Source organism: Motacilla alba, chromosome Z (genome assembly GCF_015832195.1).
Source record: "Motacilla alba alba isolate MOTALB_02 chromosome Z, Motacilla_alba_V1.0_pri, whole genome shotgun sequence".
Lineage (NCBI taxonomy): Eukaryota > Metazoa > Chordata > Aves > Passeriformes > Motacillidae > Motacilla > Motacilla alba.
The window spans coordinates 18,123,314-18,195,402 of record NC_052046.1 but is presented as its reverse complement, the minus strand read 5'-3'; the positions used below and the strand labels follow the sequence as shown (position 1 = coordinate 18,195,402).

The following is a 72,089-nucleotide window of genomic DNA, read 5'->3' as shown; positions in this document are numbered from 1 at the left end:
CATTACTTTTCTCCTCTACAGGGATACCTTTGTTTGCTGGTTCTTCCTTTGACTTGTGATTTGTCTTTCAGTTAATATCTTTAATATTAGTATCTTTTCATCAGCAGCCTTTTTGTGGAGCACATTTATCCCACACCTAACCACACAGTCCCAATTTCTCCCCTCCTATTCTGCTTTTGTTTCTTCTCTTTCTTTGCCTAATATTTTTTTCTCCTGGAGTGAAAATAATCTTCCCTCTTATAGTCCCCAGTGCTGACACTCATACTCACCCCCACAACGATGCTGGCTCTACTACTGCCTGACACCTACTCATAGAACTTCTGTTCCACATCATCTCTCCCCCAAAAGGAGCCTTTGAGACATGCTGTTATCCTCAAATGCACTTGCATACTGCCGACACCTTGCATTTTACCTGCAGAAACATATTGTAATTTTCTTGCTTTCCCTTGCTGTCAGAAACTCACCTTCATCTTTTCATGTCCCTTGTGTTCTGGCAGTACTCTTGATTTTGCTCCAATTGACCCAAATACTTTAATTCTCTGCCCCCATATGCTCAGATGTTTTAGTCTGAATGAGAACTTTGAGCTGCTGTCCTCTCTCTACCACAAACTGCTACCCAGCTTTAAGCAGGCCACAGAAGCTTCATTTTCTTTTTCCTTTATTTTTTTTTCTTTTCCTATAAGAAGCAATTTTTTACATCCTTGAAGGTGTATTGCATATGAACCTCTTTCAACAAGGATTATGAAAATCCTCAAAATGAAAGCAGAAAGAAACAACTGTGTTCTTTCATTCCTCAGAACCTTGTGCTCACCTTCAGCTGGGACAGGTTGCTGGGAAATCCCCAGTTACACAGCAGAGACTACAGGGGTTTCTACATCAGTGATCTGCCCCAACATGACTGTTTAAAAATTAATTGAATTCTCTCTTCTGTATGCTAGCTTCTCACAACATTTTACCACTTCCTCAAGTACACTTCAAAAACGAAAAGGGTAATCTATTCAGTGACAGTTACAATGATGTTCCACTTGTGCAATTTGTTTCATATGCACTGTGTGTGGTGGTGTTTTAAGTAGCTGTATTGGAAACATTTTAATTCCCCAAGTTGGGACTAAAAAGTGCAGGACTCAATGAACAGGAGGAAAATTCAACATTAGAATTTAAATATTTGCATGTGCCTTTTTCAGTGCTTTGGGATGCAAAGAATGGAAATCCACATGTGTTTGCATTGCAAATCACATTAGAAAATGTTTGAGTTTACCCAGCTGGTGAAAGTGCCAGCTCCTGATATTTGATAATGTTCTTGAATCCTGCAGGGACTGGGACAGTCCGGATTTACTTTGGTTGTGACATGCACCTCTGTAATTTTCCAGCAGTGCTGTGGGACTGTGGTGCATTGCCGAGGCACAGGCTCTGGAAGAGCCCGAAGCTCTGGGCTGGGTGCATGTTGCACTCTGAGCCTGTGCAATGACAAGGCTGGGCACTGTGCAGCCCCTTCCCATCCCTTCTTTTCTCTAACCCCACATTTCCACAGAAAACATATGCAGTCCTGTGGAAGAGGAGAGGTGTACTCATAGGTGACCTCTTGAGTGCCAGTGGACAAATAGCGGTTAGGTATTTTAAGGCACACTGCTCCAGTTAAAATAATTTAGGCAGCTACACTCCAGTCATAATGGAACCATAATCTCTTCTTCATAAAATATCACTGTTTTTGCAGACATGTCTCTCAGCTGTGAATGGCTTCTATATCAAGGCCATCAGGTATTTTGTGTGATTGGATGGAATGGAATGTGCATCAGGCTGAAACAATAAGGGACAGTGATGGGGAAGGATTGTACTCTCTCAAAGTCTGCATCGGATCTTCTTAACAAAGGGAGTCAAACTATCACCAGAAACCAATTTCCTTTCCAGACAGCCCCTAAACCTGGACCAAACTTTGGCTTCTAAGTGAAGACTTCAGGCCTTTCTTCCTTTACTTTTTACCCCATCTTTATTGCACATTTTTATTTAGAAGTTCTACATATGACAGGTTGTCACATGGGTAAGTCTTTAATTTAAAAGTTGGTTTTAATGCCTTAAAATTTGAAATATGGCTGAACAGCTGAAACTTCTAAATTTCTCTGGATGGGCAATGCTATGTTAGGAGCCACCTTCACAATTTGAGGTAGTGTGAAAACTGAAATATGTTACAGATCATGTCAGAACTGCCAGATTTTGCTCAAAATGATATCATAACCATTGCACTAGCAAAAAAATGCCATATATCCTGATTGCATAATATTCTTTTTAAGACGATTATACTAAAAGGGATTTAATAATATGTGAAATCAAAAACTGTGTGAAATAACTGTAGTAAAAGTGCATGAAACTGTAGCATCACCCAAAATATCTCTGTAAAGTCAAAGATGGCTAAATATGCCATGGAAACAGTTTCAAATTAACTTTAAAATTTTAAAGGTGTTTAAATCGTAAACTCAGTGAAACTGAGGAATGAGGAGAGAGAAGCAAACTCACACACTTCTCTACTCCTTCTCTACTCCTACTCTCTTTCCTGACAGGAACCAAAACAATGTTGTGGACAGTAGAACTTATTCTGAGGAAAAAAACAATTTAAAAATCTACTTGCAACCTTGGATTTAACTCCAAATTAAATGCCATAATATAGATGCAAAACAGAAAACTCAAACTGATTGCTTTGAGATATTAATGACTTCTTTTCTTCAGTTTCCTTTCTATATAAATCTGTTAGCTTTCTAGTCCTTATAAGGACAGAGATGTCATCTTTTTGGACATGTTATTTTTATTAAGGTATGTAGCATTTTTTTGTTTTAACATACAAACATGTTCATCAATAATACTTTTATTGTACAGAATACAGTATAATTTTCTTACATATTTCAATACGCGTCATATTTAGTTTTGGATTTTTTTATGAAATATAAGAGTCGTTGTCAGTTTAAGAACCTGTCTCTTCACACTGCATATCCTACTGCTCCTAAATGAAGATTTATTATTACATATTATCAAGCTGGCAAATATAAACATGCTTTCATTTTCTTGTGTCTGCCAGAGTGAAAAATCTAAAATTTCCCGAAGACAAATGTTAGTACAGAAGATCAAAACCACCACTGTTAAATACACAATTTATGATGCCATTTATTAATGAGCTATACACTTCATATATATACACAAAAAGAATTAGGAAAAATATTTAAAAAGAAATCCCCTTTTCTCATCCCTTAACTGGAAGAAAAGGGGAAGGAATTCAAAAGAAAACTATTGTGTTCCATTAAGTATTTTAATTGCTACATTAAACTACTAAGGTAAGTACCTAATTAAAAATTCCTTTTAAACTTCATCTTCATACTATGAAAAGACATGTAGAGTAATTATACAGACAGTTTTGATCCTGATATTTCTCTAGTGATTATCTTATGCTAAATCTGAACACTGGTTATGCATAAAATGTAATAATAACTAACAGATCCTTTAGGCACAAACCCTCAGATTTTTGTAAATCTGCAGGTATTATTTATTGGATTATTTTTCTCATTGTCAATGATTGTGTTGATTATGATTGCCTTGATATTTTTCAGACAATCCAGTACAATTTATACTCTTGAACTGGATAAGTCTCATGAGTAAGCAGTTCTTCCATCTAAATGTAAACCAATGATTTTAAAGTCTTCATAAATCTTTCAAGAATGTCAGGGTTTTTCAAGCCAAACACCCATTCTGTGGCTGAATGGGCATGGACAGTATAGTATGACAAAGCAATTCATGTTGGAAGAGGCCACTGAATGCAGTTCCTACCTGCTCAAAATGGAGACAGGCAGTAGATTGCTCAGGATGTTGGGCAGATGAGTTTTGATTGTCTCTTAGCATGGAAATGCTATGAGTCTGTCCTTTTTCATATACTAACAGAGTACACATTTTTCCTCACATCTAATTGAAATTTCCCTCATTCCATCGTGCATTTGTTGACTCTTACCCCATCCTGGTGCACGACAGAGAAGATCTGACTGTCTCCTCTGCAGCCTACCTTTTAATAGCTACTGAGGTGCTTCCTTACCCTACATTTCTTAATGCTGAGGGAAATCGGTTTTTTCAACATGTCAAGTTTTCAAGTCACCTGGCCTTTACATGGATTTGTTTTCATATCTTATTGTCTTTTTTATACTGAATAATCCAAAACTTGTTATCCATAAATAGCTCCCAAGTACAGAGAGAGATAACATCTGAATTCCTACAGCATTTAAAAAACATATTCTAATATCTCATAATGATTATTATGTCTTTATTTTATCATGTAAATGAGCCATACAGGCTCCTTTTCTGTATAATACATCATGGGTTCCACAGCACTGTCTGTTTATTAATGTCCTCAGACAAATGTGCCTATCCTTATGGAGTTAGGTCATAGACACGGCAAACAGATGGAGGAAGGAAGCGATTTCATAGCTCACAATGATTTCACTCCATATTTGTGCAATTGCATTGACACTGATGGATTTATGACAAAAACAATACTGTATGAATTGTCACACTAGCTGGACAAAATCCATCTTGACAAGAGTCTTGTCTTTAAAATGACTGATAGTGTCTATGCAAAAAACAGCACTGAAAAAATCACAGTATTCTCACATCCAAGTTTCTTTCTAATACATGAAAAGTGAGAAGAATTGCAGTAGCTTTTTGCAAATCTATCAAAGTGTTTTCTGTCAGATAAAAGTCTTCTTTACAGTTAGACAGAATTGGAACTTTACTGAAGATCTTATTAGAACTCTATTGAAGATGTTTCAGTAGATTTGTCTGGCAATTTATTTCCATAATTCTTCAGCATGGAATGCCTGTTAATCTAGAATGAAAAATTCTAGAAACATGAAACACAGCACTTTCCAGTTTCTGGCTTTTTGGGTTTTCTTTAAACTCAGGCTGGACAAGGTAGTTTTAACTAACAGTACAATTCTATACCCTAACTTTCAACATATAAAAGTTAAATATCAAGGTCTGGGCTACTTACCCTAGAAACTGCCTCTAGAAGAAGGCCTATTTCATACTAAAATTGATATGCCAATGAATTGCCTTATCTCTGCTTTTTTTCCACTGATTATGCAAATATTCCAAGGTCATTAAATTAGACTCACAAGTCCAAATTTCAGACATGTAAAATTTAGGAAGGTGAATATCAGTCTAAGTGTCCTGAATTCCAGTCAATACTGCAGAGCACATGTAGTTTTTCACCAAAACATGCCTTTGGGACTCCTGTCTTTCTAATGTAAAAAGTAATATATTTGAAATTGGGTTTTTTTTGAACTGCACCTTGTGAAGGATGAACAGGTTATTTTTGTATTGATCTGTCACAAACTCAGCCTTGTGTCCAATAAATTTATCATAAAATTTATGAATTTTAAAGAAGCATTAAAACACCAAGGCCACTCAGTACTCTACATTAATATAATACTAAAAGTATCTTTCTCTTTCTACATTAGCATATTATCATTTATGCCTACAGACTACAAATCAGTGTCATTAAAACATGGTTTTTTAATTTACAACATTTTTTTACCATATGAATATGATACAGTGCTACTAACATGCAATGGATTATTGTGTTGATGATATCTTCCTCATTCCTAGTGTCAGGATAAAATATTTTTAAAATCCTGATGAGCAGTATCCAGGCTGAGCTCATCTAAAGTTTATCAAAAACGCTGTCTTCTCTCAGGAATTTGTGATGTCCAACGAGCTCCTGTGTTTTAATGAACAGCCGTGGACACTTTTTTGCCTGAATAAGAACCCAAGTTTGATAAAATGTTTTCTTCTCTCACTTTCAAAGAAAGTTTCCAATCAGAAGTGTGGCCAGGATGGAACATTGTTAGGACCAAAGCCCCTCTCTTGCAACCCTACAAACAGTGCTCCAAAGTGAGACTCTGAGCTCTCCTGGAGCAGCGGCTGTGACCAGCAAAGCCCCTGTGAGTGGGGCCTCTCAGAGCCAGGGAACTCCCAAGTTTGTTGTGTTCGGAGGATCCCTGAACAGTGACACCCTCGACTCCTTGAGGCTCCATCCTTCACAAAGGCATCTGAAGTAGGTCTTTCACTACTTTGAGGGGAATTTTTCACCTTGTACAGGCTCTTTGTGACTGTGTGCATGCAAATGCATATTCTGTACCAAGTGCAGAAGAAATGCTGCTCTTCTAGATTCTCTAAGCGCTTTAGATTTTTTAAGTTAGGTCTGCAAGTAAGTTACTGTTGTGGCGTAGTAAATCCTCTATGAAGCCTTTGTGAAATCATCTACCTTAAGTTATAAGTTAAGTTAAATGCTGGTAGGTTTAAGGTGTTGTTAAGTACTGTTGAACTTTGAGGCCATATTCCCTTTTTCTCTTCTGTGGGCCATAGTCCTTTTTATCCTTGCCCTTTCTATTCTTTAGTTTTCCTTCCCACCCCCTTTCCTCCTCTCCAGGTTTTTTGTGGGGGTTGGATTGGTTGACTCTGGATTTTTTGTTTGCTTTTCCTCAGTGTGCTTTACACATCTAGTAAGAAGTAGAGTGAAAATTGCCAATTAACTTAGTCATACTTTTCTGTTAAACTGAAACTTAGTCATACTTTTCTGTTAATCTGTTTCGACTGATGCAGTTGCACATGATTCTTTAAGCAATCTTAGAACACCCATTCCTGACGGTGTCATCTGCAGGAGTAAAATTAGATCACTGAAGCAAGTACTCAGTATAGACAGGTAAAGCACCAATCTGATGATTGATTGTTTCTTTTGCACCGAGACTGTTCCTTGTCAGGAAAATGTTTTAGCTATCCCTGAGTGCAGCAGCTGTTGTATAGAATTCAACCAATTTATTTATACCATTAAAAACAAGTATGCATATTTTTCCTGATAATTTTAAATTCTCTTTTTCTCATTAATTTTTACTAGCATTAAAAAAAACCAAAAACAAAACAAACAAAGAAAACCAGTGGTAGAAGCAGTCAGCAAAGTACACTCATGCAAAAATTAAAGAATGTTTTATGTTCAAAATCGTTCAGGAGACTCTCAGATTACTTGCATAATCCTTTGTATTTTTTGAAGGTAAATGAGAAGGACTATTTGTAGTAAAGACAGATTTGCCCATGTTGCACTCCTGGACACTGCTGTCTGGCAATAGACATTGAAATGTGCAAGAGGAATAAATAATTATTGTGTTCACAGGTACAGTAATTTCCATATTAAATGTCTTTGATGCTATCCCATGCTAGAATCTGGAGCCAAAAAGTTCGGTAGATAAGCACTGTATTGTGTTTATAGGTGGTGGACCTTAAGTACAGAAAGCCTAAGTGGATTTGCAGAAAACCATGCAGAAAGTCAAAACCCAGCCAGGAGCAGAGCCTTTGTTTTCTGCACTCAGCTACATGCTTTACAAAAGCTGCATTCTGAGTGTGAAGCAGAGCCCAAAGATTTTGCGAACCCTAACTATTTTTGTGACTTAATGAGGTTCAGGCTAGTAGAAACACTTGGCCTCATCACAAGGGTTCCAAGGTGCACAAATGTTGCATCTGCAAGATTTGCTCTTCCTCATGTAACTTCCAGTTCAGAGCAGACCAGTCAACGCCAGGAGTTTGTAATGGCATCTGCAACCCAAAGAAAAAAAATCTACTGTCCATATCAAAGTTTTACTCTGAGTTTAGGCTGAGGAGCCTTGATTGCTGACTGTGAGAGCTATCAAATTTATTGCACAGCATATCTAATTACCTGATATGATTCTCTAATTCCAAAAATGCTATTAACCCACCGAAGAAATGTATTGCAATTGAGAAAAGTGAGTGATTATTAATTGCAAGGCTTTGGATCTTCCTAATTATTTACTGAATCAGGAAGGTTTTTTTCTCACTGTAGGTCGAAGAAATACTCGTTTATGGCTCTGCATTGCATATTTATATATGTAGACAAATTCTTCCAGAAAGTGTTCATTTTGCTAATTGCAGCAGTTTGAATAAAATTTTCACATTAATAATGAGATTTTTTTTGCACAATAGCAGATCTATCTTTCATTTTTATTATTTTTAAAACTTTATCAGCTTCTAGCTGTACTAGATACACTGGAAATACAGAGCATACAGAATGTATGCAGCAGCAGATTTTTCAGTTTTAAAGCTCATGCTTACATTGAGAAATCATCGTACCCCTACTAATAATGTGATCCATGACATTTAAATGATTTGTGGACTGTGATCAAGATTCTTACAAATATTATAGTGGGTTCTAAAAGTAATTATCATGGTGCAATGTATTCTCTAAATAAGCTAAATGTTTACTTCCCTGTTTTCCATATTTTTAGTAGCATCTTCAATATTGTGCCTTCTCTCCTACCATGAAAGATACTTCAGTTGTTTATTTTGAGCTGCTTTAGACATACTGATATTGTGAAACAATATAGAAAAATATGTAAACCACATATCATGAAGTAACTCAGACTGCAGACTTGTTCCCATATCCATTACCTCAACCTTGTACATTTTTCTGTCAAACGTTCCAGTTTAACTTTTTTTTTGTCAAAGGATTATGTCAATATATCATTCAATTAGCTCTTTGTATTTCCAATTGTAATATATTTTTCAGAATAAAAACAGCATTGAACATTCTGCCTCTACACAGTAGGTTGGTCAAGAAGGTCAAGTAACGTATTTCTTACAGAAGCTGTGACCTCACACCAAAAAAATCATGTTTCCATCAGTATCTCATGTAAGATAAAGCTGCTGAAAATTCCTATGCCATTCCTAAAGTAAAATCTTCTTTTTGCCCACAACAAGCAGCAAATCAGCTAATCCTAAACCAGCTGTTTGGAGGAGGTTTCCATTTGTATAGCACTAAACTACATGAAATTTCAAGTAAATTAAGAAACAAAATGGCAAAATGTCCCTTTTCCTCATCTGTTGCTACATGGTAGACTTTCAGAAATGCATTTTCATCTACTCCTTTTCCTTTCTTTTTCTCCAGTTTGGGTTTCAGTATCATTGTTCTCTGCCTCCAGATACTCCCTATTTCCCATAAAATATGGAAATTGAGATGTGAAAAGGGAAAATAATGGGATTTAGTGAAAGGGATCTTGATACTGCCAAACAGCCCTGTGTCAAAAAACATGGGGATAATATGTTCTTAGGAAATCTCTGCTACTAACTTACAAGACAGAAAAATACCAAGGTGAATGTGCATCTCTTCTGCGCATGCCAGCACTGGGTTACAGAGAAACCTGCAGAAAAAAAACCATCAAAACCCAGGGCAAAGTACTTGAAACTTGGGAAAAAAATTGTTTAAAGCTCAGAGAAGTAAGAGAAGGCAGTTTTTGTTTGAACAGATTCAATATTCCCAGCTTTAAAACAGAGATTTTTCCCAAAAGGCAGATACCAATTTTAAGTCCGGTTTTGGCTTCCTTATTCTTCATGCTTGAGAAAAGAAAATTTTATGTTTTATTGAATATTCTAAAGGCTTAGGACAAAGATCACTAATGCAGAAGTGATCTGAATTTCTTGTAAATATTTGGAAGGATTAGAAAAGCTGCTCTTTTTCTTTCCATGAGGATCTCACTCATGGAAAGAACTCACTTCTTACTACAAATATGTAAGGTCAGCAAGAAAAACCTTAAAATAAAGTCAAACCTAATACTGAAAAAAACCAGGGCTTTGTCCTTTCTGAAAAGGAAAACCATGTTGAGCTTTGTACAACTTGATGGATAAATTAACTTCAAAGGGAAGATAAAAATTACTGATAACAAAAAGGAAATGGCTGCATCAGTACATTGCTAAGATTTTAGTTGTGACTTAAGGTTTAAGTCCACCCAGATTTGTTGCAGATGTCAAAGGAATAAATTCAATAACATGTTGTCAAAAACAACACTTTTAATTATAGTAGTGCAAGATATATAATTTATTAACTATTGTTACTCCCTTTTCATATAAGAATACATCAATATTTCATGTCTTCTAAGTTTCATTTCTTAAAGCAGTGATTTTGATCAGTGTTTTGAAATAGGATTTATTTGGAAACCAAGGCACAGACATCTCATCTTGGCTTGCTGGTGGTCTGCACATAATCTGTACATACCATCATAAAAAATGTTTATGTTGTTTGCCTAGCTCACAGTTTTCTAGGGAGGGAAGGTAGTTACAGAATTTTGAACAGAAGAATGGGCAAGTTCTCTGGAGGGATATTGTCAAGTCTCAAACTTGCAAGAAAGAAGAGAGGAATATCCCTTCCTCTCTTTCACTTTTGAGCTAAGGGAAGAAGCAGAGTTAAGAATAAAAATGTTGGGAAAAAATGCCATCTGATCATCATTTCTCATTTGTTTAGATTTCCATATTCCTTTCAATTTTCTTTTTTTCAGTCTTTCTCATAATGCTTGTTTTCTAATGCAGTGCTCTCATTTTCTGTCTTTAGTTTCTCTGTCCTCCCATTTTCATACACTCTTAATTGCTGTACCTTTTTTACCTTCCCATTCTGTCATGTTTCATTTCCATACTTGGCTCCTTGTTGCGTGGTCTGACAATTTCTCCTTAATTTCAGTTTTTCTCTATGATCAACATCAATCCACTGCCTTGAACTCTTTTCCTTATGTTATTCCCAATATTCAAAGTGTTTTATGCTTCTGGAGCTCCGCTAGTACAATTTCTACACAAAGACATTATATTCTCTCTGAGCTTCCTTTTCTGTTGCCCCTTAAATGAAATGCTTACCCCTTATAGAAATGCTCCAAGCACATCACAGAGAGGGTATGCTTTCACATGAGCTTGTGTGATCTCAAACCTGTAAATCTGAAAGCGGTTCTAAACCCATTTTTTTCTGAGGATCAGGATGACTTTGGCATTATGGGCTTCAAGCCACTTTAAGGGTCACTCCTCTCTATTACAAATTATTTATTTGCTTATTTTAATTCATACACCCACGAATGTGGGTAAAAGAAAGTTATCACTAGTACAGACTGACAGACTAACGTAAATGAAAACAATGCCAAGAGTAAAACTTCAGGTACATTATCTGCAGCAGACATCAAGATCACAGAAAAACAATAATTATGCCTGGTGTGAAATTTGGGCAAGTCATGGTATCGTCTACTGGTTCACAGTAGAATGTTCACAGTAGAATGTTCAGAGTAGAATGTTCAGAGGCAGAATTCATGGTTTTCTGTTCAATGAGGAACACTGTGAAGCTGCAAGTGGGTTCTAAGTGTATAAGAGGCAAAGGAAGTCAGGACTAGGTTCTAAGTGAGTTCTGTTTGAATGGAAGGTTCCGGTTGTTTCAGCTGGCGGAAAAATACTTCAGGTGTGCTACTAGACATTAAATTTGGAGACAGCAACAAACAACTCAAACTCGCTTTATAAAAGTCTTTGGTAATCTTCAGATGTGGCACTTGACCCTGGCAGAGGGCAAGTATGAGTCCTGTGTATGTCTAACAATCCTGTAAATCTAGGGGTGGTTAATTGGGTCCTCAGCTTTCTGTGGTTTTCTGAATTTTATTCACCATGAATATAGTGAATAAAAGACACTAAGGATGGCCTCATGTCGTGGTTTGAGAGGAAGTGAGTTTTTGGGAGGTGGTGGTGGTCAAACCAATAGGTGCTCAGATGTGAATATTGGCACCTGGTTTGGCCATTGAGGATATGGATACGCCTCTGAGAACACAGGGGTTAAAAGCAAGGAACTCCCAGGAGAACGCTCTCTTGGTTCCGGTGGATGGAGAGGTCAGACCTCCCCTGCCCAGCTGCAGGCTGGGCGGGGGAGAGGAAGCCACGAGGCCGGAGGGAGGTAGGCCGGAGCCTTGGGCAGAGACAGGAGGTGAAGGCCCCTGTAGGACAAGAGTGAGTTCCCCACAGAGATGGAAGGGTGGAAAAACTCGGAGAGGCATTGGGCAGCCCCCCTTTCCCAGGAGGGAGAGAGAGAGAGAGAGGTGCCAGTGCTACCTTGAAATTTGATAGCACTGGCCTGGCCGAGAAGGAGAAGTGGGGGCGGCGAGAAGAGTGCCCGGCAGGGCCAGCGTGGGAGTTCTGGATGAGTAGAGACTGTGATTTTAACCCTTCTGTGGGATGATGGAAACCTTGCAAATGCTGATCCTCCGGGAGCTGAAGGAGAAGAGAGACAGGGATAAAATAAGAGGAAATACGCAAGTGTGATGCAAGTTGTGAAGGTGAAGAATGACTGAAAGAAGTTGAGAAGAATCTTAGGTGGAGGAGATGATGGAGTGGCTTTTGGCTGGACTTTTCTTGTATGGCCATGGACAGAACCTTTCCTGTAATACAGAGACTGCATTTTAGGGGGAGGCGATGGCTTGGTGCCAAAGGAGTGATGTGACCAGAGACGACAGGTGATGAGGTGATGGTGCTCTCGAGACCCCTCGGCCCCAGGGGGTGAAATATTGGCGGGGACTAGTGTCCCAAAAAGGTGAGAGACTGTCGTTTTCTCCTGGAACTGGGCGAAGCATCCTTGAAAAGGGAACCCTAAAAGCAGCTCTGGTCCATGTGCAGTGGTGAGAGCACTGAACATGGAAGGAAGAAGTCACAAAGGCGGTTGCTGAGTGATGTGGAAACACAACTGGACTTGGCTGTGTTTCCAGGGGAGCCTGTGGTGCAAGAGGGACTCCTCTCTCCTTGATGAAAGGAGGGGTGATTGTCAGAAGGGTGGAGATGGACTGAGTTGATTATTTGAAGGTGATGGACTGGGTAAAGATCTAAGGTTTTGTTTTATGCTGTGGGAAATTGAGTGGGGGGAGGAGAAATGTTTGAAAGGTTTCCATTTTGCTCTGTGTGTTCATTTTATTATAATTGTAAGATAATAAAGTTTTTTTCCTCTTTGTTCACAAGTGGAGGCCTGCTTTGCTCTGTCTCTGATCGCATCTCACAGCAGATACCAGGGAGAGGATATGTCTTCATGGGGGCACTGGCATTGCGCCAGCGCCAAACCATGACACCTCACAACAAGGCCCCAGGCCCTCCATTTATTCCTTTTCAAAGACAGTCTCTATTATCGTAACACTGATATTTGGCTGACCCAGATAAGAGAGCTATCTTTGAAGTGCTGCCTCAGCTGCGTTCAAAGGTAAAAACCCCATAAATGTGAGAGATTGCTTTGTATACTGAACAGAATTTGCATTTGATATTTTTGGTCTCATTTCCTGTTGAATGTTTTATACTTAATACCAAAACTGATGTCCCATTTTCACAGTGGTCTTCAAAGTTTCAAAGTACAGAGTGTGGCCTTCAGTATTGATTTCAGCTCTGCATTCGACCAAAACTCACTGGGTGGGAAGACAGTGAAAACTATCATTATTCTTTGGACAGTGAATATATGATTTTGAATTATTTTAGAACGTCTCTTTGAATAAAATGGCTACTCTAGCTCTTCTTTCTCTATTTATTCTTTTCTACAGTTACATGGGCAAAATATTTCATGCTGTTAATTTTTCACCACTGTTTTAATTGACTTTGAGTTCTCTAGCTGCTATTCTCCAGGCCCTTCTTTACTGGCTGTATTTGTTTTTATGGATTTGGGATAAACTGTATGTTGCCTGTTTATATGGGCTGCAAGCCAGGAAGTGTAATACATAGCTCTTATCTCTATGATTATCAGACTGGGGTTCTAAACACAAAGTTAAACTTTTATGTTTCTGATAAAATTATGAGAATAGATGGGCGTTTAAAAATAAACTGAGCAATTTGAGATGAATGAGGAGATGGTAAATAGAAGATGCCAAATGCTGACTTGTCCCTTATCTCCCATCACCCCTTGGGATCTCAGGCACCTGAATCAGTACATTTCACTTTCTTCTCCATGTGGTGAGATCGCACAACAGTGGTTCTTCCTTCAAGTGCCTACATCAAAACCAGCATATACTGACCATACAAATGACAATATTTGAGTCTCTTGTCTACCTCTGTTGTCAGAAATAGGCCTTTAAAAAATGAATGCAAAGTCAGTGGAGCCAGGAGAGTTAAAGGAGCATAAATCAGGAGCACAGTTGCTGGTGCACTCAAGTGTAAGAGACCTGGAACCTAGTCTTGACTTCCTTTGCCTCTTATACATTTAACGTTAAAGTGAACCTTGCAAACAAAAAGGTACTCTAGCTGCTTCTGCCCCTGTTGTAGCAAATAGTGTGGTAGGTAAACCCCTAATCCACTTCTATATAGGTCTGTTTGTATTGTAAAAAGGTCCTTATCTTGACCAGTGGAAGAGATAGATCTGTATCCCCTCAGGCAAGGAATCTTTCCCTGGATGAATGTATTAATGTCTATCTTGTTCTTCAAAGGGTGTAGGCTCCTCTACATTCTCCTGGTATTATGGGCATTTTATAGAGAAAGCAGCAAGTGCTATCTTTTACAGAGACTCTCTGCATGCTCCTGTGTACCTCCGGAGATATGTGCTGATACTGTTGGTATGGGAGATTATAAGGAAATATTTTCCTTCTCTTCGTCTGAACTCCAGCAGATTATATACATGGGGCTCAGTAGTCTGTTTGCACATGTTCCCTGTGTGCTTTGAAGTATTATTCCAGTGATAATAATGAAGGAAAACAGTTATTGTGTTCCTATTTCAAATGGTGTGTTTTATTAGCAATTATGCAGAAGAAGCCCAGAGTCCTTCCAAGTCAAAAGGAAATAAAAAGCAAGTTTTCACTGTTTCTTTCTCTTTGAATGACATGGTTTACTTTCATATGGGTAGTTTGGAAGAGTATTACTGGGTGATAAAGAGGGTGTAAAAATTGACAATATTATATGTGTTAGATGCTCACAGAAATTCACTGGATTTTTTGTTGTTGTTGTTGTTGCTGCTGTTGCTGCTGCTGCAGTTGTTGCTTTATTATCTGTTACCTGGCACTTATATCTGCAAGTTAGTGAGATAGGTAGTTCATCTGCAGACACAATCATTTGCAATGTATGTTTGTCCTAGATAAGAATATATTATCTAGGTTAAATTACATTTTTTCAGCATGAAATGAAAGTATAATTATGATATGAGTTCAATAAAAACTGATATGGCCAATACAACTCTCCATAAACACTTATTTTTAAGCTTTACATGTCTGATTACTAAGAATGTGATCTGGGCTGGCAAGAGTGGAAAAGATTACATGTGCCTTTCACAGTAATAAAGATAACAGACATGAGGTATCATTTCAGTTTATCTTCCTCCTTTTAATTAAAAACATCCTGCTATTAAAGATAAGTTGTATCTCATCAGAAGGAATTTATGGATAGAAGAATTGAGTCTGATCCCTGTAACTCTGAATCAGAAATGATAAAGTATTTACTGTAAAGTGTTATATATATGCAATGATAATGCTCTTAGATTTACTGCTTAAAATGCAGACTCTATATCCTTTGAAGATACATCTGATTTTAAAAATAACAAAATGAATAAAACCAAAAACATTTTCATATTTTTGGTACCCTTACTTATTTATTTTCTAAAAGAAGGGGAAAGAAACTCACCTCCTTATCACAATGCTTGTTAGTTTTTTCATTTTTTCAAGTTTGGAGCATGTATTTCATGTCATGGGGTTCTTGTGCAATTCTGTGAGGAAAGGGCTGCAAAAGATACGTCTGAGCTGCTTTTATAACCCTGTGGTCTATTTCCAGAGATTTTTATAGACTGGGAGCTCTTAACATATCAGTGTTCTTAGTAGAATAATTTAAGCTGTCTGGCCAAGGTGTTCTCCCCATCCTTCTACCTCCAGAAAATACTGTACATAATCTAGAAGATATTCTAGATGCTTTATCTTGCCTGGTAAAGCCACTCTTCAAGGGTGTATCCAAAGATCTATAGAAGTTCTTCCATGGCTTATAGATCTATATCACTTGATGATTCCCATATACAAGAAATCTTTGAGAAATGGCTATAGATCAAGCTCTCTGTGTCTTTGGCCGCTGAATGTCCTTCTGCACATTGCTTACAGGGTAGAAACACCGGGCAGATAGTCAGATATTTGTGAACTTCCTCTAGCACAGTTTTGTACATGCCAACAGAAAGGCCTTAGGGTGTGCCACTGAATGTAAAGGGGATGGTGTGTTAGATGCAGTATTGTCCTGCTTATAAGTTTATTTGATATCACCAAGATTGAAAATATTAGAAGATAACATTACCATGCTATGTGTGTCTATACTACTCTGCTGAGCACTCCAGGATAACTGCCTTTCCTGAGCCCCTGAGGTGTGATAGGAAAAGGTAGGACACAGCTGGCCAGATGCAACAGTGGTTGGAGAAAGGGTAAAGACACACCACTCTCCCTGCGAGGGAGGTGCCACTTACCTCCCTTGTACCAGGACAGATGAGGTCCTGTGCTCATGATCATTGCTTTGCAACTATTTAATTAAATACTGGCCAGAGCTGGACAGGTGAATCAGTGATGTGACCTAAGGTGTGCATTACAATTTCCTTCTTTAAGTACTCACAGAGGAGACAGGCTCTGTACAGCCCTGAGGAACAGAAGCAGAACTTATCAGGTCAGATTGTGGAAAGTAACAATGTCAGGCCAGAAGTTTCTATGAGATGTGTGCGATGCTTGTATTTATGTGCATAAATAACACTGTGAATGTGTTCAAATACAACTACTTTAAAAATGCACTTCTGAAAACATTGCTGTTGAGGTCAGGCATTAAAACTAAATGCAAATTTGATCCTACAGTGCCTGAATGGGTCATTTCTCTAATCTTCATGTATTGTGTAAGTATCAGAATTATTTCTAGGAATTGAGCTACAACACAGAAAGTGTCACAAGTAATTTTACATCACAGCTGTATCTAAGTAAGAAAAAAAAGTATATATGAGGCTCTTCTACCCCTCCACTGTGACAGATGAGCACCAGTTACTATCATAAGTAACAGCTAATCCCTGCTTCTGAAATGATGGAATGTAGCCTACACTTTTCCATGGCAAAGTGGGGAGTTCTGACTTGAAGAAAACTATGCCATAAGACAGTTATCTCTTTTATTGCACAGCTAACATTGCCAGGAAATCTCAGAAGCCAGCAGAAGATTAGACTGGCTTAACTAAACTACAGGGAAAGATAAAAATTTTGCCCATTGAATTTGCTTACAGCATCAATCACAGCAAAATCTGTCTCAATGCTTGCCTCTATGCTACTAAATGAAATGTAGTCATGCACAGGTCTGACACAGATGTCTAGTCATCCATACTGTGGCCATGGTTCCTGGTATGCTGCTGATTTAGGTCAGATAGTGTGCTGACAGGTGAATCCCGGACTAGTTTTCAGGATGACTAGGACCCATTCCAAATAGGAAGGTTCTGTGAACTACTCGACAAAGAGGGGATTTGGGGATTTTGCATTAAATAATATTTTTCTATTGCAGCTCTGGAATTTTCTCTGGACTACTTTTGTTTTAAAAGTAGGTAGTTTTTCTGAGCATTTTTTTCTCCCCAGCAGGATCTGGGAAAGAGGAGCTGGGAAAGAAAGAGGAAAGGGATTCTCCTGGTGTCTAAAATGACAGCATGTCCAGAGGGAAATCCTCCAACCTCTTCCTTGGCTCTCTATAACTGAGTCTAAACTGAGCTTTTTCTAGGCAAATGAAGGTTGTTCCACCTTTCAATGGTAAATAGCCTTCCTTGAGTCGTGTGCATGACCCAGTGCCCTATGGGAAATGGCCAGCTGTGCCATCTGTTTGTAGCCAGGCATGACAAGTCTCAACCCAGGGCCAGGGACCCCTGTGAGTCAGCCAACCTGACCCATTTCCTAATCCTGAGTGATGAAAGAGTTCCTGTTCCCATTCCCAGTGTTTGCATTTGCCAGAGCTAGTCCAGTGCTCCTGCAATTCCTTTCCCCATCATACTCAGGATGACCCTGACAGGGAAGGTCCTTTTAGAAGTGCTCATCATGACAGGAACCAAACCAAGCACTCAGCTGTGTAATGGTCTCCTTTACATTTCATGATATCAGATATGTTGATCACAAATTGAAATTAATAAACTGATGCATTCCAAATAGTAGATGAACACGTACCTGTCCCAGGATAAGCATCTCAGGAGCAGCAGTATTGCAACACTGGGTGCAGAAGCAGTCCCACTTTTACCAGTCATACTGTTACACACAAAATCTTGTTTATGGAGTAAGAGGAAGCACACCATATGTACATGCATACACAGTCAACAATTTCTCATTCATATACCTGAAATCTTAATAATTTAATAAATATTAGTCCATGTCCTGTTATATAACATTAAATTAAAAAACTAAGTTAGACCGTTTCTATATGGGAAAGGTTTCAATAATATGGCTGAAATTGTAATATACATACTTGTTAGTTTCCACCCCTTCTTCTGGTGGTATGTTCACCTGATCATTGCTTTTCTGATCCTAAGACAGGTGGTTTCATTCTGGTGGTGGTGGTGCTTTATGGCAAATTATCAGCATCTGAAGTCTTTTGCCAAATGAATTATGATGTTCATATTGTTGGTTCCTTACTCCAGTATTCACCTTACTTTTATGTGCTTTCTAACGCCTTGTGGTTCTTCATTGGTCTGCAGCTATTACACCTGCATCCAAGCATATTGTATATCGTGTCTTTCATGTACGTTAAACATTATTCCTCTTTTTTTTTTTTGTTACTCTGTTCCTTAATTGATCATCACGGAGTTTTTTGTAGCGGAGAGGTCTTTATTGTCAAGATCATCACATACGTGCACTGCACTATGTCGCAACCAGTGCCTCTGCTTTTCAAGGTCTCTGTTATTGTCCTATACTTGTATTTCTTCACATGATACCATTTTGTTACAGTTAAAAACCTATCATTCTCTACAGAATAATTGTTTGTTACCTCTAGCTGTATAAAACTGTGGTTGTGCCACACAAAGATAGTGAGAAAAACAAATTAGACACAGGCAACTGGTCAATTACAGAAATTACTGTCACAGCTAAAACAAATAAACCAAATCTGCAGGCAGGCCATTAAATGTTCAGATTTATCAGGCCTGACAAGCCTTTTTCCTGAAGCCTTACAAATTCATTTCCAAACTTACCTGTTACTGGTAATGATCAGTAGTAACACCACATGGCTATGATCCTGCACTTTCATTGTATGCAAGAATGCTTATAGCCTGTATGTGAAAGTACTCATGATATACTAGTCATTCCTCTGATATATTTATTCTAATGCCTATATACCTCAGTGGAATATGAAATACTATCTGAAGCACGGTGTTGACAACTAAAGCATGATGATCTGTAGGATGGGTAGAGGTAGATGCTGCCAGGTTGGTGAAGATGACACAGGGTATATCTCAGTACAATGTAACTAACTACTCTCTGTGGGCAGGAGAAAGACAGAATTGACATTACTTCAAATATTAAGATGTTTCTTAGTGTTTTCTGTGATATTTGCCACTATTTTATGGTCAAATAAATACTGGGAAAATATACCTACATATTACTCTATAGGAAAAAAAAAGGTCACCCTTGAAACTGGCAAAAAGTCTTGCACAGTGTTTTCTCTTTGGTTTCTGTTTATTCATCTCTTTATAGCTATGGTTATCAACTGGAAGGTAAATAAATATTTACCATGACTTCCATGACTGACTGGGAAACTGTACATGATACATGACACAGGTATGAGCAGCCACTATTTCTCAACTTCTGAGTTTCTTAAAGAAGGGAGGATATAAGGATATAGAAAATTTTATTGTAATGCAATAAGAACATTATTTAATGGCTAAGTCTCCTCACCTGGAGAATCTGCAGAAGAGCAGGGCTTTCCCTATGTGCCTCAGACAGGAGGATAAGGAGAACTATTTCTATTTGCTTCTGATTTTTGCAAAATAAACAATCGGATCTGCCTGAGTCAGTCTTTTGTTTTTTGCAAAAGTTGAATTTTGTATGTAAAGCAAAATCCCTCCACACAAATGTTCTCACTCTCCAAGACTCTTCCATTGGCTGTAGTTCAGTACTGTAAAGCTGGGCTAGAAGATTGATTGTGTTACCCAAATGAATTAAATTTAGTAGTCCTGATCCAAGAGTTTGTGAATCCCACTGCACAGCTAATTCATTCATTCTGACAGAAAGGTCTAAAAAGCCTAAAGAGATTTCTATCCTTTTTGTTTCCATTTTCTGACCAGTGAAATAGCTACAACGAATGACTGACTACTCAGAAAGTGAGGACATCATGGAGACTGAAGACCAAATAACACCTGGGACAAATGTCCAGAGTCTGACCTCATCTTTGTCTGTTGGGCATGTAGTCTGGTTGCAAAGTATGGCACAATTTGACTGCTCTGTTCAAGAGACAATTGGGATTGGAATAACAAAGGTGTGGTAGAATAAGAACGACCTGCATTGTTTGAGTAATTTTCACAGCGCTTTCCTAGGCTGTGCTTCACTTAGCAAAGTGCTTGGTTCAGTGTTTCTTGCACCATTTCTCCCACTTTGCTCACATAGAAATTCATGTAAACGCAGAAGTGTGGCAACCGAACCTAACCGTAGCAGTGTGCTTACACCTCGAAAGCCAAAAGTCATCCAAAAATCTTTCTAAACTGTTGTGTGTTTCCTGGTTTGTTGTGGTTTTGTTTTAGTTTGGGGGGGAGGAGGAGGGGTGAGGCAGGTGGAGTGGGTTTTTTTTTGTTTGTTTCTTTGTTTCTTTGTTTCTTTTTTTAAATCTGCAAATTACTAGTTCCAAAAATAGATACCTGAGAACAATTAGGTGGAAAATACAAAACATATCTTTTAGATTAATTCATTGTTCTTGTTGTAAACATCCGGTGGGGTATCACATCCTGGAAAAGCCACTCAGTTTCACTACTCGTGGAAGTTAAGGCTTAGTTCCCATGCACTGGCAGACCACAGTTGATTTGCATGCACATACAAGAAACACATCTTTCTCTGTAGTCAGATATGTAAACAATAAACACATCTAGAGTCAGGAAATTAATTTTCTCACGTTATTACCCGTTAGCCATTACTTTTTTTTGCAACATAATGAGAAATGAAAATAATCAGTGAGCAGATTATCATGATTTGCATCCAGGCACAGGTTCCAAAACTGTATCGAGTCTTGCTCCTCTGAATAATTTTCCTTTATAATATTTACACAAAACCAGATTTAAGGGACATAAACCATTTATATTATATAGGTTTGCCCTCTCTTCTCTTTTCTTCTTGACTTCTTAGAACATCTCTTTCTCCAACTCATCAGCAGACCAGTAAACCTTCTTCATTTAGAAAAATACAGATCTTTAAGTCTCCTATTTCCTACTTCTATGATTGTACTCTAAACAGACTCTGATTAAGAAGCAATAACATGCTTTATGCTCACCATAGGAATTGGGTAATTTAAATTCTTTAAAAGAAATGCTCCGACCTAATACGCCTTAATTCAAGTCCTCTGGATAATTAAGCAGTTTTACTCTTCAGAGTCAAAAGAACCATGCCAGGGCATGTGATGAAGGAAAGAGACAGAAAGAAAGGAAGGCAAAGGGAAAGGTTTCTTTAATTTTATACTATGTATGTATCTATATCATTTATATACACACATAATATTTTATTTTTTATATAGATGTGCTGTGGAAGGATGCTCTTAGGAAAGTAAGGTTATTATAACATGTAAATTTACAAACTAGCAGAAGTTGGACATTCATATAGAGACATATCTGGTCTCAGATGTCATCCTGATGTTTACAGTCTGACTTAGACTTTGATCTTCCTCACTTTGCTCAGCTTGTATTGTGTCAGAGTAGTCACTCCTTTGTTTAAAGTTCCTCACAAATAGTGCTATGAAATCTGTAATGGGCACATATGCCTCAGATAAATATTTAGCATTATGTTTATGTGCATTTGATTAACAGATGCAGAGGCTTGTACTCAGCATTTGGCCAATTTTTACCATTAACTTTTTCACACTCACTGAAATATGCACCTTCAGTACTTTAATTAATATTACAGTTTGCAGATCAAAATAATTTTTATTTCTTAGGTAAAGAGGCTTGAAATACAATCTTAAAAACCTTTCTCTATTTTCTTCAGAAGTTGTGCAAATTCATAGGCAATCTACATTGATAGAATTAAAATTAAAAAAAAAAACAACTAAAATCTGAGTAATGATCAGATTGTCTAAAATACCTCAATTAAGTCTTCAGCCTAGGAAAAAACCTTGTTCTTTCTGTAAGACCTCTTCCTAAATTATTCATGTGTAGCTAGAAATCTCCAAACCCTTTTTTTAAAGCTATGATAACTAAGAAACACTTTATTTTATTTGTTTCTCCTTTACATTTCTCCCATCCTTTACATACTTTCTGCAATATCTTCGGACTACAGCATCAGATGACATTTTAATTGTAATTGGCAACTAAATTAAGACATTCTTAAAAAGGAAGTACATAGGGAGTTTCATGCAAATAAGGATGACAGTTTCATGGCCCATGATCTGGGCTGCCATAATAACTGCGCTGATCAACAGAGAAAACCCTGCATTTTTAATAAGCACTGTCTCCATTGTAAGGAGTGCTACAGTCACTGCTACAGATATAAAACCAAAAACTGTAGATTGATGAAGAACGAAAATTATCACTTGGCTTCAGAATTTGCATCATTCATAAGTCATTCACTGCATCACACTCTTCAGGCTATGAATGCATCTTTTAAAGTTTCATAGCTTCAAAATCTCCATTTAGACAGCTTTACAGGATTTGTTGATTCCTATAAAAAACTGTCTTCCAAATTTGTTCTGTAATCCAGCAGCCCTTGTCTCAATGCAGTTTTTCTTTACATGACTTGTCCATTGGTGTGCTTTTCACAACTGTTCATAATTTCTTCATACTGCATAATGGAAAAGAAAGTTTATAGCAGTTTTAGATTTCAAATTTACAGTTACTTCAGCTGATATTAAAAAGTTTGTGCCAGTCTAAGATCAATCAATGACTCAGAAAAAAACACTCTCTTTCCTTTTGATTTAATATTAGGATAAGTTGGAGATCTGGCATTGAAGCAAATGGAAAGATTTACATAAAAATCACTATTCCAGTACAAATTTCATATATTTCAAAATGAGGTGAATTTTTATGTAGACTGTAAGCAGAGCAAACATTTATTTAGAAACCAAGTGAGAGCTATCTCACCAAGACAGTTTAATTTTGGTCCCAGGCTCCTTTAAAATGGTACATATACCAATGATAAGACATAGAAGGGGATTGTAAGAATTTTAATGCAAGTCTTATCATTGAAAAGTAATTTTTGTATTTTAACTATTATTATTATTATACAAAAGTATAAGTACTTTGGGATTTGATAGAGAGGTGTGGCTCCGGGAGTTAGCACTGAAGTTTCTTCATAGGTATGGCTACAGGCAGGGACATTGTAAAGGAGATTTTGAAACAGCATCACCCCACTCCTTTGAAAATACCTTTGAGATTATTTCAGTAGCGCCTTGCTGATGTCGCAACAAAGAAAATAGTCAGGTCAGAGACCTAAACATTCCTTTAGATATGCTATTTCTGTTGCATGACTAGACAACTGAACCCATTAAACTAATCCAGGTCGGTGTTTTCCCCACTTTGGCAGATCATGTGGATCCTTACAGATCCATAAACAATGTACAACAGAATCAAGATCCTTTTTTATTCCTCCTTTTTTTTTTTTAACAACAGCTTTGTTATCACCTAGAACTTAAAGTGTCAGTTCTGTAAAGTGGCTTAAACTTGCTCAACTTTGAGCAACTTTGTGGTGCCACAAGACTCAGCAGGAATTTTTTATGTGCTCAAAGTGAGGCTTTATGCCTTGCTAAATTGAAACTTTACCTGACATTTTAATGTGCTGAATTGAACCTCATTATGTGCTTGTTTCAGTCAAATTAATGCCTGACCTCTAGCAGCAGGTATGGAGAGCAGTGACGGTGAAATCAAACTGCTTTTATTGTTATTTTGGAAAAGTCATCTGCAGTCTTGACTACCTGTGTTAAAGACAGTGTTGGTGTAGCTATATAGCTGCTACTTACTTGAGACATTAATTATGCACAGCTGTTGCTATACTTTAGGTGATTCAATGTAATATTATGGCCTGGTCCCTTTCCAGTCTTCCCTCACTTACAGTAACAAAACATTTCCACATAAGCTTCTGAAGTGTTTGTTATTGCTAGATCTGGCTGCACACTGGCAGACAGAGACAGTACTGTCAACTTATTCATGTGTTAGAGCAATGTTTTGATACCTTCTTTCCCCTAATGGTAATGTGTTCAGGCTATTCTGTAGATGTACTTTCTTGATTCTATCTCATAATTGATCAGAATGTGTTTCTTGATTTTTCAGAGCTCCTTGAGAAATAACAGGATTATACTTTCAAATGTTTTCTTTTCAAGAGTGCTGTCTAATGTTTAGAGCAGAAGATAGGCAATGAGTAATCTTAAATTGAAATCCAAACATTTATTTTTGAAATGTTGTATGACACAGCCTTTTTTTCCTTTGATTTAATTTCTCTTAGTTCAGACTGTATGATAGCACTACACAAATATGCTTTGAATCATTATTGAATTATAAAAGCAATTGAATAGTCTGGGTGATCATGCTGTGAGAATGCTACCATTCATATTTATGAGAGATAATGCACTGTGTCAGAGTCCTAGCTCATCTGGGGCCTACTGATCTGCTCTGACCACAACTAGAGAGAATGTGATGTGTTTCAGTAAACCTTCAATGTCGCAAGGTTTGCGACGTGAAAGAAGAGGCCTTCATGACAAGAAGAGGCTGTATCATTTTTTTCCTTTATTGTCACTTCACAGCAGCTCTCCTGATACATCTGCCACTCACCACATGCCAAAGCCTTTCACAACTTGCCTTGTCACACCAGAAAGTGTTTGCTTCCATCCTGCTCAATCTGAAGTCTATCTGTGAATGAGTACAGCAACAGGTACCTGTTTTATGGGCACAACAACCTGTTTTCAGAAAATGTACCTTGGCCCAGGCAATGCAAGTTTTGCCCAAGTGCCTTTGAGGAATTGTCCCTATGCTATTTCCACCTTCTCTGTCTTCTCAGCTGCACTCACACAATACACTGATTGGAGAGGCATCCTCTAGCAAAGTATCTCATCCCCCAACATGCTGCTGGTCCTGGCAGCTGGAAAATTACCAGACTTCAAGGCTGGAATATTTCGCTTATTAACCTCTTGCACTTTTTTCTAGATTTCAGTTGTGATCTTGTTTAAGCAGCTGATGTCTTCTCAGCTGCTAAAGTCAGAGGTTACAATACTATAGCATTAGATGTGGGAATTGAAGTAATTTTCAGATGAGACGACATCAGTTTCTATTTCAGCCTTTTCTGGAGAAAGCAGCTGCCAGATTCAAGTCTGAGATGGAATAGACAAAAAGGCAAAGTGGGTAAATCACATCCTAGCAGATGCTAAGAACTGAGATGTAGCATTTTTCTGTGCACCTGGGAGGCAATAACCTTCTAGTGCATCATCAAGATGGCCTATGGTTTCCAAATCCATTTTCAGGCATCAGTATCAAGGATCCCACTTGAGCTTGGTGAAAAAACAGCAAAAATGACAAGTGGGAAGTGAGCACTAAACCCCAGTCTTTTAGTTACAGAGATTATCAACTTCAACCTTTGCTACAAATTAAAAACCTTATATTGGCCTTCAATAAAGTCTGACTGGATAACAAAACCTTATGTAGAAAAAATTATTTGCATTTCTTCTTCTCAGCCTCACTGTCTTGAAGCAACTTCTACCTTCTTAACTGACCACATGTCAATGAGTGGATATTGCATTAAGTAGGCCATTACACTGGTCCCCCATGGCAATTCCTGTATTTCTATCACAGTTTAGTCTCAGATCTGTAATCAGTCTGGATGGGAATGCAAATCTTTGACAAATTACTTTTCCTGATCATAGAAAGGTTATTTCTTCCTTTAGCCACCAACTTACGGTGCTGAATAATAGACAGAAGCCTCATATAAATGCTACCAGAACCAGGATGCCATGTAAATTTTTGAGGGCTTGCTGCCGTGCTGTCTGAGCCATGTCTCTCTCAGTCAGTTAGTGTCTTTTAGGGCCACCTGAAGAATACAACATTAGGTAAGAGGGAAGAAACAGGAGAAACACAGAATCATAGAAGAAATATCTGCTGTATGTTTTTCCAGTGTTGCAAGCCAGCAGTTATGATGAATCTTAAGCTCAGTCAAACCTTGCTTAGCAAGTATAAATAGCAGATGCCCCCCAATGCTTAGAGCTCTCATGGATCCAGATTATTTAAAATCCAAGCTTAGTTTCATATTTACCTTATTCCCTTGGTAAACTCACTTTGTCCTTGTTGCAGTAGTCTGACAGTGACTACCCTTAATATTCTCACAATCAGAAACGCCTCTCAGGGCTCATTTTCTCTAAAGAAAGGGACAGGAAAGAAAAAAAAAATCATTAAAAGCTTAGGGAAATGCATCTCCAAAGAAGCATAGTATATTATCAGATTAGTCTTAAATGAACCAATTAAAACATGAGGTATAATCCTGAGGCATGCCCTTGAAAATATTACCTTTCCTTCATTAAATATGATAAAAAATTCTTCATCTATAACTATCTTGTCATAACCATTTACAATTTCTATATCACTCAACAGGATTGAAATATGGAAATATCAGTGTTTCAGGCCTAGAGAGACCATACAGCCTTTCACTTTTCAGAAAAGTTTTCAAGAAATTTTAAATGTTTTCTCAAGATCTTTCTCATTTTCTTTCATCCCCTTTTTCAAAGTTTCTTGTTTTCTTTGACAAATACTTGTAAGAAATCCACATTAAAAAAAAAAAGGTTTTACTATTATAGATCATAAAGTACATTATGTAAAATATTATATTTGGCCCAAAATTTCTTGGTCCTCAAAATTGTAATATTCAGAGACTTCTATAATCTCATAGTTTCTGATACCTCACATATATGGTCTGTTCCTTTCTTTTACTCTATGGGTAGACTGTAGGTGCTTTAGAGGAATAATTTCATTTTTTGAATTAGTTTTTACAGGACATAGCACAGAGGGTTAGACGATGGCTCTTGGGAGAGCAATAACTTTCCAAATCATGATTTCTTTTAAAGTACTAAATTTAAAATTAAGTCTCAGAATTATGTGATCTGGAGAGGACTTATAGACTGTGTAAAATATGAATGCAAATGCCTGGGGAGTGGTTCTCACATGGACACATGTACATGTGTCATGACATCACTGTCTAACCATCTATGTGTACATAATGATATCTGATCTGCACAGCTGGCTGGGAAGTCTGTTTTTGTGGATCTGAAATCCAAACTCTCAGCTTACCCTCTTTACACTGGCAGGTTAATGTCTCGGTCCCAGTAAAAAATTACCCTGCCTCACATTTTTTTTATAATAGTAACTGAAAATTAATAATTAAAAAGCTAATCCACCCCATGCTAGTAGGGTGATTGGGGTTCTTAATGTACCCTCTGAGAATAGAGGTGGTATTGTGATCAATCTTGTGCAACACTGAGAATTACTCTGGAATATTAACACTTTGAACCTCTACAGAGAAAGGTACAGAGGGCCTCTGTATTTCCTAAAGTTACTGTTATATTCCAATTGTTATCAGATACTTTTTTATGAATAAAGATATCATATACTTACTGATGGGAATAACATAGGAATTTGCCAGTATGTACAAAAGGGAAAATCAGATATCTTCCCTGTTCCTAAAACCCAGACTTTGGGGCACTATTGCTTTACTTTTGGGATACTCCATGTTTCTTTATGAAATTGCAAATCTCACATGTGCTGCAATGTTCATCCTCCCTGTATACTTGCAGACAGTAACTTACCATCTTCAATCACAGAAATAAGCAGCTGCATAACACAAAGCCTGGACACAAACTTTCACACCTGAGCCCAGCTGGGGTTTGTCCAGTGGACAGAGCCATGCTGGAGCTGTTGGGGATGGTGCTGCAGGGCCTCCCAGCAGGGAGAGGCAGGAGCAGGGCTGACTGTGCAGCTATGTCTATCCTTCTGCAGCTGATGCTGGATCAAAGCTGTTCAATGCTCTGATGTATTCACAGCCTGGTGCAGCAGATAGGCCTCTTAAGTAGCAGAGATAAAACTCCTAAGCATTCATTGCAGCAGAAGGTCACTTTTTCTAGTGGTTGAACTACAACCCCCAGGTTTGGTGAGCAATGTCAAAGGAACAGAAGGACTTGATTCAGGATTTAGTTACGGTAGTTTGCATTAGACAGTTCATATCAGCATACCCATCGCTTATCAACATACAAGAATTTCTGTAGGGCTAATTCATATTTATCTTCAGCAAATACCTGTGATATGTAGGACACAGCTGCTCTATGCTTTACTAGAATCCTTCTTTGCATTTGCCAAAAAAGTCTCAGATATACTGTGGAGCCCCAAAGCTGGCTGAGTAACCCAATGACATGGCTAACATAGAAAAATAGGGTATGAAGAGAATCTTGTGAAGTGAGAAATGAAAGTAGGGCAGTACTAGCTATACACTTTCAACATAAAAAAAACCCCAAAACTATAAAACCTACACAGGAATGATAAATTGTGACTTCTGAAATACCAGAGAAAAAATCTGTTTAATGAAATTAATTGAATTTCTGCAGTTCCATTGTTACTAGATTATTTTTCTTTTCACAGTGTTTGTCAGAGGAGCCATTATTACCACAGAGAAAACTGGTTTCATCCAAATAATCTTCTTTATCTAAGAATATGAAACTGATTTTCAAATTGAACAAAGTCAAAGGGAAACATGATGGTATTGGGTATTTTTCCTGAGGTAGCACACAATGCTTGTAGCAAGACAAAATTAGAAGTGATATTTTCCGACTTGTTAGCACAATTATTACCCTCACACAATCCATTTTTGCAGCAGCTAAATGTTGAACTCTGTGCTGTTAAATGTTCAATCAGCATACAGGTTAGGTGAGTTGGGGAAAACAGGAATGTTGTTTTAAACACTGACTATGAATGTTAACAGTAGATATTCAAATAAATATATAAACAGAAATATCTTTAACTATGCACTTTTATGACATTATTTCCTTTTTCTGAAATATTCAGTGACCATCAGCTGTGCCTTATTCTAGACAGACCACAAGATAGTTATTGTGTATTCTGTACTTACTCATCAAAAAAGGATGACTCACTTCCAACTATGAAAAAGTTAATGTATTAGAATTTTACAGACTACCTCTAATAATTGAAGACATAAATGTGTGTTTATTGTTGGTTTAGCCTTAAGATACTGACTTTCAAAGAGATATAGAAAGTTTTTATGCTTATTTAATAAAAAGGCAGGAAGAGCAACTGCAAAGCATTTAATGCTTGAAGAGTTTTTGCTTCAGAAGGAAATAATAAGATAGGTTTTTTTTTAAATATGGACTTGAGTTCAGTTAATTTGTTGTTAAATATACTGACTAAAGTAATTCAGAGCTTTGTGTCATTGGGGAAAGAAAATAGCCAGGTGGAAATAAATTTCTTGGAGAATTCCTGGAAATCAAGTTATTTTTGTGGAATATGGTCTTAGACGAACAGATACTGGACCTTGAGACTGTGGTGGGTTGATGCCTGGCTGCCAGACACATGCACAGCTGCTCTCTTACACCCCCTTGAGAAAATCACAGGAGAGATGAAAATGCTCATTGACCAAAGACAGGGAGATCATGTACCAAGGTCCATCACAGGACTTGATTTGGTGAAAATTAATTTAATTTTTTGTCAACTAATACAGATTTGGAAAGTGAGAAACAAAAACTAAACCAAATTCAAAGGCCACATCTTTATCTTTGAAGATGAGAGATCTGAACTCAAAAATATGTCCTTAAATTTCTTTCTGCATCCAATCATAGCTGACTTACACATCAGACAAGTGATGTGAGCATCACATTGAGCAAGTGCACTGGAAGATACGATGGACTGATGGCCACTCTGCACAGGGTCACAGTCATGGTTTCTGGAAGGAAAAGCATTTACAAATTGCCTACTTTGGCCAAAGATTGACCAAAGATTTTTTATGACACAGAGTGATAGTTAGATCCTGCAGGTGTGCTATTTATATATTATCTTACTGGAGGATTCTCATCAGTAATATTTTGTCTTTCTGCAGTAACACAGAAGTCTGTTATATTATTCTTAAGATTAAAAGCAATTTTTTCTCATTTACATGTTTTTGTGTCTGTGGTTTGGACATTTTACATCCTTTTTCTGTACTAATATAATTAGAATACAAAACACACAAACAGAAAGGCTGATTTCCTGCTAAAAGTTTTATTTTTAAAGTAAATCATAGGACTTTAAAATTTTCATCTCCTGTGAAACTGACAAAGCAAATCATTAAGTAAAATAAGAGTGGTTTTTGTGAAAAAAAAAAATCAATGTTTTTTGGAGGTAGATACCATTTGTTTGTATATAAATACATATAAAGTTTTTTTTGCTTGTGATGGAACAGAAGGTACACTGGTATTCTTTGCTAATATACTTGAACACAAGCATGCAGTGTTTAACTGTATGTGCATTCATTAATATAATCCAATAATGTCTTGAAATAAGCTGCAGACCACTTAATAGATGCACAAATATAGCAGGAAATGAATTTTTAAGTAGTTTATTGTTGATCTTAGCTTGGCAGACTAATATTATGCCAGTAATTACTTTCATCTGCTACTACAACCATTTAATCTTTTATAACTTCAAGCAAACCTGTGCTAGAGCAATTAGCCTTGAAATGTGCAGAAGAATCAGGGTATTTTTTTATCTTAAGATGAATGTGTATAAAAATATCTACTTATTTTGGTAGAACAGATGAAAACTGAACTAGATGACCTTTAAAGGTCCCTCCAACTCAGACAATTATATGATTCTCTAACACACCCATCATAATGGAAATAACTCTGATCCAGATTGATGGAATCCAAAAGGTGATAGCCAGTCAGTCTTAAGCTCATGATTACAAGCTTAGAACAAAACAATTTTCCCTAAACTTTAACAGGGAGAGAAGGAGTATTATGAAACATAATGTGTTGTTAAGTTCCCTGTATGTAATTGGAGGCAATTAAAAATAGTAGGACTTTATATTAAAAAACAAACACAAGACTTTGCTAACTGCAGAAGAAATTTCAATGGTCCACAGAAAAATTAAGTTGGAATTAACTACTGCTATATTTTAAAGTATCTAGAAAAGTTATTTAATAGAGTTTAAAAATGTTAGTGATCCGTCAGAATAGGTTTTTTACAAAAAATAAAATTAATCAAGCCACATGAAAAGTTGAAATATAAATTTCTTCAGCAATATTTCATTATGAAAATTCCAGAAGTCCTGTTCTTCTCATGCCACATCCACTAAATAAACATCAGTTGTTTGTAACTCACTGGATTTAGGAGGCACACTTATGATTGCCAGGAATGGAAGCTTGTTTTTTAGCTCTTCTGTTGTTACATTCTTCACCTTGCAAAAACAAGGATGTGGCATGCAAAGTTAAAAAAAAAAAAAAAAAAAAAAGAAAAAAAAGAAAAAAGCCAAGTCTCAGTTTTCCTCAGGCAATTCAGATACTATGGAAAACATGAATTTCCAGGATAATAGCTAGATGTTTCCCAGTTCCCCTTAAGTAAGACAAAGTTTAACAATAGTTTTGTTGTACAACTAATGAAGCGCAACTCTGAGAGGACTGATTATTTACCATCAAATGCTAGACTAGAATCAGAATAACCTCCTGGCAGACAAGAAAACAGCATTAGTTAGGTGCAAATTAAGGTGCAAATGCAGATGCTCAGGCTGCTGGGAAGTTGCTGCTGTGTTGCCTGACAGGTCTGTGTTGCACAGGATGCCAGAGTGCCAGTGGGCAGCAGCTTCACACAGCAACACTGGGCCCAGGTCTCCAGAGGCTTTCATGGGGCCTTTTATGGGGCACAGCTCACTGAAAAGGGCACCTGCTGCTCCTGCTGCTGCTCACAGCCCATGCTGGATGGAAGACAGAGAAATTGATGTGGGACCAGAGACTGGAGCCCAGAGCTGTCCCTGTAGTCAGATGTCCTACTTGCTGTTTTTCTGTCTGGTGCAAATCCATTTTACTGGCTATCCACATATTTGCATGTGGAACACAAACACAAGAAAATGACTGGTGGGAAGCACTCCTTGGTCAAGAGAACTACATGTGATGCAAAATGGAAAAGTTAGCAAATATCAGCACCCACAGCATGATCTTTTATGAGAGTCCATTCTTGCCTATGCCTTTATCAAATAATAACTAGCAACCAAATCATTGCTGCATAGCCGTGAGACAGATTCAGGTTCAAGGGGCTCTTCTTCAGAGTAATCTATTCTTTCTAACCACTTCTTTCCATGTAACTTTTCTGCTTGTTTCCTTATGTTCTTTCTTCACTGCTCCCTCAGTCTAGACTCCTTACATGAAGACCTTTTCTTCTCACTTCAAGTAGAAAATTGTTCTACATCTCAGATAATTTTTCTGAGAAATTGACTGGCACATTTTAAAGTTTTGCATGAAGGCATCCCTTTTTTTTCCTTGAAGCTGAAATTCTCTACCTCACCAAGTGTGACCACTGGATATTTCTTTTTTTCCTATTCTTGCTTTGTGTTAATAATCTACCAAGTGTAAATTTTCTTTCATATGTATCAAAAAGCATTGTAAATATCAACAGCACAACATTTCTTCACAAAACCAGTTTTTCATGCTGCATATGTAGAATTTGTTTAAAATTTTTGATGATCTATAATGCAAACTTTTCAGTGTGTAGCATATTCAGATGCTTTTATAGACCTCAGCATGCTACTGCCTAAAGAATTTATCCCCTGCTGCAGGATAATTTGAGCCTAGGCACTTTCCATTTATTTTTTGTGCATAGCTTTCTTGGATGTATCTAACGTTGATGCATTGCTAACACCCTGAGATTCATGCAGCAGCTTCATTTGATGAAGCAAACTCCTTCATTAAATCAATCCTCATGCATTTGCTGCTTAAGTCATAGATGGGAGACATGTTTGAAGTTAACAGTTCATCCCTAAGTAGACTGGTTACACATCTAAGAGTCTCTGCTCTCCAACTGCAACATTTTGGCTTTGTTTCACATTCACTGTAGTTTGAAGAGCAACTCCTTTGGGCAGAGTGCTTACATAAATCATGTGACAAGCAAGACACCCCATGGAACACCTGGGAGGGCCAGGGGGCTGCTTTCACCTCATTATCTCTCTGCAATTGAGAAACCATGTGTAAGTACAGATGGCCCAGATAATATTGGTGGGAAGTTCATATCCCATTTTGCAGCTTTTCCAATTTTAGTTCCATGGATTTTCAGCATTTTATATGGAATTGTAGCCCCACGGATGCCTAGGCCTCAAAGTGCATCTGTTTCATGGTACAAATACCCCAGAATCTTGGGTCAGATTTGAAACTAAGTGGGGAAAAAAGTGACACAAAACTAAAGTTCTTGGAGGGCAATGTACGCACTGAATCTGGGAGATCTAAGCAGTCGTGGGACAAATGCAGTATCCAGAAAGCTATAAAATACTGCAGAGAATGAAGGAAATGTGAAGTCAGGGAAAGAATTTCCTTTTCTTTCCAGTTGCTCTATTTTTCTGATGAGTTAGTTAATCTTCAGAAGACCATGACCTCCCTTAAAGTTAGAGCTCAGCAAGTATAAACCTAAGTATAAAACTGGTTGCCAGCTACCAGCGACTACTTCTCTTGTAGCCAAGTATTTAAGGGAAAACCTGAAAGAATCAGGACATAAATCTTTAATTGCTGCTGTTTTTCCAAAGGCTACTGAAAAATATTTGCATAGCTTTCTTACAGAAATTGTAAATATTTCACTTATCTTCTTCTAACTGCTTACTCTTTTTTTCGCAAGTTTCATAGCATCAGAAAAATATAAAGGAACTTATATCAGCTGCCGCAGCCTTCAGTAATACAAGGTTCAAGGGCCCTCAGGTATCTTCCAGCTGTAAACCTTCTTGTGCTGCCCCTGTAGCCCCACCACATTGTCCATATGAAAAATCACACAGTGCATGTGATAACTAGGAGTTTATGTCCCTCATCTTCGAGCTGCTGATCTTTCCTCTTGCTTTGGAATATGCAGCACTGCAACATCACTATAAACTGCAGCAGTCTGACTCATAACACCATTCTTACCTTGACAATCAATAACTGGTTTCCCACTCATGCCTGACTCAACTTTTTTTTACACATTTGGCTGATTATTTCTTTTTGCAGAATAATTCTGCAGAGAAAAGTGTAAACAGGAAAAAGTTTTAGTGCCAGATTGAAACAGCAAAGGCAATAATATTTACTAAGAAAATAGTAGTTTATATTCTCATAAACCTACACCAATCAGGAAAAAAGGCCATGAAAACAGATACTTATCAGTTTCCTCTGTCCCAATTATATCTACATGGAAGACATGGACTGTCATCTGGAGTGAGGAGCATAAAAGACCTGGCTGATGATGTGGACATAAATGCTGACTTTGAAAGAGATGCACTATAGCATCAGCTTCATTCAAATTCTGAGTGAATTTATCTGTAAAAGATATACTGGGGATAGTTATGGTCACTAACGTTGATAGGAAACTCTCTAACGTTGGGATTTCTCACTTTAACTCAGCAGCTGGCATGCTTTTTTAACAACACCAAATTCTAATAAAGCTGACGGAAAAATACTATTTAATACATGAACAAGTATTGCATAAAGATGTAAGCATAAATATAAGACACCTGTCTTAGTTCTTCAGGAACTGTCTCTTTCTTAACTGTGTTTCTGCCAGCCAAATATCCTAATTTATATAATGCCTTTTGCAAATTTTTTATAGTATCATCATCATGATTCTGGCAGCATCCTGATCAGAGGTCCATGAATTCTCCAAGCAATCCAAAGTCTTGTATAGTGGTTTGCAATGAGAGGGCCAAGAGAAATGCACCTCAATAATCCCACTTACCAGCTTGGAATGGTCCTCTGCGCAAACACCGTTCTTTTCCATGGATGAGAGAATAACATTCATTGCCTTTAAATTGTTATGGCCCCACCAATGGCATAAGGCTTGCCAGCCCCAAAATAGTGGCCACACAACTGTCCACTTCTGCCAATAGTGAAATAACATCCTGATCAGTTGTCCCACCCAGGTGTACTCATTTCAAGATGGTGGAGTAAGATCTTCAAGTCATGTCATTAATATTTCATCAAAATATAATATTCACAAAATATTCAAAATGTTATTTCATGTTTTTATTTTGCCTATTCCATCCATTACTGGAACATGCTAGCTGAATTACCATTCACTGTGTTGTTCAGCACAGTGGGTTTCAGGAAGTGTGTGATTGCATATCTCATCTGAAAACTGTGGAAAGGGATAGGTCTCTTTCATCCTAGTTCATTTGCTGAGACACATTGCTACCCGCTGTTGTTTCCATGTTTCCTGGCTGCAGTGCACTGTTGTGGGTTCCTTCAGTGCACCTTTTAAAGCCAAACACTGGCAAGGTGTCCTGGCAGGAGCTTATGCAGAGTAATGAAACACAAATTTTGCTTTCCAAAGTACAGTAACTTTTTGCCACATTCAGGGCAAAAATGTACATGAGCTGACCTACTTCCAAGAAATTAGTTTTTGATGCAAGTGCCCACAACTTTCTCCCCAAGGCTGGCAGAAGGAAAGCTTGGTGTGACAAGGGAGTTGTGGCACTCTAGAGTTCAGACACCTGGCCAGACACCGTGACATTGACAGCGAAAAACCAGAGTAACCGAGCGTGGTCACAGGCAGTATGCATTGGCAGAGCAGAGCACCAGACAAGTCCGTAATAGCATGATCTCTAGGCAAAGCCTAAGACTAAAGAATGAAATGACACATTTAAGAGAAGTGTCACTCAGAGCTTTAGCTTGGAGGCTGATCTTACACTCACTATCTCTGTAACAGTAGTTTTGGAAATTACATCCTGAGTTCATCTTTGCAACATTTTTGTACCTACAGGAGGTCCTTGATACAATCCTGTGGGTAACCCTATTACCAATATCTACATGGCTTAACCAGTCTTGGACTGAGAGCTGCTGAGAGTGGAAATCCACGTGAAAAAAAAGTTTAATCACCAAGAAAAGCATTGGCACATATCAACAATCTCTATGCATCTCTCATGTAGTATAATCTGATGAAGAAAGCTTGTGAAAAACTGGTCTAGTTTCAGCTATGGTCTCAGATATCAGACTTTGTGATATCTCCTATGTTTAAAAATAAAATGCTCTTTGCTCCATACACAATCATTTAACCCAGCCTTTAGTAGAGAATAAGCAGGAAGGGATACATCCTGGCCAGACCTATGGTTTTATAAACTTGACATCTAACAGAAAACTGAGTGGAATTACACGGCCAGTGATAGCCCTGGCAGTTTTTGAATCAGTTGACTTGGGGCTAAGGATTCAGTTTATGTAAGACTCAGGGTGAACTAAACAATGTACAGTGATAAAAAAACAATATCAACACCAGCATCTTGGCCAGCTTTTTTCTTGGAGTTTGTACCTGATTTATTCAGCATAAGGCTGTAGTGCTAATCGCTTTTTAAAATACATGAGAAGCATCAATGGAGAAATATCAGCCTTCACTTTAAAAGATGCCATTTTGATCTCAAGGACAACTAAGCAAAGGAGATTTAAATTCAAAGAAACAGTGAGATGTTTTGCTTTGCTTAACTGACCTTTAGAGATTCTGACTGAAGAAAATGTCCCTCCAATTTGACTCATTTTTTTCCCCTCAGATGCACTCTGTTTGTCATTAAGAGCTGTTACTAAAGCAGCTCTTGAGAAAGAGCTTTTCCTCTTTGCTGCTTTTCCCCTCAGTTATAGTGAGGAGCATAATTACAGGATAAGCTGTGATGAATTTATGCCAAGATGTTCAGCTCAAGTCACATGCCAGAGAACAAATTAATCAAAATTAAAAGCTAAAAAAGCTAAACCTTCACCTGTAGTGCATTCTTGAACTATGCATTTGAATTGGATACTTTTTTCTTTGTACAGAAAGATCTTTCATTTTCCAAAATGAACAGCTGTTTCTTTCTCTAGGCTTGCAGTCTGTCAAAAATAATGGTACTGTTAGTCTCTCTGTGCTATGAAGATTTTATGAAGGAAGCATGTGGTTAATGTAATCAGATTTGTTGTTCAAATGCTGGAGTTTTTTTACTGTTATGGTCAAAATTTCCTCATTCTTATCCACTCAAATTTGTCACTCAAGTATGGTTTATTAACAAAATATTTGTTGAAAATATAATGCTTATAATTTCTACATCTGAAAGGAAAGAAAGTTATCAGAACAGGTCCAGTTTCAAATTTTGAAAAAACTTAATTTTCATTGGAAAAAGCCTTTGTGTTTCTTTCTCTTTATTAAAATTTAAAAATGAAAGGCTTCGAGCCGATTGGGCTGAGGAAAATATAAAAATACTCTTATAAAAATATAACTAAGGTAACTCTTGTGACTGGACAACTCCTTCATTTGACATGAGTGTTGGTCACACATTTGACCTTCAAAACTTCAGACAGAGTCTTGCTTGTGTTCACAAATGTTGAATTATGCTTTTAGTAGAGAACAAAAGCATAGGGTTACCTTCTGCCTTGTGTTGGGGTTTTATGATCCTGGCTTCATCTTTCCAGAAGTTGTGCCTACTTCCCTTGAGATGATCTATGTCCACTGCACCCACCTAGCTGCTCGGCTGGTGTGCTTGAGCTGTGGATAGTTAAACAGTGAAGTGACAAAGTTTGGTGAGTGCTGTGCATAGGGAAATACTATGACATAGGCCCCATGAATTTGAATTGTGACCATGCATTACATTCAGTGCTGAAACCTCTAGTGCCTTAGGACTTATAGGTCACCATGCCTCCAAAGCTGGACTAAGCAAAGCTTTATGTATCTATGACAGGATATAGGAAGAGTGAAGGTCTTTATGTTCAAAATTTCAATTCTGAAGCCTGTTCTCTAATTACAACTCTCCAGAGGCATGTAAACTTTGTAATACTGCAAGTGTAACTTTGTAAAAGTTACAAAGTTTGTAAACGTTGTCACATTCAAAGCTCTTCATTTTTAGCATGTATGGAAGCACCATGTTCTGGTAATATTCAGCAGCTCTCTTCCTCTCAGCCCCTCTGTTTAGTCATTTCTCTGCAGCCTCTGGCTGCGGTAGCAGAATATCCCAGGTCAAGTAGGACCACTAAAAGTATAGTGTTTGCGACTGATTTCCTTAATACTAAGGACATATAGCCAATTCAGTTACTAATTTTGTCCAGCATGTAAACAGTCAGTATTTCTATTTCCACTCCTGATGGAAAACACCAGCTCAAGATTTATTCATGGCCCTTTTAACATTAGTTACTGCCTAAATTTTTTCAGTTAAGCTCCCAATCACATGACTTTCCTGAGAGGTGACGGTATGGTGGTTTTCCAGTAAAGATTATTATTTCTGTGTGAGCGTTCCTGTTACATCTCTTGCTTCTGAAATAAACAGATGAAGAACAGCAAGGGAAAAGAGTAACCCAAAAGGGAGAACATGGTTCTAACTACAATTTTCCAAGCTTCTTCCAATGTATCATACTTTGTGTAAATCCTCCTTCCAAGGTCCTTCCAATCCTCCCTCCAACTTCTTTCAATTACTACAATTCTCTCATTTAATTTGATGTGTCTGTTGTAATTTATTGCATCCACTGTCTTTCATATTCGTAATAGAAACCAGGTGTTAATAGTCACATAAGATAATCTGACTCCATTTATATAATATTTCAAAACTCTTGGCAAATAAGCTTCAGACTAACCTTTTTTCTTAAGCGGAAGTATCTGTAAGGCGGAGAGATATAATCAAAATTGGAGGATTGGGAGGAGATGGAGAGGAAATAAACCTGTATCTAATATGATCTGAAACATCAGGACTTTTTAAAGGTTGAGGTTTTTTGCTGCCTGGTATCTGCTTGTTGTTTAGTTAATCAAGTGAACGTATTCTCTCTTGACATTTTTTAATCTTAAATTTCATGAGGTTGATATAAGAGGTGCAATTAGCTTCCTAAAAAGGAATAATGGAGAAATTATGAGAAAAGTAAATTGTGTGTTGAAAAAATTAAAATAATTCCTATGCAGACCTTAAGTAGTTCTGCTATTTAATTAATTGGGTTTTTTCCAGAGGATACATCTAAACCATGCTTCTTGTTCTAAAGTAAATTAATCTGGAGGTTGCTTCACTAACTTCTGTCCAAAGTCTCCGGAAATGGAAAGGAAAGCTCCCACTTGAACACTATAGAATTTTTATCAGGTCTGGGGGTTAGTGGGACTGTTCTCAGCATTAAAAAATATTGCATCATTTGGTATGAGAAGTAAACTCTACTTCAAAGAAACCAAGTCTACACGAACTGCTGGTAAGTTGGAGGTCAAACTTGGGTTATGACAGCAGAGCAGCAGGAACTATGCTTCTCCCAGACAGTTCTGTTAGATACTTAATGGTCTCTGAACATTTCCTCTCACAAATCTATTTTAAGCAGTTTCGCATAAAGATGGAAAAGCAAAAAACCATGTTCTGTAATATTCCTACAAAATCTGAGAGGGCTGAAAGGTTCTGCTATCACCTCCTCTGTTTCTACCTGCCTAAACACCCCATTAGCAGTGACATAAAGCAAATTATTGAAGAATCACAGTTTACAGCATTTTAAAATGCTGCCAGAATAAAATTAATAAAATGGAAAGAATCAAATGAGTAGTTTAAACCTTCCCATTTTAATGTGTGCTTCTTTATTTTATATAGTTGTGATGAACTTTAGTTGTACAGTGAAAATTTGTAATTCTTTATATTATAAAAAAACCCAAACTACTACTTTCAATTCTGCGGTACAGAGAGAACTATAGAACAAACTGGTGAAGTTTCAGATAACTGCAGACTGAGCACAGAGAAGAGAGCAGCATACTACATGACTGAAGAAAAATTACATGGTATATCAGAGAAAAGGAAGAATTAACTAAAAAAGATTCTGATCCTGTCCTCTACTTCCCCATAGAAATCACATGACTACTTGTGCAGGAGAAAGTCTGACTAAAAGAGGATTCTAATACAAATTAACCAGATATTTCTGACAGGGACAACATGTTGTATGCTCCCTTTTTGTTTATTGACATGTTTCAATATCAGTGATGTTATGTTTGGTAAGAAATAGAAGTTGCATCATACTGTGAGTATATTTATGAAACACGGACCAAATTTTCAAACCTGACCCCACCTAAAAACATCTTTATCCCCAGAGGGAGAGACAGGGAAAACATGTTCCCTGGTTCCAGATCAGAGCCCTCACACCTTCAGAGTTTTTTCCTGCTTTTCTGTAAAAAAAAGATTTTCTTATTTTAATGCCATGCCTAAGCAGAAAACAGAAATGATATATTATAGGTTTTATTGCAAAGAATGCACAATTTTTCTATTTCACTGAAAATGTTTTCTTAAATTGAATGACTTTAAATAGAAAAAAAAAATAGACACAAAAATCTCTATTTATGAAGTCCTCAGAGCTCTAATATTTACTTTTGGGGTTCTTTACTTTCATCCTTACAAAGAGAAAAACATCTTGATTAAATCAGGGTCAGGCTTAGTAACATTGCTAAGGATAATTGGTTCACAACTGGGTGTAGAGAGAAACTGCTTCTGCATACAAGCTGTTTAATATTAATCTTAAGAAAATCAATATTTCCAGATTATCAAAGCAAAAGCAAAGAGGTGATTTGACCATTGTGTGTTACAATTGCTTGTACATGAAAGAAGTTTGTCAGTAGGACATTCTAAATCTTGCTGAAAAAGCCATAAAAAATTAAAGGGCAAAAAGTCAAAGAGACAAACTTGACATTTAAATACAAGGAAAATTCCTGAGGTCTTTGAGGAGCAATTAGACATGAGGAACAGTTTATAGAGAGAGATAATGAACTCATTGTAAATTGAAGTCTTTAAAACACATATGTCAAATGTCAGCTCTGAAAATGTGCTTAAATATAGGGCGTACTTCTGCTACTTCTGGAAGATATTATCTGTCTGTGTATCACCTGAGTGGGAGCTAAGCAAGAAAGCAGGTGGGGAAGAGCTAATTCATGGTGTTTTCTTTTGATCACAGGATCTGCAAGATGCTGCATTGCTCAGGTGGCCTGTCTGGACTTTGGGGAACAGAATTGTCTACATGGCCTTCATTGTCTGCAGGGCACTTGAAGCAGGACAATAACACTATGTCTTTGATCCAGTCCAAACACCAACCCTGTCCTCATTCTTAAGTCCATGCTCCTTCCTCATGGTCTCACTGTTCCCTTAAATTTTGTTTTCTTTGCTGCAAAACAACCCACTTTCAATAGAACAACATGAGCCAATATCCACTGACAAAAACAGAGTGAGGAAAAAAAGTTTTATTTCAGCTCTACTTAATTATGTCCGGTGAAACTGCTAATTTCTGAAGCCAAACTAATACCAGGTAATTCCAAATTCTGCAAGGTACTGACTGGTCTGATTTAGCACACTTAATATTTCATATCTGTGTATTTTAGCCAATGTCAGTGAGATTATTCATTACTTACTGGTGTATTATTGCAAGCAGTATGCAGCACAGTGAAGTAAGAAAACCTCTAAGTGAAATTGAATTTTTACTGTGGTCTAGAGCTCCTTAACATACTTGTCAAATCTCTTTTCTTCAAAACCTCAAGTAATGCTCATGGAATAAATAATTGAGAATTCACAATAAATGAACCTTTCACTCACTAGAGGCTGAAAACAGATTTTAAAACAGAAAATATATTTTCTTAGAAAATTTGCCTTGGTAAATCTTTGAAAATGACAAGGTCTTTGTATAAAGGGGAATATACAACATTACCAGGGCCACTTGGGATATTCAGACATTTGCTTTCCAAGTAATTCATTTTAGCAGACTATTGCTAGAACCAGTAGTTCTCTTTTCTGAAGAGTGTTAGAAGTATGTCACAGATCTCAACACTAGTTAATGTTTGCTTTTGTAGTTCTTTTAACTGAAATAAAGGGTTTCTTCAGCAATGTTTGTATTGGAATGAGGATATATCTTGCCAATAGGAAGGTTTGAAAGCACAGTCTATTGTATGTTGTTCAGGAAACTAAATATTAGTACTCCTTTAATTTGTTGTCACCTGACATAAACATGGCCTTGAGTTGATCTCCTAGACTCACAATTAATTTTTTAGATAACATTATTTTGCTTACTTTGTGGCAAGAATAACAGCTAAGTTTATTTGATGCTAAATGATGGTGATACCATCATTTGCATACTAAATACATGAGCATTTACCAAATGATTTTCCAGCACTTTTTTTCATTACTATAAAATGCATTTATTTGATTCAATCCAGTATAACTTCCCAAATGACGTAATATATTTCTTCTGAAAACTTCAAAATACAACACCAGATACTATATCTGATACCTTACATTTCCTAACCATAACAAAAACTCTTGTATTTCCCAAAGTGTGTTGTGAATTATGTCTCTCTTCTCTATTCCATATTTTTTTTTTGTGAGGGTGGATGTCTGAACTCTCACAACAGGGTTTATGAAAGTCGCAGTAAGCAATTGGGATGATATTTTTTGATATTTTATGTCAAATCTTCCAACTATGTGACTATATCAAGGCTGGATATAGTACATAGGTCAAGGGGGAAGTATGTAAAGACTGCTTCAGAATATATTTCCTGTCATGAAATGCAGATCACCCTTGGTAGCTTCTCTGCTGAAAAAAAAAACCTGTAGACCAAACAGAACTGTGTTCATTAGAAAAAAAAGAAAAAAGACTTCTGAATCAGTCATTGTCCTATTTCTACTGCTCTATCAGCAAATGTTACAACTTTGGCTCCAGCTCTTACTTGTTCTACAGTTCCAAGGGTTAGCATTCTCTTATTAACTGATGTCTATGTTTTAATGACTTAGTGAAGCAGCCTTTTGCTTATAAATTTGGGTTTGCATGCTGCAATCCAGTACTCTATCTTGGAGGTGCTAAATGAGGAATTTTCATAGTTAGACCAGTCAGTCACTGTTTTTCAGAGTGAACTGGTTCATAGAAAAACAGGCAGCAAAATGAATCCTTTTCTTTATCTTTGTACTTAGGACCAATTTCTTGGAATTAGATGGCACTAGCCTTTTCAGCAGCTGACATGCCTTTGTTAAGACACCCATGTCTTCCTTTCCATCTCATGCCATCCCAGTGAGATGGGGGGAGAGCTGGTTATAGCCAGTGCTTGGCACTTCTGCTTCTGCAGGTAAGCCCACGCTGTATGATGGATCAGGTGACAGATTGTAAACTGTTCTGATAATTTTGCTTGTGAATGTAAGCAAGATCCTCCTGGAGCAGGAGCCACAGGTGCTATGATACCAAATAGTATAAAGTAACAGCTCTTTTGACCTCATTTTTATACCCCCAATGCTGCTTTATCCTGCATGGCTGATGCATTTTTGAGAGAGCAGTGGGAAGTCATATTTTGCACATACAACTATTTCTTCAGCAGTTCCAACTTGTGTTCAGAAAATTTCACAGCTGCTTCCAGTATGTGCCTGTCTGACATCAGCTACTCCTAAGAAAACTCTTTTCTTCTTTCACAGGTTCAGTGCAAAAAGCAAGTATTGATACTACAGTTTTTCCAATTTTTCTGCCAGGACAGCTCCAATGTGCTTCTATCCAGTATGCAGTGTCCTCCTCAGCCACTGGCTCACAGTGGGAGGAAGAGGAAGGAAATATGTAATTGGAGCTTCTGGTGCTAAGATATTTATTGCAAGAAACTGTGGAGGGCCTGGAGAATTAACGCAAATCTCTGAAATAATCAAAGAATCATCGTCTCATATTCTGGGAGTTCCTGGCAAAGTAACTCCAAAACTAGGCAGAGCAAAAGTTTCAAGTCTAGCTTATGTTTACCCCAGAGATATGTCCAAGAGAAGGGACAGAGACTGAAATCATCTCTTCCCATGAAATAGTGCCTAGCATGTGAATTTATTAAATTAGAATAAAGCCTTCTCTTTTTCTTAAAAAAAAAATCTGTGTTAGAAATATGTGTTTATTTGTGTATCTGCCTGTGGTACTTCTGACACACCACCACAAGAAGCCAGGAAAAATACAAGACAGAGGTTTCCACTACCCTAAAAAATATCTTGCCTTGTGGCTTCTCAACAGGTTTAAGGACTGAGGAGAACTATTCTCAAAATGAATAGCTATTTGTAATATGACCTTCATGCCTCCATGTTGCAATATGTAATAGGGTGGTGATGATTCCAAGCACTCCAGTAAAACCACATATATAAACTGAAATAACAACTTGTCTGCTTACACTCAAGGTTGTTTTCTTCATTGTGCTACTTTTGTTAGTTGTTATACATATGCCTTAGTGTAGTCCTGTCCCTTCCTGACCTTTTCTTAATGGCCTCTTGAGAAGGCACCTTTCTTACCAAAGCACTGGCCATTTACAACACATCTGCAGAGCACAGAGTCCAGGATGACAAAGTAAATTAGCCCAAATGGTGTAATAGCTTACATCCTAGGCAGAAATCTGCGCCCAGTACACCAATCAATGGTGCTTTCCTCTATAGAGCTTTACCTGAGCTTTAAAAACATTAACTGAATATTTGTATCATTTTCATGGTGAAATAACTGCCTTTTGCAGGCCTCTGGCATGTCAACAAGATAACCCAAAGAAGGACATTGTTGAAATATCTGGAGATCCACAGTTTTGAGTAGATATGGGTAGAATCAGATAGAGTAGTTTGGGGGATCCACCTCCTTCTCTGTCTCCACCCTCTTAGGCTGTTTCCCAGGAGAGCTGCTCAGGAGATAAGAGGAATGTCTATTTGGTAACAAGACAAAATTTTCTTCACCACTGTTTGCAGAAAACAGGCTGGCTACTATAAGCAGACTGAACCAGCACGAAATCTTCTCAAAACACTTGGTACAACATTAAACTTGGTAATGATTCAGGGAAGACATAGTGCAAGGATCAAACAACAAAACAATAAAACTACATTAGCTAAAAAACATGTGTGTTAAGGTCATGGCTGGAAGAATATAACACTTTTTCGTACATCTCAGGAAAGTACAGAATTACAATATGCTTGCTCTCTGTAGAACACTCACTTTTTATATTCAAATTAATCTGTGACCATGAGTAACTATGAATTATACTTAGTTAATGCTTATTCTTTGCTCTCCAGAGGCTTTTTCTTCTCCTTCCATGCAGAGTTGCCCTAGAAATCGGACAAAAGAAAAGATGTAGGCAGGAACAAAAGACCTCAGCCAGCTGCCAGATTCGTTCAGAACAGTACAATGAGTGTGGTTCTAGAAAGGAAGAAATTGCCACTGCTCAGTTGGAGTCAGTTCTTTCATTCATAGTCAGAACAAGGCTTTCTAACAGAGTTTCTACACCCAGAGCAACTTAAAAAATACAAGAAAGTCTGTATTTAACCACACCACAGTCCATCTAGTTAAGTACTCTGTAGATAGTAAATCCTCTGGAAAGGCTATAGGAAAGGGACCAGAAGCCACCAATGCTTCCCAACATTATTCTGTCAAATGCCAACCTTTTGCACCATTAGGAGAGCTGCTTTGTATTGGGCTGGTGAGCAAGCTTAACTGAGAGTGTTGTGTCCATGATGCTTAACTGTATGCATGCAAGCATGCCCTGAGGTATAATTTTGGCTGAGGTTAACTCCATCTCTGTGACAGTGCACAAGAACTGTGCAAATGAACTATATTGTGCCAAGAACTGTTCCCATCAGCAAAATGAAAAGGCTTGCATCAGGTCTGACTCCAGTATTATGCAGTTTTCCTCTATCTTCTGTCCAGCATACGCGGCTGCCCTCATACTGGACTGCAGGGAACACATTATTTTCATGAAGTAAAATCATCCCTAGAAGGAATTCAACTCTAATTTCACATTATTTATTTACAGCCACTATCCAATACCAAACTTATTAAAATATTTTGGAAGTACAGAAAATACTGAAGAGATCTGGGACCAAGTACTGTGCAGATTGGGCCAAGTTCCCTGCAGCTGACTGACCTCAGTACTGAGGCCCCCTGCTAAAAATAAACAGTAATCTGGTTTTGTTTTGTTTTGTTTGGTTTTTTTAGCAGAAAGGGAATATATTTTCATTTAAAAGGTCTCAGTATTTAATGTTCAGTGATTTTGTCTGCTCAGTTTTTGAAATCCATCTAGGCTTTCCCCACCCGTGACCACACTGGACTAGGGACTTCAGAATTTCTTCTGTGAAGAACCACTTCTCCTTCCTTTGTTTAATACAATCACTTTTGAGTTCTGTGTCTGTTCAGGTGCCTTTTGCAACCTCAGAAAGAAAGAGTTAAAAAAATCCACAGAGACAGGACACCTCCAGTGACTTCTTTACAAGGCAGAATGATAAGGAAGTCTGGAGAACCCAGAACATCCATCTGCAGAGCTTTCTGGTCTCTGAGAGTCTTCTGCCTCTTGAGCCCTTGCACACTCATACTGCTGAGGATAGCACTGGTCAAGATCCTGGGGGCATTGTTCTAATGATTGTCCAGTTCTGTTGTGGTGACATTGTTAAGGAATTTTTTACAAACCATTGATAAAGGCTTTGTAAATTGACTTCAGGGAGTTAAAGAGCTATAGAGTATTCAGGGAATCATAATTTGGTTTTGTCTAAAAAGGCATTGTGTAAATAAGCCCTATCTTTGGAAGTGTACGCTATTAAATATACAAGTATTCTATTACATATACATATACCTACACATATACATATACACACATTACGTGTATATATACGCACAAACTTATGCTTTTGCTGAGAAACCTGAAAGATTATTTATCAGAGAATGGAGAAACATTTTTTTGCTGTGAGGGTGAGAAAGCATGGAAATAGGTTGCCCAGAGATGTTATGGAATCTCAGACCTTGAATGTATTTGAAAGCTGTTTGCACATGGTACTAGGAAACATGTTCTAGGTGACCCTGCTTGAGCAGGTGTACTGGGCAAGATGGTCCCTAAAAGGGACTCATTCTGTGATTCTGTTTAAATGCTAAAGAAACTTCCATGAAATTGAAAAAAAAAAAAAAAAAGAAAGAAAAAAGGAATCATTGTAAACCCAAATGACCTATTGAATCCCTCAGATTTGGGAGAAAATAAGTGCTTATTATAATGAATGAACAGCACCTTTGTCTCTTAAAATGGTCTGGGTAAATCTCAGTGAAGGGATAATGGCTGAGTGGTGCAGAAGTGATTTAGGCAGTGAAGTAATTTGCCAAACTCAAAGTGAACTTCAGCCCAGCCCTATTGGTTATAGTCACAGAGAACACAATGCAAAGTAACAGCTGGTTCTGCTGCACCAGGCATTAGAAGGGCTTACTGGAGGCCTGTCATTGCTATGAAATATTCTCATTCATACGAGAACAAGGTTGACAAGAAAGATCATTTGTGCAAAAAAAAATACAAATCAAACAAGCAAACAAAAAACTCCAATCAAACTCACCCCCCCCCCCAAAAAAAAAGTAAAGCAATTCGATATTTCAGTCTACTCTCCCCTCCAAAATCAGATTAAGCTGCTTGTTTTCAGTGAAACACATGCTGTATGGCAACACCCTCCTCACGTAATGAAAGACCCAATTTACAATTTTGTTCATGCCAACCACTGTGCCTCCTAAGGTTTTACATTCTGAGATAAAGTTGTAACTGAACAAGTTTTCCTCTACATGATAACCTGTATATACATAGACATTACTCCAGAACACACATCCTGCATCCTGGGTGTTACCCTCTCTTAATGTATGTGACATTCCAGTCAGAATCTTGCTCAGAGGTTTGCCTTCTTAATCCTTACAAACTCTCAATTATCAGATATATAAAAATATTATGAGATTAATGAAATCAGAACTATGAAGCCCTGAGCATAATTTGTAATTAATTTTGATAGCCTAAATAAATTAGTATAAATGTGGTTGCTATAGCAAACTAAAGTCAGGTCAAACAGTTGGATGTGTTAGTTGGCATGCAGTGTGAGTAGAGGTTTCTATTGCTATGGAAACATAACTGTCATTTTACACTGATGGCAAAGGCTTGTGTTATGTGTGGATTGGGTTTTTTTCCCCTCCTTTCAGCATCTAACATTCATTTAATTACATTTTATAAATGTATGAAAATCTCAATCTCAGGGAGTTGAAGAATTTCTTACCACATTCTGTACTTATATTCCAGCAATGTTGGATACTCCACACATTCCTTCTGTGTTCTCTGTGCTTTGAAATTTGAGCATATATTTGACCTCTATGTTAATTCACTGAGTAAGACAGACCCACAAATATGCTCAATGAGATATATTAGAAGAATATGTTGTAGTTGTGTTTTCAGGACACTTGTTATGATAACAGTTTTCACATCCAGTCTGCCCCAGTCTCCCCCCTCATCAGAGGGGAGTAAGCCCATATGATATGGCTTAAGCACTTTCAGTTTCATTTGGCTTGTCTACCTTCCCTGGAAATCATTCATGACATTGTTTCACTAGATCATGTTTCACATGTGCTTCAGATCTAGGACTTTTCTCCTTCTCTGCACTCCCTGTCTAGTTTCAGCCTCTTCCTAGCTTTTTTTTTCCCTCTCTTACAGCTTCAAGACAACTGGCACTTGCCCCTCCCTGTACAGTCTGCATAGTTCTCCCACACCTGCCTCTCATATTTTTTTCCTATGAGTCTGGGGCTTTGCATATCCTTCTCATTCCCTACTCAAAACAAAGAGGTCAGAGAAAACTCTAGCAATACAGTGTCCCTGTTTCTGATCCGGTTCCTGCATCAGTAGTGTCTACCACCCATGGTATCCTGCAGTTACAGTCTCAGGGATTGTCTCAGATATTTCTGAATGAGCTATATGCAGCTATAGTGTCTAGGAAACTTTTATCACAACACAAGGCACATTTTTTGTATAAATGCAACAGATTGCCAGATTCTAAATAGAAATCATTATATGTGTACAAAATTTTCAGAATTTTCTGACATGGGGAAGACTATCTTTTCTCTGTGTTTTTTCACAGAGATTGAACATTTTTGGGTGTGTTTCTCGTGCTTTGGATGGATTCAGACCTTTAACATTGAAAGTTTCAGGTCAGATGAACTGAATTTAATAAATCTACAACTTTTAAAGGAAAACATTCTGTTTAGGTAATTATAAACACTGCTGGACACCAGCTACAGATCAAACGTATAAAAATTGAAAGGACTTGTTTGGAAGAAGTTAGTTGTTTAATGCTTTGTGCAGCCCTAATATGTGTCATTAAGATTTAGTCTCTGATGTTGGCTACATAGGGATAATCTGTAGCAGCATGAGTCACATTCCAATGCTGCTCCTACATCTTTTACATGGACCAGGAGTACAAAAGACCAATGCACTGCAAACCTATTTCTGCTTGTAGTTTCTTGGACAGAGCTGTCAGCAGGCTGACCACGGTGTATTTCCATTAGTGACTGCCTGCTTCCCTGAATTCTCGCTTAATCACACAGTGTAAATAATAACATCAATGTCTTTTATTTAGTGTAATATTTTATTTAATACAGAAATATATGTTTTTCAAAGGTATAAAGAGAGAATTTTCCTGCCAGTGGAGTCATGGATCTCACACAGCATAATTTCTATCATCAGTGAGTTTCTTTGTTGTTTTGGTTTGGGGTTTTTTCCTATGTCACAGCATTTTGGTATGTAAACTCTTAGTAAAGAAAGAACTGTTAGATGAAGGGAGGATCAGAAAGCCAAAGAAGACAAATTCCATCCTAGATGTTCAAAACAGAAATGATCTCTATAAATCCAGTTTACACTTTGGTGCATTTGAAAAAGAAGTAGATTTCCTTCTAGAATTGAAATTTTATTCTGAGAATTTTTAATAGTGAAGAAACATATGATTCCAATTGCTTGCTTTTTCCTTTGGTAATATCAAATATTAATGAAGAAAATCATTATAATCTTTGGATCGCTTGCCACAGTGGTACCATATAGTCCATCTTTATCTTTGTATTGTTATTTGTATATTGCAAAATAGTTCAGTTAACATCATCATAGATCAGCATTACAGTCATAAAGATTTCTCAAGCCATTTCTATTTGCAGAATGCAAAAAATACTATTCACAACAGATGTGTGAAAATCAGTAGAAGGGCTAAACTACTTAAAGAAACGATACACAAACCTAAACCAAAATCATCCATTTAATAAACTTTTCCCCATTTTTTCAATGAAATCAAGACACAACCATGACCTTATTAAAAGAAATGTCTTGTAATTTAAGGGGTGGTCTCATTCACATAGGTTTTTAAAATTATTTTATCATCTTCCAGCATTAATTCTACATGTATATAGTCCCCCCTCTACTATTAACTCTGCTTGCAAACTTTCTTACCCCGTTGCTTACTTATATTTCCCTAGCATTATACTAAGTATTGAAAAAACACCAAAGGCACTATTTCAACTGTAGTAAAATTCCACAGTTTCTCCAAGCAAATAATTCACTTTAAAACTATATGAAAACAGACGCACTTCCAGAGAGAAGAACACATTTTCTGTGTTTTGCATTGAGATATTATTCACAAGAAGATTCAGTGACTGCTTTAATCACCCTGTTCTTCAAACTCTTCCACATGAACAATGCCCACATCAGAGAGATCACTCCAAAGACATTTTCTCCAGAAATCCTACTTGGTTAAGCATTTCTCATTAGCTTTTTTCCCAAATTAGTTGTTTCCACTATCAGGATGCAATTGAGTCCATTAGTCAGAATGACAAGTCTAATCATGGAACTCTTTCAATCAATGAAATTATCATTTTCAAAAAATTAAATTCAAAAGAAAAATGTCCTTTGGATGGCTTAATTTAATCCATATTTTTTCACAGAGTGAGTTGGATGAATGTGAAAGGGGAGGAAGAGAAACCTCATAAAATAGTTCTGCCAAATGAGAAGCTGTAAGTTTGAATCACAGCCACAGTGAGACTCCGCCAATCTCCAGGGGATGTTCCTCTTTTGTGTCCACCCTGAACATTGCAGTGGTGCATGGGTATGCCTAAGGTAGCTCCACATAAAATTCTCAGCAGGATAAATTTTTTTCTTCTACTTCAGGTAGGCTACTATGGCCTTTCCACCAAGTTCAGCTGGAACCTTCTGATGTAACTGTAATCTGTGCACTGGAGCACTATGCAGCAACCTGTAGTCCAGCTAAAGTGCAATCATGCCATTTAAGATATTACCCTCATGATTATGTCATTGTAAGTAATTCTTGCAGTTGATCTACAGTGCAAAAAATTCTCAGAGTGAAATGATGTCACCATCAAAGTTTTTTTTTATCATGAGTAGCAATTGTTTTATCCTTTGCATCTACTAATTTCATGTTCTGTTACTATTATTTGTATTATATTATTTTTAATGTATTAAGATTCCAAGGGAAGTTACCTATTGGCCCTGTACAAATAGATACAATACAAGCACTTTCAATTACAATACAAACACTTTCAGTGTACATAACACATCCTCACAAACACTTTTTATTTGAGTAGTTCTTTAGAAAGCAGCATTAATCATTCTAAGGATGCCTCACCTCTTTTTCTTGCTGTCAAATTCAAAGCTGAAAATCATTGCATCAGAAAAAGGGACTACTTTTTTCATTCAGCTGATAATAAATATTGCTGCAACATGCATTTGGGTCACTCAGAACTTCAATCCTTCAAAGACTGTTTTATCACTATATGTTCATATCTGATGCAGCAGAAAAAAATGCTTCATGACCGTTTAGAAACCTTCAGAGTAGATTCATTCAAAAATTCCATTTAGAATGCTCCAGCGAGATAGAAGTAGGTGAAATTAAAAGGCTAGTAAATCCATTGTCTGTTTAAAAATGAATTTGAGAGCAGTTCAGGATGCTGAGTTAGAAAACAGGGTTTTATTACAGAATGATACTTAAATGATACTGTAGATTAAAATTCCAACATCAGAGATTTAATCTGATATGAAGAAGCTTGACAGGTGGTTTTGGTGATATCCACCAGCTGGCTGCTTCTCTGTACAGCAGAGAAGCTGAGATGCAATTACGGCTTTATTTTAAATGCAGATGGTAACAATTTAAGCAAGTGGGAAGTTTCCTGGTCATTTCATGAGACCAGGTTTACATTCCACACAGCTGCTTTCACCTAAGGTCAAAACCATCATGCACGAAATGCACTTCAAAAAATACCTAATCCTATGTCACTGATGTGACACTGAGAAATCTTCCTCAAAAAGAATATATCAATACAGCTGCACCTAAGGAGCTCACTGCAAGTAATTAGGTGGCACAAGACAAACAGAAATCTAAAGCACTTGTTCATTGCCAGGAGTTACTGAGTAGTACAATGTTCCATTCAAACACTTTTAAAAATTACATGTTTTAAAAATTCAAGTACTTATTGACATTTGGCTACACATTTTCATGAACAGGTTATGAAATTGGCTTTTTAGGTCAACTTCAAAATTATTTAGTCAATATTCATTACATAACCACCAAAAAAGCATTGTTTCCCGGGTGAGCACTACAGCTAAAAATCTAGTCACAAACTTGCCTGATTTATATTCCCAGATTGTCAGGTAAAAATATCAGGGATAGCTATGAGAAATCTCAGAGCCAGATTCACAAGGCTACTGCGAAGTACTATACCAGAAAACATAGCCCAGCTAGCAAAGTGCAGTGAAATATATTCTACGTAGAATAACCTAAGGCTGGGCTGGCATCCAAGAAGGATGAGCAAAATGCAAGTTTAGAGAGAGTTTATGCAGTAAGCCATCATTCTATTATCATTGTGCAGAAGAACACAGACCTGGCTGCTGTGACTCTAAACAGGTGCTGTTAATTACTTTATTCACTGTCTAATATTTTAATGGGGAAAGTACACTCTCCAAATGCAAGAAGGCAACAGCAGTGATTTGTCATCTCTGCTGTACTTTGTGTATGGTTTTCCTCAGGCTGTAAGTTTTGCAGGCCAAGAACTCCTTTTCTGTAAGTGAAAATAGACTGATAGCTACCAAAATCCAGGTATGAAAAATAACAAAGTTCATCTCTTCAGGAATCTGTATTTTCTATGGATTCTGGCTTCTGTTACACATAGCTGGTTGAAAACTGCTGATTTTAGAGAAAAATAGACACTATTCTCAGACATTTAGTGTCAAAAAAATCTTCTTCACTGTGCACAAAAATGAATCTAAGCTCTTATAGGAAAATGTGTCATGTTATTTTCACCTCTTCAGAAATTTAAAGGCATTCCAAAGTTTGAAAATTTCATGCTCCCTCAGACAGTAAGTGTTCAGTCTTTTCAGGCTGTGGCTGCCAGGTTTTTTTTAACTTCCTTAGGATTCTACAAAAGTAATTCTTCATGGCAACTTTATTTGCTGTAGCCATCACTGTGTGGCCAGATGCCTTTCAGTTTCAGAGATATGTTGGATCCACTAAAACAGTTCCTCACTCTGGTGATTGTTACTTGGTATAGTACTGAAGCAACAGAGAAGTACTGAGGTCACAGCAATCATAACACAAAGAGTGTCTCATGTTAAAAATAAACACCTTGCTCCCCTTGCACAGCAGGAAGCAGAATTACACATTTCATTTGGCAAATGCTGCTTTAAAAAATCAGAATCATAGCAGAGTGTAGCTTGGAGGGGACATCTGGGTGGGACTTAGTGCAGCCCACTGATCAGAGGAAGGTTACTTGCAAAGTCAGCTTGGGTTGTCTAGAGCCTTATCCTGTAAATCTGTAAGGATGCAGGTCCACAGACTCCCTGGATATATAGTTCCATTCTCACTGCGAAAAATTAATTTTGTTTTATTTTGCTTTGTAGCAGCTTGAAGAAAAGTGGCAAATTCTTCTGTTGAGTGAGAGCAGAAGTATATCATGTAAATGAATTGGCAGCAGCAGGATCAAACACATCTTAAGGCATTCCCAGAGACACAAATGCTGCCAGAGAAAGACCTCTTCTCTTTCATTCTGCATTTGTAGGGCATGTGAAATAGAGGCAGTAGAAAGGTGAGACTTTCGTGTTGGGTCAATACACAATGTTGTTCAGAAGATTTTTAAGACAGGAAAATTAGGCCAAAAGTCATCCTTAAGACTCTTATAAAAAACATTTACCCATATTCACTTATGCACTATGTCCACAGCTGAAGCCAAGTGAAGGCCCTAAAAATATGTGTTCATTCCATCAGCTGAAGTTTCTATGGTTGAGTCCATGCAATGTCTACATACACACAGAATCTTTTAATGTACTGGCAAATATTTAGGCTTCTGGTCGCCTGACTGGCAAACAGAGGTGAGACTTTTGGCAGACAAAGAATAGACTATTACCAAGGGAACACAAGCTACATTTTCCTTTGATTTCAGTGCAGTTCTTCATAGGGAATGTGACAGTCAGTAATGGCTTTTGCAACTCATCTTTGATGTTGGATCAAACTGCAATACATAAACTGTTCTATTGAAGTGCAGAAATCAAGGTGCTGACATTACTTGGTTTTCTTTCAGTTATAAGGTAAATATTCCCCTAAGGGAATCTTAAAACAGGAAATGAAGGGAGCCTTTCATCCCTGTGATTGTATATCATCCCAAAAGCCTGTGCTCAGTTCTGCCCAGAAGCTATAAGAAAAGTCAAATTAATCAAATTTGCAGTACACACAAAATTGTGCTTATTTTTGAAGGTTTGTTTCTGAAGTGCATTCAACTTTCTGCAAATAAGGTAAAAACAGTTTACAGGATTAAGACTCCACAAAATTTCACTGCCTGAAAGCCTTCAAAATTGATGACATGCATGAAGTTACAGGCTTGGTATTTACAAAGTCCAACACTCCTAAATAGAAGTTATGCTATCATATTTTTACAAATATTCAGCTTAATCCAGACAATTCTGAAGTTCCACACTCCTATTGCTAAAATGCCCTGCATTTCCTAATTGTTACATTGTGCTTGTACATGATGATGTGATAGGATCACTGCTGAGGCTGAACATTTTTGGAGAATACTGAAGTTTCACAGCAATTCCAAAAAAATGGGTTAACATTCTCAGTGTCACTTTTCATCTTGGCAGTCAGTTTCATTTGTAAGAGAAAAGCTGTTACTCTTCCAAAGAATAAATGTCTTCTGTGCTCCTGTATGTCTCAGTTTACCACATCCTGGGTGGAGCAGCTCAAAAGTAGTATAAGAAATATTTGTGGGTTTAGTAAATGGAGACAAACTAGCAGAAAAATGAATCAATGTACCAAGTAAACCTCTATAGCGCTAAAAGCCACAGGAAAATTGCAGTGGACTATTAACAATACAAAGAATGGCCTAAATAGCTCAAGAATTTTACCCACTGATAATTGATAGGAGTATTCTTCTTGCTTGATTTCCATATACATTTGTTCTCATTTACTATGTTATCAGAGATATGCTCTCTTTGTTTTACAGTTTCTTCCAAATATATATTTAGGGTTTGGGGTTTAAACAAAACATAATTCAATGACTCAATTTGTTTGAACCTCCTATTTTGAAAACAGGTAAAATACTTTAGTGCAAAATACTTTAGTGCAAGCTTTTAATTTATCTGATGTAATATCATAGTTATTCTGTAATCTACCAAACTTTCTGAGTTATCATTTATAGGGAAGTTTTGTGGCATGACTGCAGTGAAAGAGCAGTTATCTTTCACGATGATCTCTTCCTCTTTCGTGATTCTGTATGTGAGGAAAACTCCTGATTATATCCAGATTCATCTGCTTTTCTTTAATTTATGCTTGGGAAAAAAACTTAAACTGGAGAATTAAGGTCTCGTTTTGCATTGGTTTGGGTGGTTTTGTTTTTTTTGTTGGTTTTTTTTCTGTCTTGTTTTAAACAAAAATTATATTGAAAAATTTTACAGATTATCAGTGCATATTTCTGATTCTGTGCATTTCAGAAAGGTGTGTTTTCATTTTGGTAGATAAACCAATGTGAGACATGCTGATGTACTTTGAAAGTCCAGTGTTATTGTGTAAATATATTCATTTTCTTTAGTGGATTGTGCTGTAGAAGGACTAGGCCATATGAAATGGCTTCCTTTTTGACATTTTATACTTCTGTTTGGTTTGATATCACTATGCAGGGCTAAAAGGCCATCCTAACTTTTATTTAATCTCTCCTTTCCCAGATAAGTTTTCTGTGACTCTCATTTATGGTGTAATAAACTTGGGTTTTGTTTTTTTTTTTTACTCAGGAAGAGGTTCTTGCTAAAATATTTAAGTGTTTATTTTATTATATCTTTCCTTCCACTTTTTAAAGTGTTGGGTATTTTTGTTTGGTAGGTTCAGTTGGGTTTGTTTGGTTGGTTTTTCTCCTTCTTTTCAAAACATTGAGTTTCATTTATTAATTATATCTATTTTATGCACAGGTGGCAACTGGCTGAAATTTCCCTCTCTAAGAGAAAAAGTGAAACAATCTTTTTTATGCTAATGACAGATATTTCACTATGTTTTGTCATTTTGTTTTCTAGGCTGTTTTCTTTTTTTTCTGTATCAACCAAGTTTTAAGAGTGATGTACTTTGCAACAAGTTTTCTGTTCCTCCTGTCTGATAGGAGAAAGCAATCTAAATTCACATCCTAATTACAATCTTTGTAGTGTTTTACTATATTACTATGGTTTTGTAATGGTTCTTTTCTGAGAAAATTATTACAGACAAGAAATGACATGGTTGTGAGAAGTAAGGATTTTGGGGAGCAACGAGGTAGCAGCCTTAGTGCAAAGTGTTGGACAATTTGGTTGGATAAGGAATTCAGGTGAAGCAAGATCTAAAAGGATATTGTTCAGTGACTTGGTTTTGAGCTGGTAATTCAGAGATATAGCTGGAGTAGGAGAGTGTCTGACGCTGCAGAATCAGTAAGGGTCTGCACAAGCAGAACTCCCTTCAACGAGATGTATATCATGCACCTGAAGGCCAAACTAGTTGCCTGCTAAGAATACAGTGGGGAGCTATCCCATGCCTGTGTATCCTACACACATATCCATGCCTGTGTGCCCTATGTAGGTACCTGTGCCCAAAAAGAAAAAAAAATAAGCCACTGTGACCATATTGTTCACATTTTATTTGTATGAATATATGTTCAGAGGAGTTCCTTTTGGTAAAACCCTTTGTGATGCCAGATTCCCAATTGCATGTGCAAAATAAAAATGTGGCAGATATTTGACAGTGAGAGTTATTAGCTTTTCAAGTGTTTGTAAAATGAAAGGTCTTGACAAAATCTAGACGTGACCTAGGCCTTCAGTGTCTATCTTTTCTTTGTTCAGATTTTTTTCCATGTATTTTATAGAACATTATCAGAACTAGTCATTTGTGACTACACAGAAGAGTACACCAATGTCCTAGTCCTATTATTTATTCTTCAATATCTGCTTAATCTTAATATGAATCATACTAACAACTCTTATGAAATTGTCTTCAATAGGAAAGTTGTGCCCATGCAAAAGTGACGGCAGAATTCAAATCTAAGATTATAAATAATCTGTTAATAAAATGAGTTTAACTCTTATTGCAGTTAGGCCTTGACTGCTGACTAAAGATTATAAGCATGATCAGAATAAAAGAGAAAGTATCAGACCTCTTTTCATACCCTCTAATTTCTCTCACTCACCTGAAGTGGTAGCTATTCTTGTACATCATACAAAGCAGAATCACCTTCTTCATTTCTGCTGAACTGGTGGTAGAAGAAACAGATTGTGTCCTGTCAGACCTAAATGCTGTGAACAAAAGTATTACTTTTGGTGCTAGTTTTTGCTAGTTATTTTAAAAACAACCTGAAAACACACAAACCAAAAATGAAACAAAAAAAAAAAAAAAAAAACCTAAATAAACCCACAAACAAACCCAAAATCTCCCAAACAAAAAACAAAAAAGGCCAAGCCCAGTAACAAACCAAAAACCAACCAGAAAAACAAGCAAATAAATTCCCAGAGTGGAGAAGGTGCCATTTCTCTAGCAGATTAATGCTAATGCTGGAACTTTGTGACATTTCTCAGCACCTTCATAGCAGCACGATTTAGCAGAGTCTGTTATCTGTTGTTTTGATTTAGGGAGTCACCGTAGGACTTCCATATATCTGGTATTCTTGAGGGATGCCCTTATTTCTCCAGCTTTGTCTCTCTCATTTCAGTGGCTTTCCCTCCTCTAGCAGATAGGCTTATAAACTTTTGAAAGGTGTGTTGGGTGTAAATGCCCATATCTGGCATTTACATATATCTGGCCATAGATATCTCTCTTCATTCAAACAATTTCATCTTCATGGGACATATCAAAAGAATCTGTACATCACAGTACTTGTTAGATCCCTTTCATTAATTCATAGAAACATTTCAATTTCACATAGTACATTTTATTGTTATTGTAAAATAGCTTGTAGAACATATCAACTCCTTTTATAGTTCTACTCCTGTATTTATTTTATTAACCATACTAACCTACATTTCTGTTATCTTTTCCACTCATGAAATAATAACTCTCAAATATGACTTCTGGTCTTCTTACCATCATGCAAGGTTATAAGAAGATTATTTCATATTATATGACATTTTAAGGAAGGCCACCTGAATTTATTTGCTTAGAGATAATCAACTTTAAGCTAAGGAGAGAAATTCATCTTAACTGTGTTAGTTTGATCACCTAAATTACAAGACTGATTTTGGCAACCTTTTTAAGAAGCCTCAAGTTTTGGCCATAAATCAGGTCTGAGAGATGCATAGGTTTGGTCCACAATTTGGGAAGATGACAATGTCAACCTCCCACAGTCGTTGAAAAAAAAAAAGTAAAAAATAGTACCCTTTACAAATTAACTAGCTTGTGAGTTTTAGTGTGTTATGAGTCTTCTGCTTTAATTGAAGTAGAACATAGTGAAGAAGACTGGAGGTGAAAAGGTAAGCAGCAATGCACTCAGAATCCACCTTCCAAATGGCATTCAGCAATGATCATCAAGTTAAAATTTGGCTTTGTCCCTGTTTTGAGGGATTTTTGTGTCAAACGTTGAAATTCAAACACACTATCTCCACATTAATGTGTCTACTGTTTTTCAAACACAGACACCTCATTCTTCTACCTTGTCTTTCCTTGAGATCACTGTCAGGGTTGTGGGAGACTGTATGGCTGAGTGAGGAGGGAAATCAGGACAATAAGCCAGATGACATGGCTGCTGTTCTACCCTCCTGCTCTTTGCCCACCCCGCATCTTTCTGCCATGCACTCTGTGGTTACAGCCATGGAAGTTTTGGTCTTGGCTGATAAGTAATCCAAGCAGAAATAGATATTAGTAGAAAAGGCTGGTAGAACCCAATTCTGTTTCAGTATTCTTTTTCAATTATGGAACAAAAACAATTAAATCCTTTAAATACATATTTACTAAAAGAATTACTTCAAAATGCTTGTCCCTAGCTAGAACATGTAAGGTTTACAATCTGTTTCTCCTTCCCTTCTTGTTGAAGATGCCTGGGGGAGCCGTGACCTCTTAAAGCTTCCTGTGCAAACATTAGTTACTGATATACCTCTCCAAAATAAATTTCACTTTAGTGAAGCTGTTTGGTTATATGTTTAGTAGAAAATGTTCTGACTGCTAGCTCCAGTTGTTAGTTTCTGCAACAGAACACTAATGCTTTTTCTAAACTAGGAGCATGATAAGATCTTTGGCATTTAAGAAGTGCCTTTGTTCTGAAAACTGATGTTTATATGAGGTAATCACAACAGGTATCTTTAAAATTAATCTGTATTCCAGACCTTGGCAATGTAGCTATACTTGCAATGAAGAACTGGGTAAATAACCTTTTCCCAGCTCTACCTGATCTCACCATCTCTTGTAATTTTTCCAGATTTTTTCCCAGAAATTTTCTGTTGAAACCTGCCACACAGAGCTAAGAAAGATGAATAAGCAGACAATGTCAAACCTTTTTAAGTAGTGCTTGAATCCCTGAGCTAGATGAATTTTTACAGCCACTGATCTTTTTATAGTTATGTAAGATCAGTAATATTATGTAATTAAGTTATGTAAGCCTGTAATTTCCTTTATTCTCTTAGGTGTTTCAGAGGATTTTTTTTCCATTTTCCTTATTTCCTCAGAATTGGATCCATAATTTGAGAAGATTAGTAAACAGTCTAATTTAATTGAAGAAGTTTAGTAAATGGGAGTTTCTATATTTATCAGAGAATGCTTCAAATAACCCAGTAATAATGATGTGAGAATAATTCAAATAAACAAGTAATAATGATGACGATAACCAGAAAAAGAAGTCCTCTCATAAATAATTATACAGGAAGAAATGTACTGTAAAGGCAACTGGAACAGAGGAAGAAAAAGGCCCTGGAACAGAGGAAGAAAAAGGACAATATAAGGGGTTTTTTTTCACTTAAGGAAATCTTCCATTAATTTTTGCAGCTTTTACCATATTGATACTGAGTGCCCTGTGAGTGCTCTGTTGTTAATAATGTGGACAATGCAAGTAATGGCCCTGGACCAGGTGAATGCATCAAGTTTTGTCTTATCCTTGTCTGTAATCAGAACTCACTTGGAGATACGTATTTAATTAAACGTGGGAATGGCATGATGAAATGTAGTGAGAAAAGAGCCATGACAACAGTAAAAAAGAGCACTTAGTGCCAAGTTGTAATCAATATAGATATTTTACCTGGGCTGGGTAGTGAGCAGATCTTCAAAACTGCAGTAAAATCACAGAGGCAGGCACTTCTATTGTTAGGAGTTTGGTAAACCTATTTTGCACATATCTTTGTTTTCAGGATTACTGTCTTGGACCAAAATTTCCTCCAGGGAAAGTTTGGAATACTTTAAGGACTGATGGACTGATAGCTAGCTAGTAGTCCAATCTGGCTCACTTGCTTTACTCAGCGAGGCTTCCCACCCATTTCAGTTTCAAATCTACGTGTACTAAGAAAGGGCTACTCTGTGCAATATTCTTATCACTATAATTACCATTATTATTATTAATAATAATAATAATAATAATAATAATAATTAGTATTGGCTAATACTGACATTTTGCAAGAACATGTGCTTTTCCATGTTTTATAATATATTTTCTTTCCAGTTCCATCCCACAACTCCTTGGTTTTGTCACCTTGAGTAAGCACTATGTCTAGTGCCTGACACAGTCCTCATAAGACTATCAGCACAAGATAAAACCTTTAGAGCACTGCTCCTTTGCTTAGAGGGTGCTCCAAGACTTTAAAAAAAGCACCTATTCAGAGGTGAAACATCCCCCCAGATCTTTTACTTGACCTATTTTGTAGAATCTGAATTTCTTCTGCCAGAGTCTATCACATGCAACTTCCTGTCTGGAGTCAGCTTGTAAATGGCATAAAGACAGGCAGTAGAACTGTTATATGTTGTTGATGGTTTTTTTGTGTGTGTGTGTGTTTTGCTGAAATTTCTGGCATTTGTGAGAGGATAGCAAATGCTATGAATGGTATTCTGTTTATGGTGGGAAGTCTTTATCAAGTAGGAAGACTTTATATCATTTCCTAGCTATGGTCAGAATTTTATTCCAATCTCTTCAGGATTGTTTTATTCACACTCAGATCCTCTCAAAACAAGCCCTGAAGGCACTGGTCTCCATGGATCAGAGACATTTTCCAGGCATTCACTGCTCTGTTTTTGTTCAAATTCCAAACAAGTCTAATCTGACCAGTATATCTATTTTCAGTGCATAAAAAAGGTGTAATTGAGGGGAGTTCTTCTTGTAGTCAATGGAGAGAAATTGGTGCTAGGGAAGGTCAGTTTAAAATACCTAAATACGAAGGCTAGAACTAGACTGTAGAAATATCTCAGTAAGTATTCTTTACCTAATTTTTTTGAGTAATCTGGATGATCAGAGGTGTTTGGAGGATGCTACACATTAAAAGCAGTATTTTTCCAGTAAAATAATATTTTCACTGTTTTTAATTATCAGGGTGTACCTTACATTTCTTGCAGAATTCCAGTAATTATTGTGGAAATTTACGTGACAAACGGGAGATTTGGTTTAAATTATGGATGTCAAATCTATTTTTTATGGAAAAAACAAAGGCAAGGTTGACTGTATGTGAGTAAAAGGATCATGGTAGTATCACCCTGTGCCCATACGGAGCCTCTTCATTCCCACTGTGAAATTAGTTGTGCCTTGATGAACTAAAGAAGCTGCTAAACAGAAGCTGCTAAAGAGCCTTTCAGCCCCAAACTGCACAGGCAAGTCCAGTTTGCAGGCAATTTTGGTGATTTGAAGAGAACACCAACAATTTTAAAATTCTTTCTGGAAAACTTTCTGTGTGTACTTAACATCATGGGAGAGGTGGAAGAAGTTTCTTGTTCATGTAGCCCTGTGTCTGCAGAATGTTTTGCTACCCTTGGTAATCTGTGTGATTCTGGAGAGCAGAAAATACATTTTCCTGGAAATGTGGCCAATAAGCAAGGGAAAGTATAGTGGAAATTGCTTTAAGATTCTTGAACTTGGTAAATCACTTGGTTAAAAAAAAAAAAAAAGCTTCTTTTCTTTCTAAACAGAACTCTGAGCCTTTCAATAGATTCTCCTTCACATCAATATAGTTGTACCTTGTGTGACTATGGTAGAACAAAAAAGACAAAGATAAAATAAAACAAACAGGAAAAAACCAATTGTGCAGGAAAGAAGGGAGTTGAAATCTAGCTCACATTTCTGAGGCATCCCTGATGGTAAAGATAATTATTTGAATCCTTTCACTGTTTGGTCAACTAAAATTGGCTTAGAAAATTGTTTGGGAGGACTTGTTCCTAGATGCATTCTTATTTCAAGGTAAATAGATTAAACATCACTGATAAAATCTTTCCAATAAGCTAACAATAAAGGAACCACTACAAAAGGAATCAAGGGCTATTGACCATGTTGGGGAAGTCACACAGACTTTATGTGCTCTTCCAGGAGAGTCTGTTTGCTTAGACACAAATCCTCACAGTTTGCATTCATGACAAACATACCTCATCGACAATGAGGAGGTAACAAAATCTGTTTTAGATAGCAGAAGTTAATACAAAGGCACTAACATGATTGTTAAATTTACATTTCCACATATTTAAGAAATGAATTCTATATAGTTTAAGTTATAAATTAATCCACATAGCACTTGGATCACATTATACACATAAGGAAAACTAGAAAAACTATGCAAAAAACTTCCTATGCATACTGAATTACATTGGCTGGGCTTTGTGAAAGTCAGCTTCTAATGCCAAACCTCTTTTTTACTGGGACAGCTACCATTAAAAAAACATAGCTGTCTCCCATTCCTCCCCTAAAGCTAACCCAAATTGCTTTTGAATCTGTCATATGTTTGTGGCACTTTTCATAAAATGAATATAAAATCAATTTATATGATTGATAAAGGTAGACATTAGAATCCTCAATTTCTCATTAACTTGCTGTACTGCATGGCACAACAGTTATGTTTTCTATGAACTTTAATCTAAAACTGTTGGGGTTTTTCTTAAGACTGAATGTGTGTCTTAAAATTCTTTGAAACCATTCTCAAGTTTCTTCAGAAAGACTAATTCTTACTTTGTAGATCACATGTGACTCTGATTCTATCTCACAATTAACCTCTATTTTCCTCGGTTCAGGAATGGATGGATAGTCAAGATAAAGCAAAAAAGCTATCTGTGACAACATTTCTCAAAGTGAGAGCAATAGCTGTACTTTTGAATTGACACAAACTTTCAAAGAATAGTTCCAAAATTTTCTGCCCACCTGTATTATTCACAAAGAGCATCACATAATTGCGCATCACATAAGTATTCTGTAGGCACTTTAGGGTTTAAAAATTTTCTTGTTAATCAATGACACATGAACATGGTAGTTTGAACCTTTTGATTCTGTCTACGTTAAACACATGGAAATCTTGGGGTATTTGTAGATAGGGCAGACAATCACATTGTTCCTTTTAAAGATAATGGGAGTTGAAAGCATTTAGCTTCTCATATGCCATGTCCAGTACCATTGCACACCAAATCAAAATCTCATGCACTTTGAAAAAATTGTTAATTAATAAATGTTAGGAACCTGACATAAAGATTAATCTTTATTTCAGAGCTCCAATGGTGAATTTTTAAAATCCCCTGAAAGGTCATTTTGGATCAGTACTTCTCTAAAATTATGCCTTGTTTTGTCTAGCAGCCTTTAGTAGAATATGTAAGACTGATAGCCACCCTTGGACAGAAAAAATGGACCTGGAGATGACACTGGAACATAATTTTTCAATTTTCCTTCTATTTTCTCCTTTCATTTCTTTGTGCTAACACTACAGAAATTAGACTATCTTACTACATTCTGTCATCTCATCTTCTGGTTCTGACATGAAAAAGCAGAGTTTAGAAAAATGGGAGTTAATAATTCCATAAAAATGCACTGCACTGTTTCAGAATGCCTACAAGGTATTATTTTGTTTAACCATGGACTATGGTCTTATATAGATTTTTTTTTCCTCATCAATACAGATGTGTCTAAGACCTCTCCAAATATCTCTAAGATGTTTATTCATCTACTGGGTTGCAGTGAATACAGACAAGCAATGGAAGCAGAAAAGGTATAGCTTGATATATGCTTTTTATATATTCCTTTAAATTTATGTTGTGTCAGAGTATTTGCCCCCAAAGGAGAATCATTATGATAATCTCAGAGACAGCTGGATATTGCACTCAGATTCAGACCTTGTTATCAGTAATCCTCACTTAAATGAATGCATTTATAGGTACATTACAAACAATTTTTCATCTCAGAAATCAATGAAGGAAACTACAAAAGAAGCTAAAGCAATTTTTCCTGCCTGTTCCCATAATATATTTTTACTAAAATAACACAAATAAAAAATGTCAGTTAAGGATAGCAGGAACTTGTTAAGGTCTTAAACAATTTTTGAAACTGAATTAGTCTTTATTCAATGAAACTGGATTGAAGAGGTTAGTAAATGGCTCAAATTCAGATTTAGGAAAAAAATGTGTTGTTTTCAAAATTATTAAAGGCTGTTTGCTTTCCTAGAACTCTCCCTGAAACAAGAGGTCACTTAAGGTGATGGCTCATTTTATTCTCATCTCTTTGCAGTTGCATGAGATTGGTAACATGAGAATCCCTCCCACTTCATTCCTTCATTCCCAAAATCTCAAAGACCAATGCCCTTCATTCCCAAAATCTCAGAGGAAAAACCAATGCCCTTCAGATTTAACTGAACTGACTTTCCTGGAGGAGACTGGAAGGATTAGAGGGGTTAAGAAAGAAAATGGGATTATGGTTTAGTGGCTGGACATATGGGTAGTGGAGACTGCTCTAATGCAGCCGAGAGCTCTCTGTCAGCCTGCTGCACTGTACCTCCTGGTCATACAGCTGGGCCAGCATGCTGCTGTCTGCCAGATGGGGCTCAGAGTGCAGGACATCATTGCATTCAAACATGCCTCTGAGAGATTAAAGATCTTGTTTAAAATATTCCTTAAATTTCTACACACGAGTCTTTTTTTTTTTTTTTTTTTTTTTACTATTCAAAACTCCTATAACCATTTTATTGGCAAGGTAGATAAATTTTATTTCTCAGTGCAGATGCTGAAGGGACACTGCATTTTCTTCAGTGTAATGAAGACTTTGGAGAGAATACTAACCCTATGATAAATTCTGTCTCATAAATTCAATTTTTAATAGAGGTATTGAATCCAGCTGGTTGTCTGAGCCAATTCATGTAAACAATGTTTAAATCAAATGCAATCAGAACACGCTGACAGTAGTCAGAAAAGTCAAGCAAGGGTTCATAGGATCAAACCCCCTAGGCTGTAATACACTTCATAACCAGCTCTTTATGAGACCTTAGTTTTAAATGCACAGTTATCAGCTTCAAACTTGCAGCTCACCCTTCTATGCGCCCTCAGTAAGTTCTTTACAACACTCCAGCACAAAGGGAGAAAAGTTTTTCTTAACTTGTGGATAACACGAGGTTAGAAACCACCTTTACCTAAAACTGTGGAAAGCATTGCTTTCAGTTATGGCTCGCACGAGACTGGAATGGAGCTACTGTGTACAGTGAACAGGTTATGCAAGAGCCCCCCCTAGATAAAGCAAAAAGTGAAATAATTTCCTCCTCATCACTTGTACAGATTATTTTGGCAAATTCATTGTATTACTTTGAATTGGCTTGTTTCACAGAATTGTTTTGTTTTTCCTGAGAATCAAGCTTCAGTGTGTGTACATGTGTTGAGGGACAGGCGGGAAAAGAGGAAAGGTGCTTTGCTGTTCATGTTCACTGCACACAGAGACATGATAGCCAGAGTTTAACACAAAATAGTCTGGGTGTGGTGCTATACATAGAGAACAAAGAGGATAAACCTACCCCCATGTGGGGAAGTTTTCCCAGCCTTACTTCTTTTCTCAAATACTGATGTCTTTGAAGGCTTCTAGCTGCTGTAATTGGCAACATCCACAGTAGCATATTAAATACAGACACTGAATAATCATTGTTTTGTTGTTTGCATGCACCATAGCCCAGTTTTGACCCACACCAGCTCGCATCCTCACAGACACCAGGCACAGTTCAAGGGTCAGCAAGGACCACAGATGGCTCCCACTGAGTTGCAGGGACACAGATGCTCTTTTAAGGAAACAAAATTTAATTATCACAAGCTGGGCCATACTTCTTACTCTCAGGCTGGAGAAAGCCGATATTTTAGTTAATTATCAACATTTTACAGAACAAAGTAACATAGCCCATTGGTAAAGTACTAATCTACCAGCTAAGTACTAATCTACCAGCTAAGAGATTTTGGGTTTATAACTCTGCTGTGCAAAGAACAGCAAAGTTCTGAAAGGTGTTTATGATTAATCATTTGCAACAAAATTAAGATATTTGGTTATATTTTCATATCTCTATATATCCATCTATGGAAATCAAAGTGGAGACAATAGTGATTTCGTATGCCAAAGAGCAGAACCATTAAATAGTGCAATGCACCGAAATCCTGTGGTTGTGGAGACCATAACACTTTAAAAGGCAGAAGTAGTGTGCAGTGAGAAGACTGTTCTTTCACCTTTTTTCCCATCTCCTCTTGTCCTAATCTGATTATCTGCCTATTCCTTTGAGAATTCATTAAACACAGACTTCTGAGGATGAGGATGCAGAACATACACGCAATGCAGCATGTAATGCATAGTACGCTAATCTTGTTTAAAGACATTTCTTGTCAGGTATTGAAAAGTTTTACTGTTTGCATTGACTGAAATATCAGAGAGAACTGTGTGAAAAGTACAATTTTAGAGGAGAAAAGAAGAAAATTACTGTATATTTTTTCAACATTTTTAGTTGTAGCATGCCTTAATTTAAATGAGAAGGTGAGGACTTTCTTCCCTGGCATGTGTATTAAACTCTGGAAAGTAAACAGCTTAAACTAAGCTCATCTGGATTACTTACAAAGTTGCTTCAGCATCTTTATGTAGCTCTGTTTTCGCCAGCTCAGCATTACATAGACATTGAACTACACAGGACCAGCACTTCACTGTAGTCCACAAAATTTGTTTGTTTGCTTGCTTGCTTGTTTGTTTGTTTCACCAATTGATACATATAAATAAAGGTATCAGTAACCTTCTTCAACATGCTCATCTTGCAACTGTGAAGTAAACCTTAGAAGTAGTTTCTTATTTTTCAGATATGAAGGATATGACCATGCTTGCAACTTTTAAATCCTTACACAGGGTGTGTCCCTGATACCTCAATAAAGTCACAAAAAAGAAGTATTTGCCTTGTAAAGCATAGGTGGAATCACCAGGTACCCACACACATTCCTTAATTAGGGATGTGGTATGATTAAAACAGAATAATACAGAAATAGACTTAAAATAAAATAAAATTTGAAAGAACAGTTGTCTGTTGAGAACTGAGATTTGTATTTGAAAGTCATTATCTAGTATCATATCCAGTGACCATACCTCTTTAGGCTTGTAATGGAGATGTACACAGTCGAAGCATAAGACTTTACAGCCACCATTTTTAAGTGAAGACAAGGCTGATTCTGAGCTAGGCATTATTGGAAATGTGGCACTTGTGGTTACCAGGTGCTATTCTGGTACTCAGATAGAGTTCATTGTCATTCTGTTCCCATGTTTTTGTTTTCTATGTCCTTAATTTTTCTTTCTCTCTCTTGGCTTAGTTATGATGCCTCAGAGAGAACTCCATTGGCACTAGCAGTAACAACAGAATATGGTCACTGCACACTTGTTAATGACTTTCAAGCAATGCAGAAATCAGAATTCTTTTTAAAGTTTGAAATGTATTCTAAGTACCTCTAATACTATTTTTAAGTATTGTCCATAATAAAAAGCATAATTTCAAGAATTTTTAACTCTTTTAGAGGTCTTTGATATAATAAATCACAACAGACCAGTTTTATATAATACACAAAATACTACATGAAACGTAACTTCAGAATTTAGAATTTACCTTGTTTTACTTATACACAGTCCTCACATACGGGATCTACCTTTCTGTCTCAGTATACTTTTATTTGAAATGCCTGGTTAATGTAGAGAATAAGGACACATCCAGATTTGTCTTTCTCCGCACTAACATTTCCAAGCATCTAGTATTTCACTTTGTAACATCTCTGACATTTGCTCCTGCATATAACAGTCCCACTACAGTTTTTTTTGCCTTCAGTGCGTTTCTCTTTCCAGTGCAAAATTTCCTGCTGATTCCTGTTTCCTGGTAGTCTGAATACAATAATGATTTTTGTTTGTTTGTTTGTTTGTTTAAAAGTTACAGAGGTGAAGTAATTTTTAGGGTGGCAATTATGTAAGAGATCACTTTTTATAGCATACAACAGAGAGGATAATATATTTGACTGCAGATGCTTAAATCGTAGATGTAGAGTTACAACTGCAAGCCATGCTTTTTCTTTGCTTACTTTTTTATTTAACAACAGTTGGCAAAAGTGTCTCACACAGACAGATCTTCTGGTCCAGCCCACAAATTTTCCTTTGAATACTGTCATACTGTAGAAATTTTTGCTATATTGCCATGCATGCAAACACACCACCATAGATACATTAACACCTGCTGTGTGGGGAATGGACACATCACAGCTCACTTGCTGTGGATAATTTAGAAGAAATTTCTCGCTTGACACTAAGCCACTTACATAGGTAGGTTGCTTACTGAAAAGAAATAATATCTTCTTATTTTTCTTTGGATAAACAGGCCTGCTGGTTCACAAATCAAAGTAAACCAGTTTAATCACAGAAATGCTAGAAGAAATCTCTATGTTTAGATCTCTGTATGAGGACATGTCACAGTAATATGAATTTTCTCAAGGACATTCACACTGCCTGTCATGTTTGCTGTCACAAAATTCTGAAGAGGTATTATGGTCTCTCAGAACAACTCAAAAATGTCTGTGCTTGCCTTTGGCTAAACTATCACAGTACGTGCACTTATTACATTCTGTTAAAACTTCCTCATACAAAAATAACTCACAACTGAAATGCCTCTTGCTGGTCAAGGTTTCCTCATCCTGCATGTATGCTTAGTCTCTCCACTCCACATTCATAAATAGTTTGAGAGACTTCAAGCATCTGAGGTCATTGTGCTTCACACAATTGTTCTTTGTTGCACTCTGTGAAGGAGATTACATGAGGGCAAGCTGGAATTCCTGGATACCATATTTCTCACTATTGAAGGGGTATCTCCTTGAATAAAAAAAGCAATAAGGCTATCTGAAGTGACCTTGGCAATTGTTCATGTAATTTATGACATTGTATAACTAGATTTGAGTTCAAATCAAGCATAGGGATCACTTTCAAGTCGAATAATGTCTCTGAACTGAGAAAAAATTGCTAGATAAAGAATACAATTTCTGAAATATAGCTCTATGCATCAGACAATGTATTTGATTAGTATTTTCCTGCAATTTAACCCCGTCTTTTATAGCACTGCATTATTATCAATTGCTGAGCTATTAATCCCTGTGAGTATATTAAAATTAAACGTATATAATGGAAGAACTTTCTGCTCAGTAAGGTTAACTCTTAGTAAGTAAAGCCGAAAAGTAAGTGCAAAAAATCTTATTATTGCTAAATGAATATTACTAATGCAGCTACTTGCTGGTACATAATGGCTAAAGTATTTAACAACATATAATAATAATAATAATAATAATAGTCAATAATAATAATAATAATAATAATAATAATAATAAACTTCTTAAATTTCTTTCATTGCCTTTTAGGATGATGAAAAGAAGTCATACCATGGGGTGCAAGGAAAAACCTCTGTCTCCCTCTTTTAAAAACCTTTTGATGGCATTCCTTAGTGAGACAAGTAGGAGATCTTCAAGCTTCCAGGCTATTAGATTTTGAAAAATAAGTTGGTGGATAGTGGAGGGAAGCTATAAAAACAGTGAAACAGTGGAGAGGGTAAGCTGTCACAGAGACTCTACTTCACCCTGCACTTCAAAGCATTCTGTGGGAATAAGTATGTGTTGTGGTTGCCACTGGAAGATTTTCAGTTAAGCCTTTGCTTTATCAAGCACCCAAAACTCTACAGACTCAAAGCCAGAGCACACCACACTTCTGCTTGCAGAGCAGCCTGAGATTTGGACCTAAGCTAGCTTTAAATATGATCTTATTCTTTATTTTACATTATAGTAAAGAGTGTGTCTTTGCGACCAAAATATATGAATGTGGACCAACAAACACATAAAAGACGCAATTCTTCCTTACCCCAAATGTAATTTTGTTAAGGAATTGAGCGGCTTCCTAGTGCCATGGTACCTTAGGTCCGGCAGGCACCACTTAGCCATTCTCAGCAGACAGGTCCAAAAGGTCCTCCTCAGCCCAAAACACTAATCATCACTGAATGTGGAAGCTGTAGTTTCCATTGTCTTATTTATGGTTGTACCCACAAGATATGATAAGGTCTGTCATGAAACCTGGGTTCCAGCACTTAGTGTTTTACTGACAATGGGTGATAGTTGGATGGAGCCTCAAGAGAATTCTGCATATCTATCAATACTTAGGAAAAAAAAATGAGAAAGAAAACTTGGCAATAGGCTGGCTTTGTATGTGTGGAGTATATTTGTGCAGAGCTAAAATTTGTAATAAAGACTTGTCAAATATTGGGAATTGGCCATAGTATATCCATAAAGGGTACAGTATTTTTTTCTGTTAATTATATCCTTGTGTTGTCATTATTTTGAATATACGGTATACATTGAACACACAACTTAGGATGCATGCTGTTCTAAGAAACAGAAGGCACTTTCTTCTGGTCCTCATCCCATCAAGTTCATGACAATAGAGCCAGAAAAATCCTGTAACTTGTTACCTCAGCTACCATATCTTTTCTAGGACCCTAAATTACAACTGAGAAATATTTTTTTCTGCAGCTTTCAAATAAAAAATTAAAAGCTTATCAATTTAATATTAATGCATTTTAAAGTGTGACATTTTTGTTTTATGAGAAAGACTGAAATGTCAATAATTCTAATTTTGATTTAAAATAAGAAAATTCTTACTTTAATTGTGTTTTGAAGATATTACTTTACATCTATAACATAAAATGTAAAACATCTAATAAGGTGAATTTGTCAAAATGCATTATTTAAACTCAATGGAAACTGTCATATTTCTTTATTTATTTAGGCAGCTCAGGGTGAGATTCAAACATTGAAAACTTTTTGCAAAACATAATTCTTTAGCTAAAGAATTTGCCATGAGCACCATGTTTCACAAATGCTTGAAATTTTACTAATTTCAGATGCAGTTAGGAGGAAAGAGAGGCACAACTATCACCCTTTTAAATTAAGATATATTTCTTTATGGTTAGCAATGTATAAAAAAGATTATGTGGATCTGTTGTGTTTCATGAGATTACAGATATCTGTAGTACTTCAGTAATGCATCTGCAGAGACCATGAGACATGCAGCTGCTGAGTTAATGAGATCTCCCATGGATGTGTGGTCTGCAGTCCAGCATCTACAGGAAGTGTAATTAAACCTGAATACATTATCATTTACTGTATTTTTATCTCTTTCTATGCTTTAAACAAAATATTTCCATATTCACTATAATTTTGCATCCTTCT

General features: G+C 36.9%; 1 long non-coding RNA gene across 1 annotated transcript; it reads right to left on the bottom strand.

Moving 5' to 3' along the window:
• Window positions 1-25,612: 25,612 nt before the first annotated feature.
• Window positions 25,613-70,373, bottom strand: LOC119695975. Its single transcript, XR_005255471.1, has 3 exons — window positions 70,254-70,373; window positions 57,616-57,721; window positions 25,613-26,342 (listed from the first exon to the last, which is right to left on the bottom strand). It is a non-coding gene; the product is annotated as an uncharacterized LOC119695975 (long non-coding RNA).
• Between the last annotated feature and the right edge of the window lie 1,716 nt (window positions 70,374-72,089).